Source organism: Sceloporus occidentalis, unplaced genomic scaffold, assembly GCF_023333645.1.
Source record: "Sceloporus occidentalis isolate IW3139 unplaced genomic scaffold, rSceOcc1.0.p SCAF_94, whole genome shotgun sequence".
Lineage (NCBI taxonomy): Eukaryota > Metazoa > Chordata > Lepidosauria > Squamata > Phrynosomatidae > Sceloporus > Sceloporus occidentalis.
In genome coordinates this window covers 3,449,281-3,510,228 of record NW_028317074.1, presented here as the reverse complement: position 1 = coordinate 3,510,228, position 60,948 = coordinate 3,449,281, and the positions used below count along the sequence as shown (strand labels likewise).

General features: G+C 39.6%; 1 protein-coding gene across 1 annotated transcript; it reads right to left on the bottom strand.

Moving 5' to 3' along the window:
• Positions 1–1,231: 1,231 nt before the first annotated feature.
• Positions 1,232–31,475, bottom strand: LOC149284411 (cytochrome P450 2D15-like). The gene is made up of 9 exons (XM_089496807.1): positions 31,263–31,475; positions 26,512–26,683; positions 26,140–26,292; positions 24,709–24,869; positions 19,889–20,062; positions 4,274–4,415; positions 3,414–3,601; positions 2,413–2,554; positions 1,232–1,416 (listed from the first exon to the last, which is right to left on the bottom strand). Exons 1-9 carry the CDS (start codon positions 31,473–31,475, stop codon positions 1,232–1,234), a joined length of 1,530 nt encoding a protein of 509 aa, XP_089352933.1.
• Between the last annotated feature and the right edge of the window lie 29,473 nt (positions 31,476–60,948).

The following is a 60,948-nucleotide window of genomic DNA, read 5'->3' as shown; positions in this document are numbered from 1 at the left end:
CACACTCTCAATAGGGTGAGATCCTACCTCCTACATAGTGGGCACACAAAGCAGTTTATACTGCTACCAAAACCAGATTAATGTGTTGGGGGAGGTGCAATTAAACCTCCTCCCATTTAACCCCTGGACAGCAAGCTGCAACCAGACTGATGAGGAGCCAACAACCTCAAATATGTGCAAGGTGCAAGGAGGTTGTTGGCTCCTCATCAGTCTGGTTGCAGCTTGCTGTCCAGGGGTTAAATGGGAGGAGGTTTAATTGCTTTGTGTGCCCACTATGTAGGAGGTGAGAGTAGGATCTCACCCTATTGAGAATGTGCCTTGACGTGGCGGGTGAGCTTAATTATGCTTTGGCCAATTCATATAACCAAAACCTCTCATTTATATTATGTTTATATATTTGTTGCCAACTTTATTAGGGTGAGAAGCGCAGACAGTATTTTGTTTTTTATATATATATGTATGTATATATATATATGTATGTATATATATATATATATATATGTATGTATATATATATATATATATATGTATGTATATATATATATATATAGGTATGTATATATATATATAAATATTTATGTATGTATATATATATATATATATATCGGCAGCAGGGTCTAATATTAAAGAAACTGCCAGTTCAGCTGTTATTTTATTTCAATTTCAAGAGATAAATACTTATATTGTAGTGGGGGAGGCCTGTCCTGGTGTGTGTGTTTGGGTGTCGGTGTGGCAGAGCCTGTCCTGGGGTGTGTGTGTTTGGGTGTCGGTGTGGCAGAGCCTGTCCTGGTGTGTGAGTGTTTGGGTCTCGGTGTGGCAGAGCCTGTCCTGCTGTGTGTCTGGGTGTCAATGTGGAAAAGCCTGTCCTGGTTTGTGTGTTTGGTTATCTGTTTTATGGCACTTAATTTACAGTACAAACTATTTCATTTTTACTTATCCAGAGATGAAAAGCCCTCCTGAATTTGTACTGACTTCAGGGGACAAAACATTCAAGGCCCTGAAAGAATTTGGTGGAAAAGATAAGGTATTGTGTTATTTACTCTTTAATATTTATTTCAAGGATTAGTCGCACTAAATTGTGGCTTCAGGCTTCCCATGTTGAATGACCAAGTATTACATATGTATTTTTCATAAAAATGGGCTGCTCAGTCTTAAATGCCCGGGCCTTTTTTTTGTCCCAGTACGGTCCTGGTTAAGTGTAATATATAAGACCACTTAACAGTTTAACACACTACATTCTTGCTACAGCACACATCTTGTATGGATATGGGCTACACGTAAGGCCATACATGCCATTTTTTCCTCTTGGGAGTGGATGGTCCTTGGGTATCTCTATTTTAAACCTCTGCATGAGTGATGTGAAGAACAGGAAAAGTTCCATCCGTGCAAGCTGCTCTCCTAGGCATACCCGACGACCTTAAGAACAAAAAAGTATTATTTTACACATTTAGTGGACAGTTTCATTTTAGCACTCAAATGAAACTAAAAGTATCTGGGAAAAGAGCCGAAAGGTGTAGTGGTATCTGACAATAAACATTTCATATTAACTGTGAAATCACAAAACCACACAGGTTTTCACTTTGCAAAACATGTTACACATTTGATGAAATGGGAGAAAAACTACCCTACTTCATGGTAGATATCGTATATTAGCCCTGGCACCTCAGTACCAGCAGCCGATAAGTAACAGGCCTTCCTTACTGCATGTAGAGTGCAGCATGTATCTAATAGACAAGCCTCATGTCTAGTAACAACTTGCCCTCATGAGCAATTATTGAAGGGGAGTGGGGTGTTTGTGACAATAGAGCTTTTTTTAATTTGGCCCTTGTTTTCTACAAATACAGACAGGGGCTTGTAATGTAAGTATTAGACTTGTTCAAATAGACCAAAAACGTTTTGGTCAAATGTTTTAATTAGTTTTGGTCCATTCGTTTTCGCACAACAAATTTTGTTAACATTTTGGTTCCGATGAAGGTTGGAGTGCTTTTTCCATTCAGAAATGACATTTCTCTATCTCATGCTCTCCCACACTTTCAACTCTAATTCACGTTCTCTCACACTTTAATTCTCAATGTCTCCCTACCTTCTCCGCTGACCACTTTTGTGTCCCTGTCTCCTTTCCCACAGCTCCGCTTCTTTTCTTGGCTATTCTTGTTATTCTGTCTTCTTTCTTCATACACTTCACTGTGAACCAGGTCTACCAGTACATTTCTTTAAAAATGATGGAGCTCTCTTTCTCTGGCTTTTTGGAGTACTTCGGCAAAAGAGCAAAGTCACAGGCAGATGGTGTCCCTGAAGGCTCCACCCTTTTGCGGGAGGCCTGGCTCATGGGGAAGTGGAAGACAGTAGAACAAGAAGAGTCAAGAGAAGAAGTACTGACAAAATTCATAGATTAAAATTTGTTTGAATTACCTGCAGAAAATGGCATGAATGCTTCCTTTTTCACAAACTTGTCATTGTCATCCAGGAAATGCTCAGGGTAGAATTCCATTGGTTTTTTCCAGACCTTCTCATCCTTAAGGACTGATGATAAGTTGGTAATTATGGTGGTACCCTATGAATGTAAATGTCAGCATTTACAGAATATAATTAAAATGCCTTAATTGACTTATAAATAACAAAAAGACCATTTCATGATATTGTGGAATGATTATGTGAGTTGGTTGTTTTTTTATTCTAAATATACATTCACATTAGGTGTAAGTGATAGGAACATGTGTCTTAACAGAACTATTAGGGGATTTTCTTTGGACGATTTGTATGATATAATCTAATGGTGAAATTTATACATATGCCCTTGCTATAGATAGTAATTACTTCACACTGACCAATATAGAAAATGACTATTAAAACTCATTAGATAACATGGAGATTATCTCTATCCTCTCGATGCCTCCTTTCTCTATCCCTCTATACCTCAACTCCCTACCTCCCTATCTTTCAATAAGAAGAGTGTACAGCACTCAAGTTATATTAGCTTGTCATTATCATCTATCAACGATTGGTTCTGTATGTATACATAAGCTTTGTAAAATAAATCAACCTATTTAAGTCTTAAAAGATTCGACAGATCTTTGGTCACAGATAAATTTTGAAATTTAAGTCTAACAAATATCTAGCAGTTGTAGCTTTAACTTGACTGACCACCACAGGTTAATAAATCCAGTTAGAAGCCTCTGCTTCCTATGAACACATTTGTATTAACACAAAGATAACATCTATAAATAATGAGGTCACGTAATATAAAATGACATGAATATAACTAAGACAAAAAATCAACGGTAAATATTGTTTGTGTTAATATATTAAAATATTGTAGTTATTCAAATGTTATAACTACATATGAGAACTACATATTTTGATCTATGTGGAAATTCTGGAATACATTTGGAGATTTTAAATAGATATTTTACCTTGGGAATTAAATATCCTTGTATCTCTGTGTCTCTGTAAGTCATATGTGGCAAAGCCAGAGGTATAATATCTCCACATCGTTGGATTTCATGGATCACTGCATTGGTGTATGGCATTTCTAAGATGTCTGCCATTGTTGGCTGTCTTCCTCTTCCAATTACATGGTCAATTTCATTATGGACCTTCACTGAGTAAGAATATGGTATTCATTCATTGTGATAAACATATGGATATTGCTATACATATTTAATGACTTGCTCTATAGGCAGTATTTGACTTTATTTCACTTAATATATGTATACATATCTGTATATAGCTAATAGAGTATGCAGCATAAAATGACATAGATAGATAGATAGAACTTTACTAGAACTCTATGTCCCATTTAACAAACTACTGAATCATATGACTGATATGGCTTCGCTTTATGCTTATGAGGCTTCCTTGTATAACTCGCGCACATACATTCAAGCCTACTGCATTTTTTTTGTTTTGCATTAATTCTTTTAGTTAAGGGAAATGAGGCAGTATTCTCCATGTAGTTGATACATACATTCTAGTTGGCCTCCTGTGCTTAGCTTTGTAATAAAAATATCGTTTTGGTGGTCATCACTCTAAGAGTTAATCTTACATCAACTCATTTGCAACTCATTGGTAGGTGAATTAAACCAGATGGGGTTTCGCAACCAGATGGCTTTCATTTAGAACTGTTTTAGCGTGTGTATTGTTATTACTTAAATGCCATCTTGTGATTGTGTTCCTGCTTCACAGATTACCACCAGGAGAAAAATACTTTAACATAGCCAACAATATTTAAAAACAAATCTTATGTAGCTACTATATACTAAACAATACCCACATTGGACTTCTGGATGTAACATCATGAATAACATGGCCCATCTCAGAGTGATTGATGTGGTTTCTGTCCCAGCGGAAAATAAGTCATATGTTGTGAATAGCAGGTTATTCTCATTAAAGCTGCTATAATTTTTTTCTTTTACCTGCAAAGACAAGTTTTATTTTAGCATACTGATCATCATATGGATTCATAATGCATTGTCTCCTAATTTACTATTTTTATTTGCGAGGATTGCTTTCAAAGTGCTGCTTTGAATCTTGTAATAACTGTTTTTACACATGATGATTATACTGTTAAGTAATTATTGTTACATATAAAACATAAAAGGTTGCTTCTTTGCTTCTGCCTTTATGTATGAGAAAAACTGGATATTCAAGCACAAAACATCAATAGGCTTTTTGCTGACGAGAAGGTAATGGGCTCTCAAGACAGCGTGGTACTATTAAGGAAACTGAAACAGGTTTCTTATTTGACCAAGTATTTTCCTTAGTCACAAAAATGTTGAGTGGTTGGTTGCATCAAAGTTACCACAACTAACCATAATGGTCATAAGTCATAAAGCCTTGCATACTAACATCTGCAAAGCAATATGTATAAGGGTATAAGGCTAGGTTTCCACTTGGGTTTTTGTCCTGCGTTTTTTTTCTTGATGAAAAACGCCAAGAAAACTGCCACTGCATTTTCCTGCGTTTTGGCGTTTTTTTCTGGAGTTTTTTCTGGCGTTTTAGCCTTTCTGTGGAAATTGCTTTTTCTGACCTTAGGCAGTTTTTTCAGCCTTTACAAGTTAGAAGTTTCACCAAGCTAAAAAAGGGATTAGGATAAATGGCAAGTATCTGCCCCCTGATGTCATTTACTTGGTAGACCCTTTTGTCACTTTTCTGTGGTTTGTAAGGCATGCTTTATTCCGAATGTCTGCTCCTCTGGGAAGATTGGCCCCAAATGATGGTGCAAATTGTTTGCTGTTGCTTTTGGCACGCAGAATCCAGTTGATGCGTCGGGTATGTTTGTTTGTAATGGCATGTTTGTTCCAAATGGTGTAAAATTCAATATGAACCAGTCCAGGACTTTGTTTTGTGTGAAACTGTTTGTTTTCAGCCTATTTCTCGTAGGACACACAGATACTGGGTCCATCCTCTGCATTGTAACTGTGGAAAAAACGCCATAAAAAACGCCAAGGCAATAAACCCACATGGCTTTTTCATGGCGTTTTTTCTCTCCCATAGACTTCTATTGGAGAAAAACGCCAAGATTTCCTTGAAAAAACGCCAGAGTGTGAACATGCTGCGATTTTGAAAAACTGCCACAGAGCCCAAAAAAGCAGAAAAACGCCAAAGAGGACTGAAAAAACGCCAGACAGAAAAACGCCAAGTGGAAATGGCATTTTGCGATTTCCTATTGAAAAACAGCTAACATCTGGCTGCTGCGTTTTTCCACTAAAAAAACGCCAGGTGGCGCTATTGGCGTTTTTATGGGCGTTTTTAGCATAAAAAAACCAAGTGGAAACCTAGCCTAAAAGTAGCTTGACTGAGTTTATTCAGAAGCTCAGCATACATTACATAGGTAAACTGAAAAGTCATGTAGGGAATGACCAGTAGCAACTTAACCAAGTACACACAGTGATAGCATTTGCATGTGGAGTCTTTGCAAGCTAAGGATCAGCCTGCCAAAATGTAGTTCCTGGCAAATCACAATTAATACAACACATTAAGTTCCAATCTTGTGTGAGTTCCTGGAAAAAGTCAATACAAAATGGTAGGAAAGGAACTTTCCAACTATCTCATCTGAAAGTAGCTTGCAAGTTGATGGTGAAAGAAAAAACAGAATTTGTTTTTCTCACTGTATATTAGACTTGTGCATTCGTCTTCGGGCGAACATGAAATGAACACGAAGAGTGCATTTTCGTGTTCGTTATGAAGACGAGAAGACAGTGCCGGTAAAACGTAGGCGAAGACGAAGACTCACACACGAAGAATCTTCGCCTTCATCTACTATTCTCCCCGGTCCCTTCCCCATCTAACTTACCTTATCTTCACAGCATCGTGGGAGTTGACTGAAGTGGAAATCCGCAGGTTCGTCGTCAGGGGTTACAGGGCAGTGTGAGTGAGCCTATTGGTCACCTGCAGGGTCTTCCTCTGGCATCAACCAATTGGTTGATGCCAGAGGAAGACCCTGCAGATGACCAATAGGGCTCACTCGCATGGCCTTTTTAACTCCGCTCCCGTTAACCCCTGCGATGCTGCGTTGGATAACGGGAGCAGAAATCCGTAGGGTAAAGGGCTGTGCAAGCGACCAATAGGCTCACTCGCACGGCCCCTTACCACTAGTTGCTAGGCAGAAAAAAAAAATAAAGCAACCTGGGACCCTGCTGCAACAGTTAAAAGTCCGTGCCAGCGACCAACAAAGTCGCTGGTACGGACATTTAACTGACACAGCAGGGACACCAGTGGTCTCCCCGCTGTGTCAGTTAAATGTCAGTGCCAGCGACCAACAAAGTCGCCGGTACTGACATTTAACTTAGCATAAATAACTTACTATAACTTCGGACACAATGCTATTGGTTTTACATTAAGTAGCATATGCTTGAAATCCAAAGTTATTATGCTACTCAATGTAAAACCAACAGAGGGCAGCATTCTGTCCGAAGATATATTAGCCATATGTGTTCGGACCGAATGCTGCCCTCTGTTGGTTTTACATTAAGTAGCATAATAAATAACTGGACTTCAAGCATATGGAACAATGCTACTTAATGTAAAACCAACAGAGGGCAGCATTCTGTCCGAACATATATTAGCCATATGTGGCAGTGTGCTCATTTGCATTTATTCAAATAAAATATATTCCCATGATCCTTTCGTGTAATGGTTTAATACAAAAAAACCCCCAAAATAAATAGAAAAAAAGAGTTTGCAAGTTCGACAGAATTAATGTCTGTGAGTGTGGACATTTAACTGTGGCAGCGGGGAGACCAGCGGATCATGGGACTATATTTTATTTAAATAATTAATAAATGAAAATGAACACACTGCCACATATGGCTAAAATATCTTAGAACAGAATGCTGCCCTCTGTTGGTTTTACACTGAGTAGCATAATATTCTGCCCGAGAATATATTAGCTATATATATGGTAGTGAGCTCATTGGTCCCCAGCAGGAGGCCCCCTGCTGGCGACCAATAGAGCTGCTGATACGCACATTTAAACTACTGGCGCCAGAGCTGCTGCGGTACGCGTTAACCCCGTATTAACCCCTTAACCCGGAAAAAACGAAGAAAAAACGAATATTCGCCCGAAGAGAAGACAGGAACGGGCGAATATTCGCCCGAAGAGAAGACAGGAACGGGCGAATATTCGCGGAAGACGAAGATTTTTTTTTTGACGAAGACGAGCACGAAGACGAAGACGAAGAGCCCCCTGGTGCCCAAGTCTACTGTATATATATATATATATATATATATATAGCCTGTAGAACTTAATAACAATATGGTAACGTGTTTTCCTCTCTTAGGGTTTGTGGATATCAATACTAGAGCCCAAAAACAGACTTAGATTATGAATATTTTAATAACAAAAAGACAAAGATTACACAGTGCCACAATTACAAAAAACAAGACATACAAAATAAAAATAAAACAGCAAGCAGTTCTTAAAAACAGAGACTTAAACACAGGACACTCACTCACAAGTTTCTCCAATAAGTAGGCCTGTGGGAACTCCTTAAGTACAGACGGTTTCTTATGATGATCAGAGTATATCATGGAGTGCTGCTTTGAGGTGGCTACATTGCCCCTAAATCAGATTCTGTTTCAAGAAAACACCCCTCTGACCACATGGCCAATTATATGACACCTTCCCCAAGAATTGGTTCCCATCTTTGATGTGCCAATAAGTTATGGTAGGGTAAAGGTGATGGAAACCCCTCCACTTAAGATAGGAATTGAATTCCTATAACTAGGGATCCTTATCTGTTAGGCCATGAATCACCACAGGGGTCCTGGGAAGATGACACCTCTTGCCAGAACAGATACTGAGGGCATGTACAAAGAAACCAATTTAAATCAACATCAGATTAACCCATTGAATGCTAACACACAGGAATTAACCACCTCTGCTGGATTACCCTTCCATGCATCCACTATATTCCATGAGTCAATCATGACACCTCCTCCTTCTTACCCCATAAGAGTATACCAGACCACCCATCCTCAGTAAGTATCAAGAACACAGAAAATGCTTGCAAAATATATTTAATACAGGCAACATGAGGAAGGGAAACACGTACTGCCCAAACAAACAATTTCTGTTTTTCCTGACATATAGTGGCAATAAAGAGCGGATCTAGCAAGATCCCTTTTGGGTAGGGAATAGTTAAGAGGACACTGACTGGAGCACCTTGCACCCGAAATCTGCCGCAGAGGAGGAGATGTCTAGTCGATAATGCTGGACAAATGTATTGAAGGAAGACAGGTAGCTGCCTTACATATATCTTCAACAGATGCGGAAGTCTTTTCACTTTTCACTTTTTCACTTTTCGGAAGAGCTTGACACCGACATAGCTCTTGTGGAGTGAGCTGTAATATGGGATGAGAATAGTCTCTGTAAGCCATCTGGATATAGTGTGCTTGGAAGCTGCTGATGACCTACCGAAAATTGATCCGCTTTGCGGAAAGGAGCGGTGCGATCTATATAGAGTCGTAGAGCTCTTTGGACATCCAATAGAAAATAGAAGGTAAAATTAATATTTAGAGAGGACCTTACGCAGAAATGAGGGCTTGACATATCTTGATGAAAAATGGTACATTCAGAAGCCGAGGACAAAGTCTGTAATTCACCCACTCTCCTTGCTAAAGTAATAGCCAATAAAAATGTGATAAAAAGTTGAGAGACTTCTTCCAGAGGTTCGAATGGTTCAAAATAAAGAGCTTGGAGGACCAAGGTCAAATCCCAGGAAGGAAAATGAGACTGTCTGGGGGGTCGCTGAATGATGACTGATTTAAAGAAACGCCTGACCTGAACACGTGAGGCCAAATCTGACAGGAGAAAAGTCAGGGCCGATACTTGCCCTTTTAGGGTTGAGAGATTAAAACCCGCAAACAAAACGTCTTGTAAAAATTCAAGGATGGAACTCAGATGGTGAAAAGCAATCCAAACCCAAGTTGTAGCACCAGGAGATGAATTTATTCCAAACCCGAAAATAAATTTTAGAGGTGGACCTTCGAACCGAATTAAGGTGGATATCAACCGTGTAATGGGAAAGTCCACTGTCTTGAAAGACACTGGAAGCTCCCAAAATGAAATTACCATTCTTCTTAGCTCTGAGAACCAACTCCGTTTTGGCCAATACAGGATAATTGCCAAGACTCTGGCCTTGTCTGCTTGAATCTTGAGGAGGACACAAGGTATCATGGCCACCGGAGGAAAAACATAAGCCATCCTGAACCTCCATGTCACCAACAAGCCATCCAACACCTGAGGGTTGTCCCGCCTGTACAGAGAGGCAAAAACTGGAAGTTTGCTGTTTTCTCTGGTCGCCATGAGGTCAATTTCTGGCATGCCAAATTTTAGAAAACCAGAAATGTATGGGGCGCAGGTACATATACAGGGAAAAAAACAAAAAAACGACACAATATAGTGTAGATGGTAAGTTCAATACTAATTACTAAGTGATATATTGCACTCACAAGTGAAAGAGGCAAATCCAACCCATCAATATGGACTTTAAAAAACTTTAATGTTCTTCAAGGTGAATCTAAAAAACAAACTAAAATAGTGCAGTATCTTCTGGTAAAACAATAAATACCAATGGTAATGCACTCACAGTTTTCTCATGCACAAAGTGCATATGCAGGCATTTGGTTCAAAACTCATCAAAAAATGAAGTCCAATTGAGTCTTTCTACGCGTTTCGCCCCTTGGGCTTCCTCAGGAAATCAATTGGTGTAGATGTCTGTAAGTATCAGCAAATTCAATAAAATCGGCAAAAGTCAGAAATCTGTATGTACTTTCGTCCCTTGAGTCTGTTCTTTTATAGTCTTCTAAATATGTATTTCCGTGTATGTCATCGCGTTCTTCACCTTTGTCCTTTGTTGTCATCACGTCTTGTCTGTTATTTGATTATTTCCCCGTTTGTCAATAAAGATTGCCGGCAGAAAAAAGACTATAGGGGGCAAGGACCGCGTCACCTCTATGTACGAGGATATTGAGCTCACGTCACTCGGAAGACAGAGAAGAGGATATTAGTTCGCGACGTACACATTTCAGACGGAAGGGGCGTGAGAGAGTTAGATTAAAAGGAAAAAATTTAATAATAATAGAACTGAAAACGAAGATCAAGAGCCGGAGAAACAACCGCAGCGTGTGTGTCTCGAATAGAGACCGAGATAAGATTTTAAAAAGACCGAGAGTCGAGGAGATCAACAATAATGAACGATCGCACTGTGTGTGTCCCGTGTGGAGGTCGGATAAAGAATTCGAGAAAGAACACGGAGAGAACCCTATTTTATGAACACAAGATGAATAATGTGACTAATAATGTCGGCCAGTATTATTTATATATTTATTTATTTATTTATTTTATATTTTTATATTTATAATTTCCGGAGAGGTGTATATATAGAGAACCCTAGTATGTTTGTATGGGGCCATAAGAAACTCCCTCAATATATATCCGTCAGTCTGTTGATTGTACTTTATGTAAGTTGATAATATCAATGGACTGAAACTATGCTCATGTATAAAATAATCGTTTGTAAATGACGTATTGCTGTAAGAGGTATGATGTATTAATAAATAATGAAATGAAGAATAAAAAATAGTATGTGACTTATTCGTGTGTGATGTGTGGAAAGAATTTTATATGGATGCTATAATATAAATTAAGTGAACAGTTCAATCAATTAATGAATGATTGATATATATGGTGAATGTGAGTGATGTCCTGTGTGTGTACTGTGACAGAGAATGTATGTGCTGTGCAGAATACTTGAATGAAAAATCATGTCTTGATATGTTCTATATGTGTGTGCAATGTATTCGTATCGTCATAATAAAATGTGTGTGTAATCAGGAATGTAATGTATGGTCAATGGAGCGTAATATGCATAATTAGGAGATAGTTAAAAACCTAATGCCAGTCAATCTATATAAGATATATAAAAAAAGATAATGCCAAAAAAATGTATATATGTTGTGTTTATAAAATCACATCAAAACTCTTTGATCTATAAAATAGTATGAATGTGTAATATATTTAATGTAATGTATGGTCAATAGAGCGTAATATGCATAATTAGGAGATAGTTAGGAGATAGTTGGAAACCTTATGCCAGTCAATCTGTATAAAATATATAAAAAGATTATACAAAAAAAATGTATATATGTTATGTTTATAAAATCACATCAAAACTCATTGATCTATGAAATAGTATGAATATGTAATATATTTAATGTCATTATTATGAATTGTGTATGTGTGTAATAAAGTGTATAGTCCATAAAACGTAATTTACATAATAGGAAATAATTTAAAAAACCACAATGGATCTATGTGGAATATAAGTAACAATCTAGAGATGTATCTATGTTGTATTACTATTGAATCAAATGAAAAACCATTAATTTATAAAAATAATATAAATATATATAAATGTATATTAATATATATAAAAAAATAATTTAATCCCAAAATATATTTTATTGAATAATAATACTAAAATGGATGTGGATAATAAAAATGAAATGATGATACTAAAAGTGATAAAAATGGAAAAATAAAAATATACTAGATTGATTAAAAATTCAATTTAATCCATAAAAGCTAAAATATCTAATTCCATGTTTAATCCTCCTTTTTTGTGGGTTTGAAATTTGTAAATCCATTCTGTTTCTCGTTTAGCTAATTGCTCTTTAATATCTCCTCCCCGCCAATGTGGGGTAACTATATCGATGCCCATAATTTTAAAGCTATCAAGGGTGAACATTTTGCAACTATTTGCATGCCTAGAAACGCTATGTTTAAGATTTTTATTCCGAATTCCCCCAATGTGTTCTAGTGCCCTTACTTTCAACTTCCTAGATGTGCGTCCTATATATTGTGCACCACACTTGCATTCCAATAAGTAAATTACATTGGTCGTGTCGCAGTGGATAAAGTGTTTCGCCTTAAATTCTTTTCCTGTATTTTTACATCTGAAGATCGTACTTTTTTTCTTCTCTTGTAGATTACATATTCTACACAATTTACACCTTCCGCATTTATGGAATCCTGGAGTTTTACTTACAAGGAAGTTTGGAACATTCTTCTTTTTGGTTTCAGGCAATGCACTAGGTGCCAATATGGATTTTAAGTTTTCGGTTTTTCTGTATATAACGTTGGGGTGTTCGGGTATAATCTCTCTCAGGACGTTGTCCTGTTTTAAAATGGGCCAACATTTGTTGATTGCTTTTTTTAATTTCAAATGCCTTATCATTATATTTGGTAAAAAAGGCAAAATCGAAATTTCTATTCAGTTGTTGTTGATTCTTTTTGAAGAATTCTTCTCTTTTTGTTTGTTTGATGGATATGAGACTTTTTTCTAATAAATCCTGAGGATAATTTTTTTCTTCAAATCTGGTAATTAGTTTTTTGCTTTGGGCTACAAATTCTTTTTCCTCTGTGCAGTTCCTTCGAATCCTGGCTAGTTGCCCCTTGGGAATGTTGTGTAACCAATTTGGATGATGACAACTGTTAAAATTAATAAAACCATTTCTATCTGTTGGTTTAAAAAAAGTCTTAGTGTAGATATCTTCTCCACAAGTGTATAAGGTAAGGTCCAAGAAATCAATCTCCTTTTCATTTATACAAGAGGTAAATTTGAGGTTATATTCATTTTGGTTAACATATGTGATGAAAGAATCCAAATGTTCCCTAGATCCATCCCAAATTATTAAGACATCATCGATGAAACGTCGCCAGAGGACCAGATTTGCGTTAAAGGGGTTGTTAGACCAAATGTATTTTTGTTCCCAGTCAGCCACATATAAATTGGCATAACTGGGCGCAAATCTGGTCCCCATGGCGGTCCCACACAATTGTAAAAAGTAATTTGATTGAAACCAAAAATAATTATGTGTGAGGATAAATTTTATACATTGCAAAATAAATTGTTGTTGCAAAGGATCCATCTTTGTGTCTTTATTCAGTGTTCTTTCAATGGTTTCTACTCCTTTGTCGTGAGGAATTACTGTATACAGTGATGAAACATCAACTGTGGCCCAAATGTAATTAGGCTGCCACTTAATTTGATTTAGGGTTTCTATTATGTGTTTAGTATCCCTAATATACGAGGATGAAAGGGTCACATACTTTTGTAAGAAGAAATCCACATACTGTGATGTATTACTCGTTAAACAATTTATTCCACTTATAATAGGTCTTCCTGGAGGTTTAATCATGTTTTTATGAATCTTGGGTAAAAAGTAAAAAACTGCCACCCTAGGGAATTCTATATTTAAGAAACTGAATTCATGGTTCTTTAATACTCCATTATTCTTCCCTTCTAATAATAAATTCTGAAATTCTAATTGAAAGGACTTGGTGGGGTCCTTTGCTAATTTCTTATATGTAATTTCATCATTTAGGATCCGATTAGCCTCTTCTAAATAGTAGGACCTATCCATAATGACGGTGGATCCGCCTTTATCTGCAGCCTTTACCACTATTTCCTTGTTCTCCTTTAATATTTTAATGCTTTCTTGCTCTGGTTTTGTGAGATTGTATTTACGTTTTTTATTTTGTTCAATTTTTTCAAACTCATGAAGTAACATGTCTGTGAAGACCTGTATATGTTCACTTTTCTCTTGATGAGGAAAAAAATGAGATTTTGGTCTAAAAGTCCTATGTACAAAATTATCCATATTGATAAGTTCATTGCTCATATTTGGTTCTCTTTTAGTAAAAAATCTTTTTATAGTTAATTTTCGTAAGAATTTTTGCGCATCCATAAAAAGGTCAAAGCCACTTGGGCCTTTATTTGGAGCAAATTTGAGACCCTTAGAGAGTAATTTGAGTTCTGTGGGATTAAGAGCTACACTTGAAATATTTATGATATCATCAATAGTATTTATTTTAGGTTTAATTCCCTGTCCTCTGGATCCTCGAATGTTTTCTTTCTTTTTCCTGGTGACTGTGCAAATAGCTGGAATCTGTTTTGTGTTTCCCTTATTGGGAAATTCCACCTCGGTTCTCTTCCCGAATCCTCTTTTAGGGATCGCTCCCTGTCTAAAAAAGACTGCTTCGAATTTTCCATTGTATCATGTTTACTCGGGGCATCTTGATTTCTATATAATGTTTTGTGTGTTTGATCCCGATTTCCATTAAATTGGTTATGAGATCTATAGTCTCTCATGTGGTGTGATTTTTTATTATTTTCCCTTGGGGTATATGTCTCTTTGGGATTATTGAAGGAATTGGTTCTTGTTATTTTCTCTCTCTGATTATAAATTTTAAAATCTCCTCTCGGTCTGGAGTTCTGATAGGGATTATTTTTGTATCTGTGTGCATTATAGTTTTGAGTGTTATAGTTTTTGGTGTTGTAATTTTTGACATAATGATTCTTAAAAAAACTTTTATTTGTCTCTTTTTGGTAGTCCTCTTGGTCTCTTTTCAATTTTTTCTTTTTAATCTCTATAATTGATTCTTCAGTTTTCTGAATTTTTTCTCTTAAAATGTCGTTTCTCTTATTGATCTCTGATGTTTCTACATTTTGATGTATATTGTCCTCAACCTGCCTAATTTCAGTTTCAATGTTTCTTAGATTTTCCTGTTGCACCTCTACTAGTAATATCATGAGATCTGTGGAACATCTTTCCAAGATGTTGTTCCACTTATCCATAAATGATTTATCATCCTGTCCAAATGCTGGGTATTTATTGATTCTTAAACCTCTAGGGATTAGTTTATTTTTAATATAATGTTGTAAAAAAGTGATCTCCCACCATTTTTTAAGTTCTTTTTCAGCTAATCTCTCAAGCTGAACGAACATATTAGTCGGAGGGTTAATATCTGTGTTTTCATGTGTGAAGATATTAATTAATTTTTGTGATCTTTGTTCTAGGGAACTAGTGTATTGGTTCCTAGAATAAGCCATAAGTGCTCGTAAATAAGGATATAAGAGGAAAAATATATACAGATAACAACAAAAAAGAAATCCAAAAAATACGTGCTACTTAAGGTGAAATGTGATAAATAATCAATAAATAAATGTGTGAATACTTCCCTAGTATGAACCGGGCCAAATTTTAGCACTAGGATAGAGAAAATTCTTCTGTCCAGGGACCAATTTGTTTGGGACCAACGGGATCTGCTGAGGTCATCTGCAATACCGTTGTCCCTTCCCCTTATATGCGTCAGATCCTTTAGCTACCACTTGCCCTGTCTGAAGAGGTAACCTAAATTAGCTCCCCAGCCTATTTTTGGTGAGATGATCTGTCCTTCACCAGTTCAGGTGGGCTAAAACGTGCTTGGACGCTGAAGTTGACGTCCAGATCTTCCTCCTTCCTGGACCAATTCTTTAGGAAGGCCCACTGAAGGGGCTGTGACGGGACTGACCTGTACCCCAACTGGGTACTCCTGCCAAACGTTGCTTCCTCAATTAACCCCTTCAGCGCCAGGCAGAACCAGCGTTGTAGATAGAAGGGGGGACGCTGCTGCACCGGAGCTGCGTTTGCACTGTGGCTATCCAAAGCTTAGCTACACAGTGTGGCTATTGTCCTGAAAAGGACAATAAAGGATCATAGAAGCCCACCCCAAGCATCAGGCAACACTCATGTTGAGGTGAATACAGGACTCCTTTATTAAAACCAAATACAGAGCTATATATACACAAGTAAGAAAGGGGCAAGACAAATATCACATGATCTAATTACCATGTCAGGAAGAAAGTAATTAGATCAAATTCTGCATAATATCCGGGGGAAGGACAGGATGACATGAGACATAAATAATTACATTAATTGGGGACGTAGACGTGGAATGATTGGCTTGAGACAGACAATAGCCAGGACACAGAGATAACAGGAGCTCACATGATTAATAGCTACCTGTTATGTAATTGATAATTAGGTATGCAGCAGTGACACACAGAAGTCTCTACAATGCCCGGGTCCATAGTCGATAGGGAGGAGGCTGGCTCTCAGGCCTCTCCAGGGGCCCCAGTGATGGAGGGTTCTGTCACAGGGGCCTTATTTGCGCCTTGGACCAGCTTACTGCTGGGATACAGGCCGTCAGAGTGCCCAAGATGCTCATAGCTTTCCTGAAGGAGCAGGTTGGAGTTCGTTGTAAAGCGGACACTTCTTTTCTTACTCTTTTGATCTTTGAATGTTGGAGATAGAGTCTCAAGGAGGTGGAATCTACTATCAGTCCAAAAAACTGAATTCTTGTGGCCGGAATAAGGTTGGATTTTCTTTGGTTTATGATCCAGCCATGGTCGTCTAAGAATTGTATTGTAAACTGAAGATGTGAGAGAAGGTCTTTGATGAGCCAATCGTCCAGGTATGGGACGACTGTGACACCTTTTCTTACAGAGTTGCGGCAAAAATATTTTTGTAAAAATTCTCGGAGCTGATAAATGACCAAACGGGAGAGACGTGAACTGGAAGTGGTGAACCTTCGTCCCGTTCCTTATAGCGAACCTGAGGAATTTTCAGGATGCCACTGCGATAGGGACATGGAGATAAGCATCATTCAGGTCTATGGTCACCATGACCGTGAGGATAGTTTCCATTCTGAAATGTTGGTATGGAATACAGGCATTGACGCTTTTTAACTCCAAAACTAGGCGGAAGTATCCATCTGGTTTTGCGAACAGTCAAGGAACAGTCTGGAGTAGACACCTTGAAACTCCTGATGTTTTGGGATTGAGACCAGACACTTCACCAATAGGGATCATGGTTCTTTTTGAAAGCTGGCGATCTGGGCGACCTTTGCAATAGCCTCCCATTTTTCTTCACCTTGAAGCTTAAACAGCTGCTTAAAGTGTTTGGAAATAAAGGGTCTCTTGCCAGGATTGCTCCATTCCCTATGCATGAGAGCTTAGAGCTTAGGTAACATAGGAAACCCTTTAGGATGTTTTCCCAGGTCTAAGCTTTGAGACTTCTTTGCAAAATTTACGAAGCTCTTGTGGAGGAAAGATGAAAGATGGTTTCATCCTCTGAATACTCACTAGAAGAGCCTGAACTAGTAGATCTGGAAACATCTCCAGAGGACAAATCAGATTCAGGAGAGGAGTGTGCCCATTTACAAAACTTATCCATTTTGGGCTCAAAAGGGCTAACAGACGCTGTTTTGAACATTTCAAAGGTCTGTGCAAGGTTGTCTTGAAACCAATCCAAAAAAGACTGCATGTATTTCTGCGTGACTTCTTTTTACAGCTGTCTAGCAAGGGGGTGGCGCACTCAGCGCACGATACATATTTGGACTTAAAAGCAGCCATTTTAGTAGCAGGATTTAACGCTTTATCTCTTTCAGGTTTTTCTGGAGAAACCGGACCAGATATCTAACCCCCCCCATTTTTTTTTGTAAAATATATATATTTAGAAAAAAATAACAGGGCAGAGGCTTTTCAAGATTAAGATCTCCTCAATCCACGTGGGGGGCTGGTGTCACGGATATCCAGTGCTGACAAGCCTCATTGCTGTCAACCTGGACTACACAGCTTTATATAGATTTGAACTGCGATCAGATCTTCGGTGGAACACAACGCCTCCATAACATCCGCCAATGCGGATGCTACCACCCCACTCTGCTCACCACACAGGGAGCAATCAGAGGAGGGATCCCCCTGGATACAACCCTTGTGCCCCAACAGACTGAAATTGTCTGTCCCTGACAATGGGTGGTCCGGTATACTCTTATGGGGTAAAGAGGAGGAGGAGTTGGAGGAGGGGAGGCTAACCCTTTCTATTTTAGCTCCTTGTCCATAGGAAGAACAGCCTTCTGTACTACCACTATATGTCAGGAAAAATAAACAAACCAAAACTCCAGACCAACTTTTAACCAGTAGGGTGAGTTCCTGCCCTTCCACCACATCACGTGCGGTGATTTGATAGTAAAATAGTAACTTTAGGGTGCACAGAGCTCCTCTCCCTGACGGGATCTGTCACCAGACATCTCAAGGGATGCCAGAAAGTACTATTGCTAGGGAGACAGTGGCCCTGGACCACTTTACTAGGTGGGAATTGCCTTATTGGTACCCAAATCCCTGTGTCCTTCTCAAAAAATGCAGTAAATTATCCTTAGGAGAATAATTTAGGAGAAGAGTTTTCAGTCCTTGGAAGATGCAGCCACTTTAAGCAGTGGGTACAACAGAGTATAGAAACCACAGGCTAGTTTTCAATCTACTGACATTGCATTGCTTTTATTTTTTGGGCAAAAGTGAGAATGCATGATTTTATTTGACAATGCTACATGCCATCTATGTCAAGTATAAAGCTACTTTATTAGTACTGTAACGGGTTCATCAAGAGAGCTGTAGTCACTCCCAGAGATCACCCGGATATATCCTCCTGTTGTCCCCAAAATCACTTCCAGCACCCATCAGCATGCACACATTGGAACCCTGCCATGTGTACCTTCAATTGAGTACGGCAAAAATGAACATTTTATTGAGCAGAACACAGCATATTTATACAAATAAACATCAAGACAACAACCAGGTTTTACACAACAGAACAAATGGGCTCAATCATATCAGTACATAATTGAATTACATCACACAAGATTAACAAGATTTGACGTTTGACCATGCCAGAGTTGTCACTAGCACTTGACACCTTGATGGCTTTGTTTGACTACCTGCTGTGTATTAGCTAATCAGATACAAAACAGCCCTTCTTTCACACCATTAATAATAAATTTAAGGTGCAGGGAAACAATGACCATGGAATGGGCCTCCCATGGTGTGAGCAGATTGTCTGTGTACATTTTAACCTGTAATGACAAGTGACCCCCCCCCATATTTCCCCACAGGAGGAACCATGGTTCTGATGCCCAGGTTGAATGTGGGCAAGTGCCCACAAGACTGCATAGTCCAGGGGGGGAGCTGTGTCTGGCTCAGCAATGTACTTCTGTCAAAGGTTTTTATTTTAATATATTTTAATTCCTTTAAATCCCTACAATCTGTAGGAAAGGAGATTTAAGGACTCAAAAGGGTTAAACTGTCTTGCATACCAGGACAGGTGGTGGGAAATAGCTGGACTCTATGCCCCCGTTAGAGTTTTTATTTATTATGTTTTAACCTATCCATTCCACATGGTAGGGGATGAGAGACTGTTTATGGGGTGGTTACATGTAATCTCATCTCCTTTGGAGTGTTGCAATTTGCATTCATACCTTCCAAGCAACTTGGGGGTTAGTAAAACAATACGTTGTTTGTTTTCTTAAATGCACATCAATTTGACTCAATGTCAAGCAGATGTACATTGACTGTTACTATATGCAAGTCCAAATGCGAGTTGTCAGTAGCAAATATGGAAGTTGAACTTTAGTTTTGAAATCTTAAAACATAATCCCATGTAACTCATCTGGACTTTGAGTCCAAACAGACAAACAGTTTCCATTATTAATCATTACATTGCTTACCTTTTCCAGTTCCAGAAGATAAGCATCAATAAAATCCCTGATGTCATTAGGATCCCAAGTTTTACGATGTTCTGAAACCATTTCCCTTAGAAACTTCATAATATCATCTTCATATTTCAGAACATAGTTTATAAGCCAAGGAATATTTGTTAGAAATGGAATTTCATTTAAAACCTAGAAGACAAAATTCACATTATCATTGTTATTTTATGCACTGCAAGAGCAATTTCCTGTCTTCAAAGCTTAACTACTAGGAAGCGTCCGGTCTTTTTTAACCCCTTGATGACAATTGCCGGTCCGGGCACGTCACCGAAAATCGTGACGATTATGACAATTGACGTGCCAGGACCGGCACGTCTTTAAACGGGTGAAAAAATCGATCCGTGATCGATTTTTTCACTCAAACGGTGTTGCTCTAATGCCTCGACATCGAGGCATTGAGCAACACCAAAAAAAACATTCCCGGCCCCCCCCCGATCGCTCCTAGGAGCAAATAAAAAAACATGTTTGAAAGACTGCACGTCTTTCAAACATGGCGGCGCCCGCCGCCGAAAAACGGGTTTAGGAAGCGATCGCGAGTCGCTTCCTTTGCTTAGCTGGTGTTGCTAAGATGCCTCAGTATCGAGGCATCTTTGCAACACCTGTTTAGCAAAGGAAGCGACCCGCGATCGCTTCCTAAATGTTTAACTTACCTTCCCGGTACCGGCGTCTTCAAAACACACGCGGTGTTTCAAGATGGCGGCGCCCATCAAGCCGGGGGCGGAGCCTGCTGTCATCATCGGGGGGGGGGTGTTGCTGGATGTCATGGACATCCAGTGAATAACACCCCTAGTGGTCAGATCACTCATAAGAGTGATCATGATTTGCTAAATCAAAGGCAATGTTTTCTAAACATTGCCTTTGATCAGTATTGGATCTGCCTCCCTCCTTCACTTGCTTCTAGTGAGGGAGAGAGACAGATCAGTGTGTTATCAGGTATTCTCAATAATATATATATATATTGATCCAAAGGCTCTTATAAGAGCCACCCATTTAATATTAACCCCTTCATTGCCATTTATCACTGCATAAACAGTGATCTTGCATAGTGGCAATTGTTTTTGGGGTTTACATTTTTTTTTACTTTTTTTTTTTTTTGTACTTTTTTTTTAGGGTTTTTTTAATTTTTTTTATTAGAGCCATTAACCCTTTCCTTCCCCACTATTTTTGCTGCAATTGTTGCCATGCTGCGGTATACGGCTGAGGAGGCATGTTCCAAATTTGGCCCTTTTGCCCCCAAACAATCTGACAAACCCATGCATGTGGGGTATCAATGTACTCAGGAGATGTTGCTGAACACATATCGGGGTGTTGTGTGACAGCAACAACATACCAGGAGCTGTAATTTTACACCTGAAGTACAAAGTATGTTTAAAAAACAGCAAAAACAATTACTAAGAGAAGCCCTTAACACTGTAAATTGGGAAAATGTCCTCAAAAACAAGAGTACAGACGCTCAATGGGAGATTTTTAAGAATATCTTAAATTCTCACTGTGAAAGGTACATACCGTATGGGAATAAAAGAGTCAGGAACAAGAGAAAACCAATGTGGATAAATAAAAATGTAAAGGGGGCAATAAATGGCAAAAAAAAGGCATTTAAGCTACTAAAACAGGAAGGCAGTGAGGAAGCACTAAAAAGCTATCGGGAAAAAAATAAAATATGTAAAAATCAGATAAAAGCAGCAAAATTGGAGACAGAAAGACTCATTGCCAAAGAGAGTAAAACAAACCCCAAAATGTTCTTTAACTATATAAATAGTAAAAAGGTTAACAATGAAAGCGTTGGCCCCTTAAAAAGTAATGAGGGAGAAGTTATAGACGGGGATCAGGAAAAAGCTAATCTATTAAATATATTCTTCTCTGCTGTATTCACAGAGGAAAATGAAATGCCAGGTAATATACAGCAGGATGAGATAAATGCCCCAGTACATGTCGCCTGTCTAACCCAGGAAGAAGTGCAGTGCCGCCTAAAAAAAATCAAAATAGACAAATCACCAGGTCCAGATGGCATTCACCCCTGCGTTCTAAGGGAGTTAAGTAATGTAATAGACAGACCCCTATTTCTAATATTCAAGGACTCTATAGTGAAAGGGTCTGTTCCCCAGGACTGGCGCATAGCAAATGTTGTGCCAATATTCAAAAAGGGGACAAAAAGTGACCCGGGGAATTATAGGCCTGTTAGTTTAACTTCTGTTGTGTGTAAACTGTTTGAGGGTTTCCTAAGAGATGCTATTTTGGAGTATCTCAATGAAAATAAGTGTATGACTCCATATCAGCATGGGTTTACAAGGGATCGGTCCTGTCAAACTAACCTGATCAGCTTTTATGAGGAGGTGAGCTCAAGACTGGATCGGGGTGAATCGCTGGATGTCGTATATCTTGATTTTTCCAAAGCATTTGATACGGTGCCACATAAAAGGCTCGTACATAAAATGAGAATGCTTGGGCTGGGGGAGAATGTGTGTATGTGGGTAAGTAACTGGCTCAGTGATAGGAAACAGAGGGTGGTTATTAATGGTACATACTCTGAGTGGGTGACTGTTGCTAGTGGGGTACCACAGGGGTCAGTTTTGGGTCCTATTCTTTTTAATATATTTATTAATGACCTTGTAGAGGGATTGCATAGTAAAGTATCAATCTTTGCAGACGATACTAAGCTCTGTAACGTGGTTAACACAATAGAGGACAGCGCACGATTACAAATGGATCTGCATAGGTTGGAGGCTTGGGCTGGGATGTGGCAGATGAGGTTCAACACAGATAAATGTAAGGTTATGCACATGGGGAAGAAAAATCCAGGCTGGGAATATGTATTAAATGGGAAAACACTGGGGACGACTGACATGGAAAAGGACTTAGGAGTTTTAGTTAACAGTAAATTTACCTGTAGCGACCAGTGTCAGGCAGCTGCTGCTAAGGCAAATAAAATCATGGGGTGCATCAAAAGGGGCATAGATGCCCACGACAAGGAAATAATTCTACCCCTGTACAAGTCACTAGTCAGACCACACATGGAATACTGTGTACAGTACTGGGCACCAGTGTACAAGAAAGATATAGTGGAGCTGGAGAGGGTTCAAAGACGGGCAACCAGAGTAATAAGGGGAATGGGAGGACTACAGTACCCAGAAAGATTATCAGAATTGGGGTTATTTAGTTTGGAAAAAAGACGGCTTAGGGGGGACTTAATAACTATGTATAAATATATAAGGGGACAGTACAGAGATCACTCCCAGGACCTATTTATACCCAGGACTGTATCTATAACAAGGGGACATCCTCTACGGCTGGAGGAAAGAAGGTTTCTACACCAGCACAGACGGGGGTTCTTTACAGTAAGAGCGGTGAGATTATGGAACTCTCTGCCAGAGGAAGTGGTGATGGTAAACTCAATAAAAGAGTTCAAAAGGAGCCTGGACGTGTTTCTTGAAAGCAATAATATTACAAGTTATGGATATTAGATTAATAGGGACAGAACGTTGATCCAGGGATTTATTCTGATTGCCATATTTGGAGTCGGGAAGGAATTTTCCCCCTGGTATGGGGCAATTGGCATCTGCTTCATAAGGGTTTTTTGCCTTCCTCTGGATCAACACAGTAGGGACACAATATGTATATAGGTTGAACTAGAAAATTACATCATATATAAAAAATTATGGTGTCTGAAGAAAGCCCTTCTTGTCCTGAAAAAAACAATATATAACTTGTGTGGGTTTAGTAAATGGGTTAAGAGAAAATTACAGCTAAACCCAAACACCACAGAAACGATAAAACAGCCATTGTCACGAAGGGTACAAAAAATAGAATCAGCCTTTGTCACGAAGGGGTTAAATTATTGCTACAGCTTGAAAGCCAAGTACTACATTCTTTTCTGTGGCGGATGCTGTTGCCAATAGGCTCCTAGCGCTTAGTCTAAGGATAAATATCCTGCTTCCCCCTGTGCAAAGACGAGCAGGAGCCCGCCAACCCTATATTTTAATAAGGTTCCACTTTGGGCCCTCCTATAGCCGCATCAAATTCTGATCTGTGGTAGTGGAGTTATTACTATGTGTAGTCCTGTGATTGCAGGGAATCAGCTAGGTAGTTTGTAAACAATTTAGATCTCCACTGGGTAGAAGGAGGATCAAAGGATTACTATAACAAAATAATACAAAATAATACAACATACACATCAATGATATCCTAGACACTGTTGAGAATATACCTGTTGGGATTCTACATGGCTGTATCGAAGGTGGTATAGATAGTTGTTAAGAAAGATGAATTATATTTGAGGCAAATAATATTTTTGATAATATGAGTCTTATTATTAATTATTTAATAGTTCTTCACAAATATTAATTGTAGTGACACAGAAATAGTAGCAACCACATGGTTATAATAATGCCCTTAGTGAAAACCATTCCTTGTCATGAAGATAAAGATATTGTCAAAAAAAGTACCATAATTTGTATTCAGGTATAGCAACTGATACCATTGAGAGCTACCAGCTGAGATGCTAAAGTATTAGTACTTGAATGATTTATAAACGGAACACCAACATATTAATCAATTAATCGACATTAATTAAGATTATTCATACTGAACAAACATATTTTACTTAATACAAATGTATTGTTTATAAAAATATTCTATATAATAGTGCAGTAGTATTTTGTTATGCCACTTTTACCTTTTGTTGGGAAAATCATTAAGCCTAGAGACTACTACCAGAGATGAGTCCACTGTTTGTATTAATGTTACTGAAAATATACAGTTAAAGCTAGATAGTAAACTACCTGAGCCACCAGTCCAAACTCTCTGGTTAAAGTTTTGCTCATAAGATAGAGCAGTCTTTGAAATTTCTCATCATTGTAATCAAAGCGATCTCCAAAGGCAATAGAGCAGATCACATTGCTGACTGCATTATTAATGATGAAGCAAGGATCGAAGGGTTGGCCTGTGGAAAAGAAAAACTCTGATCATTCTTATGAAATACCTCAAATCCAAAGGTTTTTTCTGGAGGTGGGGGTAATTAAGCACCATGGGGAATTAAATTACAGCACCTAATAAAGTCTTAATTTAAATAGAATTACTAGCTAATGAATTAAAATATATATGTGTATAGTTTTAATGAAGTTACAAACAAAGTATATATATATATTCCAAAAACAATTGTTCCCCAGAATCCTAGCATCTTTCATTAATTTACATTTTATTAGCTCCATTCTCACTGGGCACCGGGAGCAAGAAGGGTGTGATGTCACCCTCCTTTCATAATAGGGGGTCCAACTTGGTTCCAACTCACATTTGCAACTTGCAAGCAAGTATCAGGTTGAATCGTATCCACTTGACTCTCCTGCAGTCAACTGTATTTTATTTCTTGTGAAATAGTAATATGTATTATGTAGTATTATTAATAGAACTCTGAACCCAATCGATATTCATTATTTATTTATTTTGATTTCTTTATAAATTAAATTTCTGAATAGAAAATAAACAAATGAATCATAATAAATAAATTAAGTAGGTTCTTACTTTGCTCAGAGATCTTCCCGCATTTTACAGGTAAAACAAATGCACTTTAATAAATAATGTATCTTAATGGTCCCTTCAAATTTTCATGATTTGCATGATGTTCTTGCTTGTAAATGCATGGGGAAATTCGGCAGAATCCCTCTATTTGCATGTTCCCCTTTGCCCCCTCTCCAGCTATTTTCTGTTCATAAGATGTGTTTGCCTATGCACATCTCCTGGCATGTGCCAGTCAGCAGCGGTGTTAGTTCAACTAAAGCAGCGATCGAATATCTCTTTCAATGAATGTGTGCGGGAACCCAATCAGTGGAAACAATCATTTTTTTAGGGGCTATCAAGGATTTAAAATTGGTCCTGGCATTTTAAGGCCATCAACTGTAAATACCTTAGCAGCATAAGACCATGTGTATTCGGCCAGTGGCTGCACATGGGATCTGCAATAAAATGATGGAATTGAGAGGTGAGTCGCTATTTTAACTCACTGACATCATTATGCTTTATGAGGGACCTACACTAAAAAGTTATTTCTGGAACAAGAGCTGAAACATTTTCTGTGTACCACATTTTCTGTGTATGAGAATATGTGACCTAGCCACAATAGAGAAATGCAATGGTGGAGTATATAGGCATGCATCCTGGACATGTTATAAAACATAGCTCCCACACTGACCAAATGTCTGTCATGTGTCACTTACCTTGTTCATCTTGGAATCTGGAACATAAAAATCCAACTTCCTCTGTTATCTTTTGCTCCAATGATTTCTTTCCCATGCCAAAATCCCTAAGGGTTGATAGTGTGAATCTTCTTTGCTCCTTCCAGGATGTACCATATCGTACTAGCACCAAACCTAGATGTATTTTGTAAAAAAACATACCTTGATTTCCAGAAATTGTAACTCTTAAATGAATGTGCTGATTTTTTTCTATGTATCTGAAGGGTACCTTATTGCATTTTAACTAATTACATAAAAAATGACAGAATCAGACACATATTTGACTTTAGTGTGTAACATTCAATAAATTGTAATCATTCCACTATGATTTAACCAGTTTTAGCAAAATGATACCTTGGCTGTTGGGGGTATACCCAAGCTTCTCGTATATAGGAAATCTAGGACGATCCCCGATATCCTCAGACTTGTTGATTAAAGCTTCCTTCATGACTTCAAAGCCATTAAGCACCACCACATTCTTCCAAAAGAATTGGAGACTAAAGACATCCCCAAACTTTTTACTCAGCTGTTCAAAAACACAACCAAATGTTTGTTAAATACCTTTCACCATCAAGAGGTCACATGTAAGACATTCACTCTTATGACACACTTTACAGTCTGACTGCATTAGGCAAATATTCTTGGTATCACATATCATGCTATTTTAAGAGTCATTATCATTGTTCTGCTGGTTGTCTTTTATATTATTCTGCGTTAGGTAGCAGTTTTTCATTGTGATTTTAGAATTGTAGTCATGCACATTTGGGACCACCTCATTAACTGAAAGTGTACATTGATCATACAAAATGTATGGTGACTAAAGGGAAATATAGAAGTGGTAGCATTTGCTGGTTATGTATGTGAACTCCATGAGGCACGTTCATTTTTTTAATTACGTGCATTAGTTGAAACTATGGTTTAAGTATTGTTTGTATTTAGTAACATTAAATTACTGAAAGTATGGTGAAAGTTACCCTTCAACTTGTTCAAGCTGATTTTTAGAACAGATCTTCCTATTGCAAAAATATTATGTTATAATTAAAATCAATTAGTATCATTTTGTATTTCTAGTAACCTGTTGATCATTTGGAACTTTAATGATGTCACACAATTATTTTAAAGTTGCTCTTCAGTAATTTATCCTTTTTACCTGTTGAATGGGAAATACATAAATATATGCACACTTCAGATATACATACACATGCATATGATTTCAGGTACCAGTGAATGCACCTCCTCTCACACAACACTCACATAAATACATACATAATGTGCAGCTACACTGATATAATCATATGGACTGGCTTGAGGTCCATTTGGTAATTTGGTGCAATGTATCCAATTGAATGCTATCCCCTTTGAGAAAACCTAAATTCCTAAACCCATGAGGGGCCCCATATTTTATTTGCTGTACTATTCACAATTACAGCAGTACCTGCAACCAGCATGCATAAACCTCAGCCCAATAAGCAAACCAGTGGGCTATGTGCAACCTTCTAGGAAGGAGCTCAAGGAAATGAAGTCATATAAAGAAGCCAAATGTAGCTGAAGAGGCCTGTATTACTCCGCCATTTCCCATGCACACTGTAAAACAGAATACAGTTTAACTATAAAAAAAAATTAATCCACTGCATTGTATCAGTACTTGCTGCTGAGCAATATTTGGAGATTTTTTTCAGTAGGGTATTCATGGCTGATGCTTATGCGTAAGCGCCCAGTGAGACATGAAACAAGTTAAGAGTGTACAGTTTGTTGTTTGCCAATATTCTCATGATGATTGAATATGTCTTGACTTTTCAAAAGTAAATACTTTCTACTTGTCCAATATATTCATTACTGATGAAGCAAAATAAAACAATATTTATAAGATATTTCTGCTTACTATGGATTATGAATTCAACTTATAGAAAATGCAACTAGCACTTACACTCACTGGCCAATTTATTAGGCCAATCACATGCCAGCAACTCAATGCATTTAGGCATGTAGACATGGTCAACACAACTTGCTGAAGTTCAAACAGAGTTAAGTGACTTTGAACATGGCATGGTTTTTGGTGCCGGATGGGCTGGTCTGAGTATTTCAGAAACTCCTGATCTACTGGGATTTTCATGCACAACCATCTCTAAGGTTTACAGAGGAAAAGAGAAAATAATCACTGAGCGGCAGTTGTGTGGAGAAAATGCCTTGTTCATGTCAGATGTCAGAGGAGAATGGGCAGACTGGTTCAAAATGACATAAAGGCAACAGTAACGCAAATAACCACTCGTCACAGCCAAGGTATGCAGAATATCATTTCTGAGTGCACAACACATCGAACCTTGAAGCAGATGAGCTTCAACAGCAGAAGCCCACACCAGGTGCCACTCATGTCAGCTAACAACAGTAAACTGAGGTAACAATTCGCACAGGCTCACCAAAATTGGACAATGGAAGACTGGAACAACGTTGCCTGGTCTGAAGAGTCTAGATTCCAGCTGCAACATTCAGGTAGCAGGGTCAGATATAAATAACATGAAAGCATGGATCCATCCTGCCTTGTATCAACGGTTCAGACTGGTGGTGGGTGGTGTAATGGTGTGGGGGACATTTTCTTGGCACACTTTGGGCCCCTTTGTACCAATTGAGCATCGTTTAAACATGACAGCCTACCTAAGTATTGTTGCTGACCATGTCCATCCCTTTATGACCATCTTCTGAGGGTTACTTCCAGCAGGATAATGCACCATGTTACAAAGCTCACATCATCTCAAACTGGTTTCTTGAACATGACAATGAGTTCGCTCCACAGTCACCAGATCTCAATCCAATAGAGCACCTTTGGGATGTGGTGGAAAAGGAGATTCCCATCATGAATGTGCAGCCAACAAATCTGCAGCAATGTCTATATGGACCAAAATCTCTGAGGAATGTTTCCAGTACCTTGTAGAAAGTATGCCATGAAGAATGAAGGCAGTTCTGAAAGCAAAAGGGGGTCCAACCAGGTACTAGCAAGGTGTACCTAAGAAAGTGGCCAGTGAGTGAGTGTATCATCTATAGCAGAACACTTACACCTCCCGTGAAAGTGTTGAAATCCTGATGCAAATGTTTTTTTAACCTAGAAAGATTCAGTGACTATTGCTTTGCTGCCCTTAGGATTTGGCAGTTGTGCCAGTCATGACTTTAAAACAAAATAGGGTTGTGACTGCGTGTCATATGACTACGCTGAGTAACATTAAAAAAAAGCACTGTCTTAGTGTGAGGCACAATTCTTAATTCCTGCATGAAACTGTCTGAGGAGTAAAAGTGGCTGACTTGTCCACATGGAGATTCCATAGGACATTGTGCGATAAACAATGTTTGATAACCAATGTTTCATTTGTATTGCAAAATGTTGCAATAATGAGCCTAGGGTGTAGTAGTTCTTCCACCTCCTAATTTTGTGCCTGTGTGTTAGTGTGTGTGTGAGTTACTGTGAGAAAACAACACCCCAATAGCAAAATCTCTACAGTGATACTCCCTATGCATAGGTTTGTCGGGTTGTCTGGGAAGTAAAACACCACATTTGGGAAGTGCACATTTTTTAATATGGAGCTTTAACATCTGGTCCTACTGCCCCCATGGTTATCCCATCAAATCATATTTTTCTGAAAACAAGACACCCCAAAGTATTTTAAATGTTGATATTTTAACCCTTTCCAAGCACGAGATTCTACTACCAGCCTGTGCCAAAGTTTGTGGTAGTAATTTTGTTTTGTATTTTTTTCACACAAATTGGACATCATGGTGCAAGTCACTGTCAAACAACACCCCAATATGTGTTCAGCAACATAATACAGTAATACCGAGTACAGTAATATTGTCTATGCATGGGTTTGTCGGGTTATTTGGGAAGTAAAATTTGGGAAATGCGCATTTTTTGACTTGGAACCTTGACATCTGGTCCTTCTACCACAATGTCCTATTTGGGACATCTTCGAAGCTGGTCAATTCAATTTACCCCATCAAACATGCACTAATTATACCACCAACCTTTGTCAAAGTTTGTACACACATTGTGCTTTAGGTACGAATTTACAGCCCTTGGTTTATGCAATGTCCAAACAACACCCCAACATGTGTTCCTCAACATCTCCTGAGTACAGTGATACCACTTATTCATGGGTTTGAATGGTTGCTTGGGGCTAAAAGGCCACATTTTGGAATTGCACTTTTTTTGTTTTGGTCAGTCTGTGCCTATGCCATTTTTTGGACATTTTTTAATCCGGCCAATCCAATTTACTCTATCAAACCATTTGTTTTTATGAATGCCTATTGAGCGATCTTCGATTGCTTTCTAAGCTTGTTCAATGCCATGACGTGGTGATCATTGTTCATTAACTGACTGTTTTTGTGTGCTGTGCATGGCACGTCACTGGCCCTTAAGGGGTTAATAATGCCTCTGCTACCCCCTAATTTCAGGTGGAGCTGTTTTCTATCACCTTTTCCTCACCACAACTTATGTTGTGCGCTTCACATTTTGGGACGGAAAACTGTATACAGCTTAAATCTTCAATAATCAACCATATCAATGTTTTTGCAATATAAAAAGTTATAATACATCTTGGTGTAATCATAGGTAACGTGATATCTAATTACTTATCCCTTGACTGTTTGCATGAGCAATACAAATCTGGGCTACTAAGAACAAATAAATTGCAAAAATGTTACTGTGGCTAGCCAAACGTGGAAATATATACTGTATATGCAAACATCAGTGGTATAACACAACATCCAAGGGTCCCCCTGAAGGTTGTTTTTCTACAGGCCTCTCCTGATGTATGCATCCTGTTTTGGATCTAAATGTCCAGTGTCCCAGACCATGTTATTGAACATAGTAAAACAAATAGCGCTTGGGTAAGTCAATGAGACTTGATGGTGAATACAATGAGTGCAATTTAGTACAAAATATGAGCCAGTGGTATGTTGCTTTATGCATGCTTTGTATAAAAATACAGGAGATTTGGGACAGTTTAACTCTAGGGCTAGCCATGGGAGCAGTGGGAGGGCTGAAGATGGATTAGAGGAAAACACTGTGAGGAGAGGCAAACAAGGGGGCAAACAAAAAATACTTGATTGTGACCTACCTGGCTCATAGAGATGTGTGGATTTTTAAAGTCTACATCCATCATATTGCCCAGGAAGGGTATAGAAGGGGGCCCTGGTGGAAAACAGGGCCAGTTTTTTCTCCGTTTCATGAAGTCCAGCAGCAGAAGGGAGGAGGTAAAAATAATGAACAGAACAATGATGTTACATAATGTCACAGGAAAGAATGACTGAATCTGAGGCAGCAGACTCATCCTGGTTTATTTTTATGCCACTAACTTTCATAAATCTCTAAAGTTACTTGAGCTAAACTGCTACCCTCAACGTCCACTCTTAGTTTGTGTGTTGTCTGTTTGTTTCCCTATGTTGCTGTGCTGAAATCTCTGGCACTGACAGCACACCCAGCAAGCCAACTCCTATTTCCACTGAGCTGTACAGAGTGTTCTGAAAACAAGACCTTTGATACTAAGCACCACCTTTTCTTCATAACTCTGAAGAATATGAAATAATCAAAAAAACAATAGCTCAATGTGTACATAAGCACCAGATGATCTATTTATTTATTGTATGGATTTATTTCCAGGTTTCTCATTCATCCAGATACTCAGTGGCAACTCTAGAAACAATATATAGGGGGGGCACACAAGATACCACAGTCAAACTGGGGGGGCATTCATAATTTCCAAAAGTAATGTGCTATGGAATACTTTTGTTATTGGGCTAAAATAATACTTTATCATTCAACATGGGAAGCCTGAAGCCACAATTGAGTGTGACTAATCCTTGAAATAAATATTATAACACAATAAATAACTTTTCCACTAAATGATTTCAGGGCCTTGAACGTTTTGTCCCCTGAAGTCACTACAACTTCAGGAGGGCATTTTATCTCTGGATAAATATAAATTAAATAATTCCTACTGTAAGTTAAGTGCCAGGAAACAGATGACCAAACACACGCACCAACACAGGCTCTGTCACACCGACACCCAGACACACACACCAGAACAGGCTCTGCCACACCGACAACCAAACATACACACATACCAGGACAGGCTCTGCCACACAGACACCCACACACATCAGGACAGGCTCTGCCACACCCACATCCAAACACACACACACACACACACACACCAGGACAGGCTCTGACACACCCACATCCAAACACACACACCCGGACAGGCTCTGCCACACCAACACCTATACACACACACCCGAGGACAGGCTGTGCTACACTGATAACCAAAAACACACAAACAGCAGGACACAATCTACGTCACAGACGTCTACATCAGGATGGATTTTTCACACTGCATTGTCGTTTATACCCCCCTTAGTGTTTTTGCCCCTTGTGTATTGATGCCCCTGCTGCCCATATATATTAATATTAGCCCCAGTTGCCGATAGCAGGTATAGATCAACACATTAACACACAAATGTGTATAGATCAACTTAAATTCACTTGTGACCTCAGCACTGAAGGTATATATCAAATAAACAGAATCAGACATACAAATCCTGTATTTGCAGGTAAACAATAGTATATGAAACGTAGCACTGCAGGTATAGATCAAATAAATACATGGAAACAGCATTGCAGGTATTAATCAACTGAATAAGACATACAAACACTGTATTTGCAGGTATACATAAATAATGTATGGAAAACCAGCTTTGCAGGTATAGATCAATTGGAATTCACATAAAAACACGTCATTAAAAGGTATATTTAAAACCCCCTAAATTACAGGCATAGATCACAGGTTGCACACCCCAAAGCCAACCCTGGCGTCCACACTGCCCACACAGCAATCACACTCCTATCATACCCAGGCAACCAGTAAATGCTGGTACCTAGGCATGATGGGACTGTGCTTGCTGTTAGCAATCACACTCCTATCATTCCAGGTCAGCCAGTACATGCTGGTACAGGGTGGCTGTAAGTGATGTGTAGACCCCATACTGCTGGCAGCATCAATACACAAGGGGGGCAGCTAGCTGGGTTTCAGCATGTACTAGCTGACTTGGCATGATAGGAGTGTGATTGCTAACAGCAATCAAAGTCCCATCATGCCTAGGTTCCAGCACTTACACATCCAACCAGTAAATGCTGGAACCTAGGCATGATGGGACTGTGATTGCTGTTAGCAATCACACTCCTATCATGCCAAGTCAGCCAGTATTTGCTGGTACAGGGTGGCTGTAAGTGATGTGCAGACCCTATACTGCTGGCAGCATCAATACACAAGGGGAGCAGCTAGCTAGGTTTCAGCATGTACTGGCTGACTTGGCATGATAGGAGTGTGATTGCTAACAGCAATCACAGCCCCATCATGGCTAGGTTCCAGCACTTACACATCCATGCTATCACACACACACTCATTCATTCATATACTCATTAATTCACAGATTAATCCCCTCAATCACCCATACTCATTCAAACACCCTCCCCACCCCCTTACCTGCACTGCCTCCCTCTGCGTTCTCTGGTACTGCACAGAGGAAGCAGGACTGGAGCAGAGTCATGTGATGTCACCTGAACTCTGCTAGGCTCCGCTTCCTCTATGCAGTACAAAAGACCCTCCCACAGGTAAGTAGCAGGGCTCGAGTTGCGGCCCGCGTAAGATCGGTTGCCCTGGCTGCCGATCTTACGCGGGCCGCACCCTCTCTCTCCTCCCCATTAAAAAAAAAAAATTATTCCAAATTCGGCAAGGGGCAACAGGGGGGGCAAGGATTAACCTAGGAGGGGCAATTGCCCCCCCCCTGTAGCGACAGGACCAAACAAAATCTGCTTTCAAAATCAATTTGAAATTCACATTCTACAATACATAAATGTGCACCAATTTATGTTAATAATGTATTTTGTATAGAATTATATTTGGTCACATCTAATATCCTTTCTGAATTGCAACACTTTACGCTAGGTATTTATGTACATCACAATGTGATATCATAAAAGCCTTAAAAAATCATCCTGCTATTTCCGTCAGCAGTCTTATCATCAATAAAGTGACCCAATTCCATAGGCAACCATACGTGCCAATGCAATAACACTGCTTCCACCATTTTTCATAGATGACGTGGTATGCTTCAGATAATGGGCAGGTCCTTCCCTTCTCCATACTCTTCTCCTACCGTCATCTTGGTGTAGGTTGATCTTACTTTCATCTGTCCAAAGAATATCGTACTGTGCAGGTATTTTAGAATGTTTTTTGGCAGTCTAATCTGGCCTTTCTATTCTTGACGTTTACCAGTGGTTTGCATCTTGTAAAAAAGCCTCTGTATTTACTTCCATGAAGCCTTTTCTTGATTGTGGACCTTGTCATTGTTATGCCTACCTTCTGAAGAGTATTATTCACATGGCAAGTTTTGTAAAGGGGTTTTCCTTCCACTAAGGAAATAATTCAACTTCAGTTGTCTTTTAGTGCAGATAAGCTCACCTGTGTGTTCCTTCCTGTTTTCAGAATGTACCATATTGTTGATTTACCCATTCCTATTGTTTCTGTTATCTCTGTAACAGAATGCAAATTCCAGATTTTGGAATCAGCTCATGACCTTTTTAACGGCTTAATTGTTAATGCAATTATGAGGAAACAGCCCACACCTGGTCATGAAATTGCTTCTCAGTCAATGACTTTTGGTCTACATATAAGAAGTGATTCCTAAAATTCACCCAATTTGGATGTAAATACCCTTGAAATAAATCCAAAAGAGTCCACTTAAACCACATTTTGATTTCTTTATTTCAAATCCATTGTGGTAATGTACAGAGCCAAAATTATGAAAGTTGTGCCACTGTCCAAATGTTTATAAGCCTGACGGTAGATGTAAGGGGCCACATGTTTTTGTCTGTGCCGTCTGGTTATTGATCGTGTCTCAGAGGGTACAGAGTCCTTCATCTAGGCACCTCCCTACTTCCTTGCTTGGGTCATGACAATAACAATAGTAATCAAAGGTTAAACAAACTCACAAAATATGTACATGTATAGGTGTAGATAGAGAAAGACGAGAGGTAAAGAGAACATAGATAAAGAGGCGGAATAAGAAAAATGGTGTGGTAAAGAAAAGGAGAAATAAGGAAAAAAGGAAATGGGGGAGAGAGAAAGATAATGAAGGTGGAGAGATAAATTGAAAGGAGAGAGATAATGGTAAGGAGAGAGATACATAAAAAGAGGAGGAGAGGAAAATAAAAGGTAAAAATGAGATAAAGAGAAAGGGGAGAGATAATGAGAAAAAAAGGATCAAGGAGATAGGGAGAGATAAAGAGAAAAAAGTGCAATAAGGGAGAAAGTATACGATTTGTATGTTAGGGAAAGGCTGTCTAAGGGCAAGCAAGTGTGTAGATGCAAGGGCATGTGTAAGCCAGGATGTTTTTGTGTAGGTGCAAGAGTGTAGTTGCATGTATCACAGTCCAAGGATTGTGTATCCAGAATCGTATCACACAGTGTGCACGATTATTTTTCTTGTTCTCTATTTTTTGGATACACTATCCTGATACTCTGGGGGAAATGAAAAAGAAGGTGAAGATAAATTCATTTTTTTGTTTTGTGATAAGATACTTGCACAATATTTTGTTAAATTTTGTTACAATTGTTACAATTGTGTCATCTACTTTTCTTTCTCAAGAGAATGTATGTGAATACTGGTAAATGGGCTAAGAACAATGCGGTTACAAAATTAAAATACACAGTTTCTTTAATAAATATTCATATCATCGATATTTTAAACATATGATTTAATATATGAGAGACAAGTAAAATTACTTTCACTAAAATTGTAATGCAATAACAGATGCCAGTGACCTAACGCGTTTTGCCTTATCGCAGGCTTCTTCAGAGGATTTTAAACTGGCACAACTATGTAAAAAATTGTAACTGCAGCTTACTCTTTTCCACTTACAAAACGATTAATGTGTTTTGGAACCTCCCCTCACTGTGTATGTTGTAACCTGGGTTGCTAAATGGAAATATTTCCTCCACTCATGGATTCCTGCAAGTGTGGTATATTTAGATTTGATTGCAGAAATGTTGTGTTATTTGTGTTCTGCTATATTGCTGGTAAGGAACGCTCCTAGAGCTCTATCCATTTGTCATCTGTGCACAATACTTTGCTTTCATAAATTTATGTTTTAGATCGCAATATGTATTTTTTTATTTTTTTTTATCTCTCATCCTGAGCATCAAATGAAAAGCCTCATTTAACCCTCACATCACCAATTGAGGATTCCTATATCATATCTGCATTACATTGAGCAATGTTGATTGCTCTATAATATGTAAGTTAATATCAACTTGTATTGATTTGAAAAAAGATTCACAGACAGAGAGCACTATTGTTTTTTGTATTTACTTCCAATAACACTAGCTTTAAAATAAATAAATAAATAAATAAAATATATATATATAATTTTATTTTCTACTAATAAAAATGGTCCTGGCATATAACTTCTTTGTTTTATTGGAAAAAGTGTGCTTTCAGGTTAATTGTCGCGTACTTTGTCTAAATTTAGAACAATTGAGTAATACCTAATGTACAACTGGAATACTATCTATATTTTCGAAAAAAAAAGGATATGTAATGATAGTAACTGCCATCGTTGGTTGTCTAACGTTATAGCATTTGTGTAATATGAAGTAGAGTATAAAATTGTTACTTACATCATGGGTAGACAATCACATGAAACATTAAACAGACAGGGCTGCATGACCTGGTACACAATTCACGTTAGTTATACATAGGGACTTTGTAATTGCCAGTTTCTAATATCCCTGAGTACATTTTTTGACTATTACAATTTTAAAATTAATGATTCTTTAATTGATGATCTATAATTCATCCCAATTAATTCTATATTTTGTACTAGGCTTCTGGTCTTAATTGCGGCTGACCAAATAATTTTAGTGTTTACTGGCATGTATCTGACAACCCTGGAATAACCCCTTGACGGGCACGTCATGAAAAAACAGACAGTTAACGATAATTGACGTGCCTGGCACGTCATGACTTTAAACGATGTTGCTGTAATTCCTCAATGTCAAGGCATTCAGCAACACCGAGATCGGCATCAGGGGCCATGTCTGGCCCCACCCCAGGGCGTCAATGTCCGCCATACACTGTATGGTGGCGAACACCAGTTTTAGAAGTGCTTAGAGGGTGAAGTAGCCAAAAGAAGGAGATGGATTTTATTTACGTTATGGGTGTAATTTATGGGCTCAACAACCTGTGGGAGATTTTCCTTACTTTTTCACTGTGGTCAAGCAGCATTTACAAGAGGAAGGGGCAATCATTAATTACCGCATTGGCTCGATTATAGGCCACACCCAATTATAGGCCGCACCCTTAAAGTTTGGTGCTATTTTAAAAAAATATATATTTTTAAAGAAAAAATACACATAAGTGGAACGGTAAATCAGTATTTTACCTAATGAACAGGAATACATGTATTTTTACATTTTTGGTATCTATTATGCAGTTAGTCAGCATATGTTATATATATATATATATATATATATATACACAGAAATTTGGAAAACCAATAGCTATTTTAAGCCCCCCCTTAATTCATAATTCATGCCGGCAGCGGAGGTTGTCTACACGCATCGTGCAGATGTTCACCGGCTGCCAGAGAGGAGGATTTCCCACAGCGCTGCAGGGGATCTGTATCCTCCTCTCTGGCAGACAACCTCTGTCGGGGCATCTATAACAGAGAAGCACCGACGGAAGTGCCGGCAGCAGAGGTTGTCTGCGTGCATCTCACAGACGTTCACCGGCTGCCAGAGAGGAGGATACAGATCCCCTGCAGCGCTGTGGGGAATCCTCCTCTCTGGCAGCCGGTGAACATCTGCACGATGCGTGTAGACAACCTCCGCTGCCGGCACTTGCTCCGTTATAGAAGCCCCGTGTTAGGGGGATTGAACACACTTGCTTAAACGTGGTACACTAGAAAAGGTCTGGAGATGAGACAGACCTTACTACGTGCAGCCACAATCACAAGTGCACTGAGAATGATGAATCTCTGTAGGTGAGGTTCAGGACATCCAAAGTACCACAAATAATCCAGAAGGTGAGGAAGCCGGAGGGAGACGTAATCCAAAAACCCAATCTAAATCAGGGAGCTGGAGATAAGAAGGGTCAAACTAACAAGCCAGGTCAGGGAGCCAGAGATAAGCGGAGTCCAGGAGTAAGCCAAGTCAGGGTACCAGAAAAGCAGCCAAAGCTGTCCAAAGCAATCCGAATCACCAACCAGGAACACAGAAATTACAGGATACAGGAAGCACAGTATATCTGAGCACTGGAGGAGAGGAAGAGGCAGGCTTATATAGGCAGCAGGAAGCCTCGTTAACTGAGGATCCAATACTATACAGCAAGGAGTGAAGCCGTGCCCAAAGGTATCCTGTGTGAGTGTGGGCGGCAACTTGGCTGCGAGATGTACCCCAGGAGTAGCGGCGGTATGGGTCTGACGCCCCGGCGGACGTGCTGACAGCAGCAGAGGTTGCCTGTGCGCATCACACAGATGTTCGCCAGCTGCCAGAGAGAAGGATACAGCTCCCCTGCAGCTCTGCGAGGAATCCTCCTCTCTGGCAGCCGGTGAACATCTATGCGATGCGTGTAGACAACCTCCGCTGCCGGCACTACCGCCGGGGCTTCTATGGTGGAGCACCGGAAGGTTATGTCACACCGGTGCTCCATTATAGAAGCCCTGGTCGGAAGTATGCATCCACCGGCTGCCGGAGAGGAGGATCCAGGACCCCTGCAAGCAGCAGGGCTAAATTAAAAAAATAAACACCCGCCTGAATTGCGCATCCCTGCGCTAAACCCCGATTAAAGGGTATTCGGGCCAATACGTTATATAATTGTGCTGATGCCATTTTATCTTGTCCGTAGCAGCAGTTACAGACTGATGAGAGTTGGAGTATGACCGAGATAGTGACAGTAAGTTTAGAGATTGTTGGTCATTGCTCATATACAATATTGAAAGTTAAATAATAAAGTTATAATAGTTTATTTTAGTGCAGAAAATTTATTGGTATGTGGTGGTTTGGATAAGCTGTAGTGTATGTATATAATTTATAGATACCACTTGCAGGGACCGCATCAGACATTTTTTCGCAAATTTTCTCTGTGGTCAAAAATAAATATTAGTGAAATTTTTTTCTAAAATACTGTTCTGCTCCAGAGTAGAGTTTAGCTAATTAAGAAAGTTGCCTAATTACGCTTCCAGCCAAACCACTTATTTGTGGACAAGTTGATTTTTTTTTCATTATCTATCACATCATATATTATTCTTCATTGATAAATAAATATTGGTGACAAAAAATATATATATCATCTGCCAGTGCCTGCCTGTGCTTTAGTGTACTGCTGCTGCTCAGCTCTTACCATGTTTACTCTGAGGAATCATATTTTTAAAAAAATCTGTAATATTGAGGAAATGCAGTCATTCTCCAAGGGGCTGCATGTGTCTATCATCTGCAAGTGCCTGCCCATCTCTATTACTGCCTTTTGGTTCAGACCAAATTCAGATGTATTTTTTTCCCAAAACTATATTTGATAATCAAAAAAAAAATCTCTCTCTCTTTGTGCCCCCTGTCCTCTCTCCTAGTCCTGTCGCTGCACCTACACATTCCCCCTGCCTTGCCCCAGCTGCTCACTCACCTTCTGGAAGAGGGAGGAGTCAGTGTTTGAGATGCAGAGCTGCAGAAAAGATACTAGCAGATGGGAGGGGAAAGAAATGGCACAGACATGCTGGTTGGGGGAAGAAATGGCACAGTAGGCTGTTTGGCAGGAGAAATAGCACAGGCAGGCTCGTTGATGACAGAAATTACACAGGCAGGCTGTTTGAGGGCACAGACAAGCTGTTTGGTTCAAATGTGACACAGACAAGCTTGAAGCAAAGATGGCTCAGACAAGTTGTTTGTTTAACCCCTTCGTGACAAAGGCTGATTCTATTTTTTGTACCCTTCGTGACAATGGCTGTTTTATCGTTTCTGCGGTGTTTGTGTTTAGCTGTAATTTTCTCTTAACCCATTTACTAAACCCACACAAGTTATATATAGTTTTTTTCAGGACAAGAAGGGCTTTCTTCAGACACCATAATTTTTTATATATGATGTAATTTTCTATAATAAAAATAATAAAATATGACGAAAAATTGAAAAAAAAAAAAAATTTCTCACTTTTATTTGAAAAATCTTTTATTCATCATAAAAAACTACTGAAAAAACCTGCTAAATAGATTCTACTATTTGTCCCGAGTTTAGAAATACCCAATGTTTTTATGTTTTTTTGCTTTCTTCTACACGTTATGGGGCAATAAGTACAAGTAGCGTTTTGCTATTTCAAAACCATTTTTCTCTGAATCTGGTAATTCTGTCTCCATGTGGTATTTGGGGCATCTTTGAAGCCAGCAAATTAAATTTACCCCACCAAACCATATATTTTTGAAAACTAGACACCCCAGGGTATTTTAGATGCTGATAGTTTAACCCTTTCCATGCACTAATCCTACCACCAACCCTTGTCAAAGTTTGTGATAGTAATTGTTTTTGCTGTTTTTTAAACATACTTTGTACTTCAGGTGTAAAATTACAGCTCCTGGTATATGTCACTGTCACACAACACGATATGTGTTCAGCAACATCTCCTGAGTACATTGATACCCCACATGCATGGGTTTGTCAGATTGTTTGGGGGCAAAAGGGCCAAATTTGGAACATGCCTCCTCAGCCGTATACCGCTGCATGGCAACAATTGCAGCAAAAATAGTAGGGAAGGAAAGGGTTAATGGCTCTAATAAAAAAAATTAAAAAAACCCTAAAAAAAAGTACAAAAAAAAATAAAAAGTAAAAAAAAATGTAAAAAAAAGAACCCCAAAAACAATTGCCACTATGCAAGATCACTGTTTATGCAGTGATCAATGGCAATGAAGGGGTTAATATTAAATGGGTGGCTCTTATAAGAGCCTTTGGATCAATAATAATATATATTATTGAGAATACCTAAAAACACACTGATCTGTCTCTCTCCCTCACTAGAAGCAAGTGAAGGAGGGAGGCAGATCCAATACTGATCAAAGGCAATGTTTAGAAAACATTGCCTTTGATTTATCAGATCATGATCACTCTTATGAGTGATCTGACCACTAGGGGTGTTATTCACTGGATGTCCATGACATCCAGCAACACCCCCCCCCCGATGATGACAGCAGGCTCCGCCCCCGGCTTGATGGGCGCCGCCATCTTGAAACACCGCATGTGTTTCGAAGACGCCGGCACCGGGAAGGTACGTTGAGCATTTAGGAAGCGATCGCGAGTCGCTTCCTTTGCTAAACAGGTGTTGCAAAGATGCCTCGATACTGAGGCATCTTAGCAACACCAGCTAAGCAAAGGAAGCGACTCGCGATCGCTTCCTAAACCCGTTTTTCGGCGGCGGGCGCCGCCATGTTTGAAAGACGTGCAGTCTTTCAAACATGTTTTTTTATTTGCTCCTAGGAGCGATTGGGGGGGGCCGGGAATGTTTTTTTTGGTGTTGCTCAATGCCTCGATGTCGAGGCATTAGAGCAACACCGTTTGAGTGAAAAAATCGATCACGGATCGATTTTTTCACCCGTTTAAAGACGTGCCGGTCCTGGCACGTCAATTGTCATAATCGTCACGATTTTCGGTGACGTGCCCGGACCGGCAATTGTCATCAAGGGGTTAAAAAGGTGGCACTGTTGGACATGTTGCTTGCGAGTCTGTTCCCCAGGTACTTATTTGAGTCTTTTAACGCAGGATTTTAATAATAATGTGGTATTCTGTTATGATTAAGGAAAACATTATTGTAATATTAAAAATAATTATTTATAGATTTTTGGGTCTCAAATGATATAGCTCAGATAGGTATGTGTAAGGGATGTGGTTTGTTGGCACAAGAGCTTGGCTATGTTATCAAATGTATGTTGCTGGTGTCCAAATATTTCAAAGGCTGCTTTTAATTACATAGCCAGTGCAAATGAAAAAACAAAAAACAAAATGTATTTAAGTATTTGTCCTGATTTTGGAAACACCTTATATGCTTGATATTTTAATTTTGGTAGTTACAAAGTTAAGTTTAAAAATGTTGGGCATTACTGCTTCCAAACTAGATTTTTACTAGGAAAAAGCAAATCTGCTGAACAAAAAATATATAATTTGTAAAACTTGACAACCGAAGGTATTTTACTAGAGGCATTTTAACACTTTTTATTTAACAATTTCTGTGCCATTCTGAGCCAAACATTGCAGTAAAATTTTTTTTTTTCCATTTTAAAGAAAAAAGTAGAGAACAAATTATACCATTTATTGGCTAACTGAGAGTTTAATTGCAAGAGTTCAAGATGAAGTTGTTAGGTTCCTTCCTTAAGCAATAGTGAGGCTAAAACAGAATTTCCTAATTACAAGCACAGTTTAGAAAAAAGGCAAAATAAACACAGAATCATACAGTCCACTGCTCTGTATAATGCGTCTTCACCAGATGAACAGGTAGCAAGCTTCTTGTTATTTTCTGTTTATCAATTCTCCATGGTAAATACAGCAAAGCAGAGAAAGCAGCAGTATAGGTAAGTGATATAAAATGTATTTCAACAAATATAAAAGTACCTACATCAACATAAGTGATAATGATCACCACATAGTCCAGTCTTCGCTATGACCGCCTCCATTGAAGAACTACCGGTATACAGGCTGTTCAGTGGGTATCAGAAATAAATACAAAGGTAATCGTCACTAGTCTGCTGTTCTCTTTGACACAATGTGTTTTGCCCTGTTATATTTTAGGCTTTCTCATGGTGTGGTAATATTTTAGTCTAGTAGATTGCGGTCCACAATGTGACAGAATGACCTGTCATACAGGGCCCCAAGGTACTCAGAGATGGCTCCAGCCTGGCTGCCAAACAGGCAGGAACTCCATTGTGTAAACTAATCCCATAACAGGATTGCTGTCAGGGGGAGATTCAGTAGCTAAATGGGATTAAAGGTTGGGTTGTCTACATGTACCTGTTTATCAATGTTAATTTATGTTAATGAAGTTCTGTGGCTGTATGAGTCCATGTTTTACATCAATAAACTTCATTCCTGCTGTACTCAATTCAAGGTAGTTGTGTCTACTTATTGGGTACACATAGCAGGGTTCCAAGGTGTGCATGCTGACTGGTGCTGGAAGTGTATTCGGGGACAACAAGAGGATACATTTGGGTGATATCTGAGAGATACTACAGCTCTCTTAGTGAACCCGTTACATTGGCGGCAGAGGTGGGATCCTCCTTGCAAACGTCCCAGCGGAGTACCAGCGGATATACCAGCAGCAAGCTAAAGATGGTTCCAGCACTACAGGACGTGTTGGTGTGCAGCAGAGTCATGGACTACCTGAATGCCTGGATGGAGGCTCTCAGAATGGACCAGGGTGTCCGGGGAATAGTCCTCCAATCCTCCAAGGAATGGTATGTGCTGCAACTAGATTGGTGAATGCCGTACCTGGGAAAGCAGCCTCAAGAGGACTTGGTGGCTGAATTGGAGAAGCTGCTTCCACTTGAAATGAGTGTGGATTGTGGATACCGGGCTGTGTATTGGCAGGCCGCACAGTGGTGTCCAGAGCTGAAGGACGACTACCTGCCAGAGGGTGATGACTTTGGTGGCCTGGGATTGATAATGGAGAGCCTACAGGAGGACCCAGAATTAGGGAGCCCATGGAAGTATCCGTGCGAGGAGATCCGGGAGTTAAGGGAAGGGATTCTCGCAGATGTGCCCTATTACCTGCCAGACCTGTGGGCTGTTTTGGATTATTTGGTTTACCAAGAATGGATCCTGGAGCAGGCCTACCGAGGACTCTTTGACCGTGCTCAGCAGTGTGCCCCAGAGGAGGTGGATCCTGTGAGTATTGTGTCCCCACCAGAAGCACAAACAGCCGGGCAGAGGGCAGCTGGCCTCTGCCCGCTCCCTTCTCATCCCAGACACTTTGCCCTATTCCCCGCAATATGGCCCAGGAACTGACCGAGACCCCCCCTGCATGTCCCAGCCAGATCCCCCAGCTGAACTGCTGGCATCGAGGCAGAGCACTGCTGGCCTCTGCCCACCCCTACCCCGTGTTCCCAAGCCTGACCGCAGCAACCAAGGAGCATCCTGTCGGGCAGCCCCAGAGTTAGTGGTGCCCCTGGATTTTACAAATGCAGCTGAAGTGCTACCCTCGGGGCAGAGTTCCGCCGGCCTCTGCCCGCTCCCCTCTGTGACCCCAGCTCCATTGACGTTACCCCCGCAATATTGCCCAGAGGTGATGATTTCTATGGATCCTGTATCCCAGCAGAAGTGTTGGCAATGGGAGAGAGGCAGATCGACATCTCTCCCCAGCAGATGGAGTATACAGGAGGGGATGCATGTGGCTTCCCTCCCCTCGCAGTGGATCATACAAACATTTGTACCATGCAGGTGGATTGGACTACGGTCGCCACCTGCAGTCCCCAGAGGTGCCGGGCAGTCAGCCCAGAACCCCATATGGAAGGGACCCCAGCCTCTCTGTTTTCTCCCCAGCGGCAGAGAGGACTGCAGGGAGAAGGCACATTTGGCGCTTCTTCCCAGTGGCAGTTACATTATTTGGGAGAAGCAGAGTGCGGCTGGGTGAGTACTGCTCTTTTGTTAAATTGTTTTGGGGAGTACCAATTTGTGGCTGGCAGTGGTGGTCCAGATCTACAAACTGACTTCGGAGTCAAACCGTGTGGGGTCTTATCAGACATCAGTTTCCCCCAGAAAAAGGAGATATGTGATGGAGTGTGTGACGGAACTGTCCATCACTGGGGCCCCTGGAGAGGACTGAAAGCAAGCCTGCTACCCACAGATTAGGGACCCTGTCTCCCTGCCCTGGCAAGTGGGACTGTTGTCCTCGTCTGGGACTCAAACTCTTCAGTCTCTAAATGAACCCCAGTACTGGTTAGTGGGACAGGTGCCTCTTGCCAGCCCCCTGCATCCACAACTCTAGGAGCGACGGAGCTGTGCTTCCCTACTGAACTGGTTGCAGACCCGGTTGGGGTCTGGCCCTAGTTCAGTCTTCTTTTTAAAAGGGGAGATATGTGACAGAATGACCTGTCATACTGTCAGATATTTTATCACAGAAAACATGTATTCTATATATGTATTTTACATGAGCACAAAATGAAGTCAGAGCCATTTTATTTTACTTAAGCATATAGTGATTATTTCTTTTTGTCTTTGTTTCCTTTATAATTGAGAACAAAGGAGTATTCATGTATATAGATGTTTCAGTATATATATGATACAATTAATGTTATCTTCCGTGAGAAAGTTAAGGAGTAGACACTGCATATCCTTAGGAATGTAAATTGGAGTGGAGGATACATGGGAAGACTACAAGACCTGAGTTATTATCTAGGAAGTAACATTTGGCGATTAGGGTGACCAAGGATAAATTCCAAACACATATGTAATGGTTTTAAGTTAATTCTTAGACAAGAGCGTCTCTCACAGGTAAATTAAGAAATTACAACGGTGTAATTATGAGTAGAAATTCTAATTATAATGGGTAAAACCCACCGTTATGATTGGAGAATTCTTAATGATAATAAGCCCTGTCTTTAAAAGCTTATGTCTTTAATAAAAAAAAAAAAAAAGGAAAAAAAAAGATCGCACCCTGAAATAGACAGACCCTGACGGACTTATTCACCAAATTTACCCCAGAGAATTGGAATCTTAAGATTCTGGCACCATATTTCACTCTTAGAGTTACTTTGAATTCTAACCTATATAATTTGTAGAAAGTTATATTCTTTCCTACTTAATTTCTTGCCACTAAACCTGGATTAATTTCTACAAGGACCAGTTGGACAACAGCAACAAGTGGTGGTAAATATAATTGTTTTATTATTCTGAATAGAGATTAATTTTGTCTTCTTCGTATAGAATTCCCTGTTTCTGGGAAATAGTGTTTTGCATTATTGTATATGACAGCTTGTGAGACTGCAGTTTATAACCCGTGATAATAACAATAATGAAAAGGTATTTTTATCTATAGATGAAGTTTGACATTATTCGCATCTATTAGGAACTTCACTAAGGCGAGCTCAGGGAGGACAGAAGCCTCCCGTGGAGCAGAAGGGTCTTAGACACAAACAAATTATTTTTAATTTGTCATATTAGTTAAACTAATATAAGAGAAATAGTGATATCTTTATTACTGCCCTGATTATTATCAATTATTATCAATTTTTGGTTGCTGAGTGGACTGGAAATTAATTGTTAGACTTATAAAATAACAATTTATATTGATAACTATCGATAATATACTGTATTTGAATTATTTTATTTTTGACATGTTTTAAGAATTTTGTATTTTATATTATGCACTGCGTGACTCATATATATATTTTATAAATTGTATTTACAATAAATAATTTTTTTATTGACTATCGTGGCGATATCTATCTAATTTGAATTATAATTTCTGAAAGAATTTAGGATCGGAGATAAAATATAGGGATATCTCCTTAACCCCTTCAATCCCCTATAGACGTACCAGGACGTCCAAAAAACACCCACAAAGAAACCCCTATGGAAGTCCCGGTACGTCCAGCCCTTCGTGCAGCGTCAGGGACACATGGAGTTTGACAGCCTGGACTCCCACCTGGCAGCAGAAGCTGCTGCCCAATCTCCCGTAACAGCTTCCGGCATGAAAGCCGGTAAGCTGTTACGGTTGAAAGTGCCCGTTTGCAAACGCGCGATCGGGCATTCCCTTCCGGGTTACGTCACTGCCCTCCGATGAGGCACAGACACGCTGCGATCTCTATGCAGGTCTGTGAGGACCTGCATAGAGATCACAGTGTGATCGGTGCAGGGGGATCGCGGGGAGGGCAGTGAGAAACCATGTCCTGAAACGGAAAAGCTGAAAAAAAAAAAAGTTAAACCATTTAAAAAATAATATTAAATAAATCATTAAAATAATGATATAAATAATACTAAAAAAAATTATAATGTGAGCTGTGATGTCATTGTGACATCACTGGCATGTTCAGGAGGTCCCTAGGAGGACCTCTAACCATTTCTGTGTAAAAATAATATATAAAAAAAAAATGTAAAAAATTAAAATTACATTTTTTTTTTAAAAATATATATAAAAAAAGATAATAAAAAAATTATTAAAAAACCTTACTTCCCATTGCCCTAGCATAACATCTAGCCAGTATAACCCTTCTGCCCCCGTTCACAACCCCCAAACCCGTTAAGCCATAGGCATAAAAATTATACAAAATTGTACACCTTATAGTATGCTCCCTGGTGCTGGGAAAGTCTGGAAAATCTATATAAATTAGATATTTCTGAAATCAGGACACCTGAATTGATAAACTTGGAGGGGATTTTCCATCACTTTACCTAATTTTGTGAGGATTCAGAGGGAAAATGTAAAAAAAAATTAGTTTAATTTTCTAATCTTCGCTAGTTTTTACAAAATTTCTCATTCTAAATTTTCAGCTAATCATCCAACTATGGTATCAAACGAAAGCTCTATCTCTCCTTGAAAAAACAATATATAGTTTATATGGGTACACTATTCACAGGAAAAGAGAATCATCGCTAAACCGACATACCCCAAAAAATGGCAAAATTGCTCTGGGCTTTGAGGTACCAAAAACCCCTGGGATTGAAGGGGTTAAATTCATATTGTGGATGTGGTACTACAATATTTGGTAGCGTCGTTATTTTGTGTGTGTGACAAAATATTGGTTTTGCCTATTTTGTCTCATTAATATCCGTAACAATACATGGCTCCAAGGTACTCCAGGTTGCTCCAGCCTGGCTGCCAAACCGACAGGAACTCCATTGTGTAAACTAATCCCATAACAGAATTGCTGCCAGGGGGAGATTCAGTAGCTAAAGGGGATTAAAGGTTGGGTTGTCTACATGTACCTGTTTATCAATGTTACCGTATTTGCTTGATTATAAGACGAGGTTTTTTTCAGAGCAAATGCTCTGAAAAATACCCCTCGTCTTGTAATCGAGGTCGTCTTCTAATCAGACCTCGATTAGGTTGCCAGGCTGCTTACCGGTACTTTGGTCGCGAGCAGCGTCTCTTCTTCTAGCAGCAGGAGAACAGGAAGCTAGTAGAGTGTCACATAACGCTACCTCCCCCCTCCTTCCTCTGGGGGCGGGGCCAGAGAAGTTGCTCGCACAGCCGGGCCCCTGGAGAAGTCTTCGAGTGAGAGATTTGCAGTTCAGGTAAGTGGGTGGGGGAGGGTTTTTTGTGATTAATGTGTGAAGTATGTGTGATTAATGGAATGAATGAGTATTTAAATGTTTGTGAATGAGTGTGTGTATGATAGCATGGATGTGTAAGGTGGGTGGTGGTGGTAGCATGGCATACGGAGGCTGTACTCACACTCCTATCATCCCCAGGTTCCAGCATGTACTGGTTGCCTTGGCTTGATAGGAGTGTGATTGCTGTTAGCAGTTATATATATATATCTCCAGAAATGCCTTTTAACCCCCTATATGCCACTCTGCCCCATGATATGCCTTTTAACCCCCTATATGCCACTCTGGCATATAGAGGGTTAAAAGGCACATCATGGGGCAGAGTGGCAAATAGGGGGTATAAGGTATTTCTGGGGGCAGAGTGGCAACCCTGGGGGCAGATGTGCATAACTGGGGGGGCAGGTTGGCAAAAAAAAGGAAATAAAAAAAAAATATATTTTTCTCAATCATAGCTTTTATTAGATATGAAAAAATTGTTTACATGCATTAATATTTACTAGTAAAACTTTTTTTTCTATAGGGTAATCTTATATTCAGGCTTTTTGTTTTTTTCCTAAATTAATATTTAGATTTTGGGGGGTCATCTTATAACCAGAGTCGTCTTATAATCGAGCAAATACGGTAATTTATGTTAATGAAGTTCTGTGGCTATATGAGTGCATGTTTTACATCAATAAACTGTTCATTCCTGCTGTGCTCAATTCAAGGTATTTGTGTCTACTTATTGGGTACACATAGCAGGGTTCCAAGGTGTGCATGCTGACTGGTGCTGGATGTGATTTCGGGGACAACAAGAGGATACATCTGGTTGATCTCTGAGAGTTACTACAGCTCTCTTGGTGAACCCGTTACACACAGAACCCCAGAGATTTTTACTTTTATTTAATTTAAGAAAGTTTTACTTAACATATGATTTACTTTACTGAGAGGAGGCTGAATATTATTAAAAGTTTAGTTTTAGAGTGATCTGATGTCTTTTTCTATATGTAACTTCTTGCATCCCAGCCTTGATTGTTTCCTGGGTAGTTTGTATTTTACTAATTCTTCATAGATAGCACCTGTTAGATGTATTGGAATCATAAATGCTTAAGACTACCCACTTTAATCCTTAACCGCATTTTCGGTGAACTTTGCCAAAAGGCAATCACAGCTTTCTTAAACCTGTCTGACCCCCAAATAAAGAAACATCTTCTAATTAAGACAACCATCCCAGAAAATTTGTGAAAGGGAAGATAAATGACTTGGCTACAGCAGGCAAACAAATGAAGGAATCTGAATGAATTTTGCCCTGGCCCTTTGTATATGTAGTAGTAGTTAGTAGTAGATATGCTGGTTACTCACCACAAAGTAGCGGACAAACCAAAATCAATTTAAAAATTACATTTATTTTATCTATGAAATGTGAGGCGGGGAATATGAACCAGTTCTGGAACACAGTACTATAATGCAATCCTCAAGGCACAAAAGCTAGCTGGAGTGTTTTAGTCTTATGATGCAATTAGTCCTCCCTTCACTAAGTTAACTACAAAAACAGAAGATTGATAGCCATTGAGAAGGATACATTATTGTAATAAAACTTAACATAAGTGTCATAAAAGAAACCTAATAGTATAGATAAACTTAAGTTAATATACAGTAATATAGGAATGAAACTTAAATATTCAATAAAATTCAATGCCAGGATCTCCTTCAATCTTGTTTTCCTGTAATGTATGCTATTTATAATGTGTATTTCTATTTTATTTTAATTTTTTTTAAATCAGTTTTTATTAGCCTCCGTGAAGCAGGTCAGAGCATACATAGATACAGAGACATGTTACAAATGGATAGCACAATAATGCAGTAGCATAGCAATGCGTAGAAAAACACAATAGTAAACATAGCAAGACGCCACAACGGTGTGGGCGTACGAGCAACATCGTAACTAAATTGCCAATGTGAAGAAAGCAATCCATTCATGTAATAAGGTGTGACGAGCCCTACAAGGGTTTTCCATTTTATGTTATGTAAGAAAGGGAAAAGAAGAGAAAAAATAAGGAGGAGAAGACAGAGAAAGGAGAAAGAGAGAAGAGGGAAGAAGAAGGAGATGGCAGCTCCAGTGATAGGTGTGACTATTCAAAGATGGAGCAGGGTCGACTTGGCGGTAATATCTGTGTTCGCAGTGAGCCAGGGACCCCATACTGCAGTAAATTTGGGCATCTCGTCTTTTAAGTTGGCGGTGATTTGTTCCATAACAATGAGGTCCCAGACAGCGGACTGCACTTCGGCTGAAGTAGGCGGGCTCCCCTTCCATCTCCTTGCAATCGTAAGCTTAATCGTCACGCAGATGCGATGTATGAGACTGTGATTGTGGATTGACAATTCCGGCTCCGCAGCGTCCATCACTAACAAGGCGATCTCCGGAGTTCCAGTAATCATAAGCCCCAGGGCCCGGGAAAGCTGGTGAAAAGAGTCCCGCCAGAGCGATTGTATAGGTGCACAGGTCCACCACGCATGGAGGTAAGTACCCGGCACGCCACATCCCCTGAAGCACGTCTTATCAGGTGACTGAGAGATACCAGTGCGCTACGACCTTGTAGAGTCTTTCTTTCGCTAGCATACAAGCTGTAAGTTTATGTATAGTGGACGCGCTCTGTCCCATGCCTCAGTCGGGTAGACTGCGTCTAAGTCTGAGTGCCAACGTTGACGATATGAAGGTGGATCAGCATACATTGTTGCGAGGAAGTGGTCGTTATATGTAGAAACAGCATGTTTCAAACGTTTACTAGCGAGGAAGCGTTTCTCAAATAAGGTAGGTTCGGCCAACCGGTGTGTCGACAAACAAGAGAGTAGAAAATGTCTAATTTGGAGATAACGAAACAGCTCCGCGGACGGAGTCTGCAGCTCCACGCGTAACATGTCAAACGAGCGAATCGCCTGCTTGTGGACCAGCTGGCCCAACCTCACAATGCCCCTCATCAGCCACCACTGGAAATTCCTCGGATCCAATCCCACCGGGAACGCTGGATTATAAAACAAGGGAGTTAAGGGGGAAGTAGCACGTGTGAGCTGTAGGGTCAAGCGGTATGACCGCCAGATGGCAAGGGACGTTCTCATTGACTATAAAGAGATAATGAGGAGGAGGGCTGTGACATCCGTCCATACTATGTGTTGGAGTTGATGTGAAATAGAGCTCCGTTCAATGTCAACCCACGGGAGAGTACCCTCTGGCAGGGACCAGGACTCCAGCTGTGATATTCTAGCCGCTAGGTAATAAAGATAAAAGTTAGGCACACTGAGGCTCCCTTTATGTTTGGGCATGTATAACGTACGTCTGTTTATTCTGGCCTTTTTAAGGTTCCAGATGAATCGGAATACAAAGGATTGAAAGGAATACAGATCGGACCTGCGAATGGGGATGGGTAAAGCGCGGAAGAGATACAATAGTTTGGGTAAAACATTCATTTTGATCGCGTAGAAATTGAGTATTTCGCCCATTGGGCAATTTCCGCACGTAATAAGGCCAGCAATGGTGTATAATTTGCTTGATACATTGTCGAAGGCGAGTTAGTGATTTTGATGCCCAAATAGGTGAGTGATGAGGGTCTCCATGTAAACTTAAAGGTAGCTGCGAGGGACTAGACGACGGAATCTCCCAGGGAAATATTCAAGGCCTCACACTTACAGTCATTTACTTTGTAGCCTGAAACCTCAGAAAACGACCGTAAAGTGGCGTATAATTTCGGGAGCGAAATGAGAGGGTTAGTCACGGTAAGCAGAATATCGTCTGCGAACAGACTAAGTTTGTAGTGATGACTCTGAATCTCCACACCCGATATATCCAGGTTAGACTGTATCGCAATAGCCAGTGGCTCAAGGCAAATAGCAAACAGGAGAGGCGAAAGCGGGCAGCCCTGTCTAGTGCCATTGAGTACTCGGAACAGGAGGGATTCGTAACCCATAAGTGCGATCGTTGCCATCGGGGAGTCGTATAAAGCTTGGATGCCTCTGAAAAATCGACCGTCAAATCCAAACGATCGCAGCACCTCCCACATATAACGCCAGTCGATGCGATCAAATGCCTTTTCGGCGTCTAACGCAAGAAGCATCATCGGTTGATCAGACGAACTCGCCACTGTATTTCTATTTTTTTATGTTAACCACTGATGCCATCAAGTAACTAATCTGTGCCAGTACAATAAGAAGAATGAAGTAGGTAACAATAGTGTTATTTATGCATTTATCTAATTGAGAGAATATGTAAAGGGGGTTTTATGAAAGAGGTGTAAAGTTAGGTAAGTGGTAAAGATGCTGTCAGATAGATGCATAGTTTGTAACCTTCTCTAAAAACTATTGTGTTTAGTTGCATTACAAATATAATATTCTCTAGACTATCCATAGAGAGTTCAGGCCCCCTAATGTGGCGGTAGACTGCTGTTCAAAGGGCCGGTTGGGCCCATTTACACTACAGAAGTCTGTGTCTACCTAACACAGCAGCATCTCTTCCCAGTGTGTGGTTCTGAGGTGTATGTGCATTTGGAGTCATGTCCCTTCTAAGACAGTTTTTAAAGACAGACTGAATGTAGGGGTGAACGAGAGGTCAGAGTGATGGGTGACACCAAGCCAGCAACCATGAGGAGATGAGGAGATGATTGCACCATTAACATTAAGGAAAACTGATGAGGGAATCTTAGCATTGGAAGGAAGATAAGAAGTTCGGTTTTGGAGTGATTAAGTTTTAGGAACCGTGCAGGCATCCATGTAGAGACAGATGCAAGGCTGTTAATTACACAGTCTAAGCCAGAAGGAGAGGTCGGGAGAAGATAGGTAGATCTGCATGTCATCATACAGAATGCATGTGAATTAGTTTGCCAAGTGAAGTAGTGTAAAGAGACAACAGAAGGGGTCCTAGAACTGAGCCTTGGGGTACCCTGACTGAGAGGGGAGGAGAAAAAAAACCAATTGGTTTGGAAATAGCAAAAAGCCCTTCTTGTCCTGAAAAAAACTATATATAACTTGTGTAGATACACTAAATGGGTGAGGATCAAATTACAGATAAAGGTGTTGAAATGGCCTTGGTCACGAAGGGTACAAAAAGAAAAAAAAAACAGCCTGGTCCTTAAAGGTCAAATTACATCTAAGCCTAGTTGGGAGTTAGGATGGCACTGATAAGATGCTTGGGGACAAAGGTTGAATAAGATCAGCCCATTGTAAGTCAATAGGAGTTTCTTTTCAAACTCAACACTGACAAAGGCAAAAAAAAAAAAATAAGTACTTGAGCATGTAAATTTTTGCTAGTATGAACATGGGCAATTTGGGTATAAACTGTTAACACAAATGTATTTCCTTCTACTTAATAATTTTTTTGTTTTCATTTGACACAAATAATATTTAACATTATTTCTCTGTGAGTTCTGCTTGGCTTTTGCAGTTGCATTTAGCTTGGACAAACAAGCGAATCCTGAGCTGGAGCGAATCTTACTGCCATCTCGTAAGGGACATCTTTAAGTGAGGAGTTACAAGCAAAGAAGGAGAGTATTTTTATTTCTATGGCAAGGGGGAGCACTGTGTTTGTTTGTGTGATGTTCAGTGTAAAGTTTTGTTAAAAAGGAAAAAAAAACATTTCAGGTGTGTTGCTAATAAAGTAACCTTCTCTGTGAGTTCTGCTTGGCTTTTGCAGTTGTATTTTGCTTGGACAAACAAGTGAATCATGAACTGGGGTGAATCTTACTGCCATCTCCTAAGTGACATCTCTAAGTGAGGAATTACAAGCAAAGAAGGAGTTAAAAAGCAAGAAAGAGGGTAAAGTATAAATCCTTGTAATTCCATATATATATATATATATATATATATAAATATATATATATATAAATATATAAATATATATATATATATATATATATATAGTGTCTTACATTAGTAGGCATGTTGGATAATGCATGTCTTGCAAATGTATGTGCTCTTGGAGCGAGCTCCCCAGGGGCCATACCGCTGTTGCAACTGTGAGCAGTTTGCTTCTTTGGAATGTACTGTACTAGATCTAAAGAGGCAACTGGCAACACTGAGGGGCATAGACAACATTGAGAGGAGCTTACTGCTTATTGAGCAGGGCATTGGCTCGGGCCAGTGCAGAGGGGGGTGGAGATGGGGAAGAAGAGGTCTTGAGGGCAGAGAGCTGGATTAGTTGTGTAAGGGGCAGCAGGGTCCAGAGAGCTGGAAATATTGGTAAGTGACGAACAATACGACTTGATCGGTATCACAGAAACGTGGTGGGATGATATGCATGACTGGTCAGTAAATTTACAAGGATATTCACTTTTTAGAAGGGGCAGAGTAAATAGAAAAAGGGGAGGGGTTTGTTTATATGCAAACCCTAAACTAAAGCCCAGTATTAACCCCTTAACGTCCATTGCCGGGTCAGGCACGTCATGCAAAACGGTCACTTAACGACCTATGACGTGCCTGACACGTCATCAGACTTAAACAAGCTTAGAAAGTGATCAATGATCACTTTCTAAGCTTAAACGGTGTTGCTGTAATGCCTCGATGTCGAGGCATTCAGCAACACCGAGATCGGCATGATGGGCCATGTCTGGCCCCTCCCCGGGGCGTCAACAGCCGCCATACATTGTATGGCGGCGGACGCCCGTTTTAAAAGCGTTTAGGAGGCGATCAACGATCACCTCCTAAACTTCAATGGTGTCGCTGGAATGCCTCGATCAGGAGGCATCCAGCGACACCAAACACTTACCTCTTGATGGACTGTGACCGCTCCGGAGAGCGGTCACAGCCGCAGCTGCACGCAGTCTTCACCATCCGCAAGATGGCGGCGGTCCGGGAAAAAAATAATAAAGTTGAAAAAGTTCGCTAGACAGTCTCCTGACCTTCTAGAGAACTCTGGCTCCACTTGCTGGTTGAATACAGGTACTGCATTCAACCATACAAGTCAATGGAGGCCAGCTTTCTAATCACTATGTGATTAGTAAAATATTAAAAAAAAAAAGAAAAAAAATTAAAAAAGAAAAAAAGAAAAAGCTTAAAAAAAACATGGTAACATTTAAAAATTATTATGCTTTAGAGGAACTATCCAGTTCCAGCAAAATGTAAAAAAAAAGTCCAAAAAGAGTAAAATAAATAAAATAAAAAAATAAAGTTTATTATTATGAGCAAGTGCTAAAATTAGCGCTGTATCTTCCCAAAAATCCTGACGTGGAAAAATTTAAATAAAAGCATTTCAAATACCCAAGGGGTGTCTAATTTAAAAAAATGAATGGTTTGATGGGGTAAATTGGAGTGGCCGGGCTCAAAGATAGGGCATAGGCACAGACTGACCGAAATGGGGAAAAAAAAAAGCGCACTTCCAAAATGTGGCATTTTAACCTCAAACACCAGACAAACCCATACATGTGGGGTATGAATGAACTCGGGAGATGTTCCTGAACACATATTAGGGTGTTGTTTGATAGTGACGTATACCTGGAGCTATAAATTTATACCCAAAGTACAATTTGTGTGAAAAAAAAAATAAAAAAAAATACTACCACAAAGTGTGGCAAAGGCTGGTGGTAGAATCTGATGCATGGAAAGGGTTAAATACTACCATTTTAAGTACCTTGGGGTGTCTAGTTTTCAAAAATATATGGTTTTATGAGGTAAATTGTAGTGGCCAGGCTCAAAGATAGGGCATAGGCACAGACTGACCAAAATAGGGGAAAAAAAGCGCACTTCCCAAATGTGGCCTTTTAACCCCAAACAGCAGTCAAACCCATGCATGGGTGGTATCACTGTACTCGAGAGATGTTATTGAACACATATTAGGGTGTTGTTTGATAGTGACGTATACCTGGAGCTATAAATGTATACCCAAAGTACAATTTGTGTAAAAAAAAATACCAAAAAAATACTAACACAAAGTGTGGCAAAGGCTGGTGGTAGAATCTTATGCATGGAAAGGGTTAAAATACTAGCATTTGAAATACCTTGGGGTGTCTAGTTTTCAAAAATATATGATTTGATGGGGTAAATTGCATTGGCCGGCTTCAAAGATACCCGAAATGGCACATGGGGGGAAGAATTACCAGATTTGGAAAAAATGGTTTTGAAATAGCAAAACGCTACCTGTACTTAATGCTCCATAACGTGCAGAAAAAAGCAAAAAAACATAAAAACATTGGGTATTTCTAAACTCAGGACAAATAGTAGAATATATTTAGTAGGTTTTTTCATTAGCTTTTTTGGATGAGTAAAAGATTTTTGGGGTAAAAGTCAGAAAATGTGGGTTTTTTTTACATTTTTCATCATATTTTATTATTTTTTTTATGGGAAATTAGATAATATGATTAAAACAATGGTATCTGAAGAAAGCCCTTCTTGTCCTGAAAAAAACAACATATAATTTGTGTGGGTTCACTAAATGAGTGAAGAGAAAATTACATCTAAACACGAACACCGCAAAAGTATTAAAACAGCCTCGGTCCCAATGGTACAATAGGTAAAACACAGCCTGGTCCTTAAGGGGTTAAGGAAGCTGTGCATGATGACAGTAGTAATGTGCAGACACTGTGGGTGGAGATTAACCTAGTTAGTAAAAAGAGTCCCCCTCATTACTAATGTTGGGTGGCTTGTAGCATACACCCACAAATAAAAAGTCTTGTGATTAGGTCCAATTTCATATGCTATACTGTATATGCCATCTGCTTATGCAACCGTTGCTTTATTTGAGTAATTTGCATTAGTGAACCTTTCCAAACTGAGTCATCACAAAATTTTCATGTTTGAATACTACTAGCTGTGATTAGTCATGAAAAGTAAAATGGTCTGTCAGAAGTCTGGGCATTTTAATAAAGAACCTGTTTTTTAAATTACAATGGCTAATTGCCTGGGATGTCTGGTGCTAATATCAGCCCTGCTAACATATACACTATGTTACATTACCAATATTAAGATAAGAGCTATGTGGCATGCCATCAAAGTGTATCAGAATCTTCATATTTGCTAAAAAGAAGTATGATGTCTAAAGTAAAAGTGCATAAATTTGGACTGTGGCAGAATACTTTACCAAATGATAGTAACTTCAATGTGATTCAGCATGTCTTAATATGCATACATTTTTCATATAATTTAAAATATGAATGTTAAACAAATCTTTAGAGAGCATACTTGAAAATTTTTTAGATACTTGCAATTATCATGTAGTGCGAAATTTTTATTTTATGTAGGCGTAATATGTTCTTTTTCCTTCGTTATTTAGCTTTAAACCTCTTGGTTGCTATGGGATTTCTGAAGGGAAAAAAAGAAAGAATAGAAAGCTTGTTCATTTGAGGCTAAAAATAGGGCAACAGAGAGTATCGTAGAATGAGTAGCAGAGTCAGTCTCCATAGCAACAAGTGTACCATTTAGCAGTAACATCATCTATAAGACTGCTGATTTTTGGGATGAAGTATGAAATTTGAAATCATCTCAGGAGCCTCTTTCCCCCATTACTAATCTAGTAGTATAAGGGCCTAGTGTTACTGTTAATAAGTAACTATCTGTGACGTAACCCTTCATCACTGGGGCTACTGGAGAGGCTTGACAGCCAACCTCCTCCCTATTGACTACGGGCCCAGACTTTGTAAAGACTTTATGTCTACCCCCAGAAGTATATGATCCCATCATTTGCTGAGGGGATTATCTCTGGCAGACAGACAGGAAGTGACCATCATTGTTTAAATTTAATATCAGACCCCCTCCCACCCCATGGTGCACTACTATGTTGTATAAGTCAGCCCCCCATGGTGTACTAATATGTTGTATAAGTCAGCCCCCCCCCAGTTCCACCACTACAGACATTTACCCGGGCCAAACCTTGGAACTGATTTTGGCCAGTAATATATAGTAGAGGTTGGGACCCCATTGTATTGTTAATCCCTTTATTGGCCCTGGTGTCTCTGTGAGGCCGATTAAGGGGGTGGTTTGTATAGCAAAATATTTTGTTTTTGTTTATGTGTGCTTTGCTGTCTATATCCAGCCCTGTGTAAGAAAAATAAAGCAGTCTTTTTTCGGTTTATACCCTACACAGTCTCTTCTAGTGACTGGAAAACAGGGGGAAAAGTGTGTTGTCCCAGGCTAAGGGAGCACAAGTCAGCGGAGGTATTCGGTTGGACTATCCTGCTCCGTGACACTATCCAACAGAAATCTCCAAAAAAAGAACAATATACTAAACCTGTATACCTTATAAACAGCTACTACTTTTGCCAAGAGACTGCTCCACTTATCTATATATTGAAAATCCTTAGTCTTTGCTACAAATTTTTACCCTGCATCACCATTTTTGTAGTCCTTCTATGGATTCCTGCCAGAACCTCTATATTCCTTTGGAAATGAGGTCTCTGTATGCAATACATAAAATATAGGTGAGGTTTGACCAGAGATCATCATACCTGGGAACTCTTCAGGTTTGACCTAGAGAACTCCAGAAGAAGTACTACTTCTCTGGTTCTCCAGGCCAACACCCTAATCCTCTGGGTCACGGGAGCTTAACACACCCCACTCGCCTCTCATTTTCCCTTTAAATGGGGGTGTTTCCCGCAGTGGCAGCGGAAACACCCAAAGGTTCAAGGTATGATTATAATATAAAAATATTTAAGTACTGATCCCTATAGTACTGATCCCTACTCCACTAGTAACAAGACCTTCCACTGAATATACCCCACTAAAGACATCCTTCTGCCTCCTGTCACTCAGCCATTGCATTATTAGCCCATCTTTTTATAACCCCTTCAGGACCTGTTTTTTTTCTTTACCATGTGTGCACTAAATGACCAGAGCAGTTTTTGTGCTTTTGCTATGTCTTTATTCAACTGTAACTGCCCACTAACTAATTTAGTGCACACACTCAGCACAAGTAGGACTTTCTTTTGATATAATACTTATATATATATATAAACCATAATTTAGTATAAAAATGTCTAAAAAAGTGGAAAATGGTATCTCTAAAAACTATATATACACTCACTGGTCCAATTTTTTTTTTCTTGGTACACCTTGCTATTACCGGGACCCCCTTTTGCCTTCAGAACTGCCTTCATTCTTTGTGGCATACTTTGTACAAGGTGCTGGAAACATTCCTCAGAGATTTTGGTCCATATGGACATGATGGCATCACGCAGTTGCTGCAGATTTAGCTATGATACGAATCTCCCATTCCACCACATCCCAAAGGTGCTCTATTGGATTGAGATCTGGTGACTGTGGAGGCCATTGGAGTACCGTGAACTCATTGTCATGTTCAAGAAACCAGTTTAAGATGATGTGAGCTTTGTGACATTGTGCATTATCCTGCTGGAAGTAGCCATCATAAGATGGGTACACTGTGGTCATAAAGGGATGGTCAGCAACAATACTCAGGTAGGCTGTCACATTTAAACAATGCTCAATTGGTACTAAGGGGCCCAATTTGTGCCAAGGAAATGTCCCCAACACCATTACACCACCACACCAGCCTGAACCGTTGATACAAGGCAGGATAGATCCATGCTTTCATGTTCTTTACGCCAAAGTCTGACCCTGCCATCTGAATGTCGCACCTTGAATCGAGACTCAACAGAACAGGCAATGTTCTTCAAGTCTTCCATTGTCCAATTTTGGTGAGCCTGTGCAAATTGTAGTCTCAGTTTCCTGTTCTTAGCTGACAGGAGTGGCACCCGGTGGTGCTCGTGTTTAGCTGTAATTTTCTTCTCTCTCATTTAGTGAACCCACACAAGATCTTTTATTCATCTATAAATGCTCTTTAAGAAAACCTGCTAAATATATTGTACGATTTGTCCTGAGTTTAGAAATACTATATGTTTTTTGCTTTTTTTGTAAATAATAGGGCAATAAATAGATTTTTTTTCAAATCTGGTAATTCTATCCCCATGTCCTATTTGGGATATCTTTGAAGCCGGTCCATTCAATTTAACCCCATCAAACTATATATTTTTGAAAACTAGACACCCGGGGTATTTCAAATACTGGTATCTTAACGCTTTCCAGGGGGCAGAGTGGTGAATGGGAGGGGGAGGAGGCAGAGTGGTGAATGGGAGGGGAGGAGGCAGAGTGGTGAATGAGAGGGGGAGAAGGCAGAGTGGTGTATGAGTGAGTTACAGTGGTGTATGGGGGGTATAATGAATTTCAGGGTAGCAGAGTGGTGTATGGGGTGTAATTAATTTCAGGGAGACAAAGTGGCATATCTGGGAGTTAGAGTGGTGTATAGGGGAGGTAGAGTGGTGTATGGGGGGTATAATGAATTTCAGAGTGGCATATCTGGGGGAGGCAGAGTGGTGAATCAGGGAGTATAATGAATTTCAGGGTGGTGCAGGGCATTTATGGGGGGCGGAGTGGCATATCAGGGTACACAGTGGCATATAGGGAGGTATAAGGCATAAATGGGGGCGAGTGGCATATTGGAAGTTATAAGGCATATCAGGGGGCACAGTGGCATATAGGGGGTATA

Bases quoted from the DNA above. Each gene is read 5' to 3' on its own strand.
- LOC149284411 (XM_089496807.1), bottom strand. From the start codon at position 31,475: ATGAGTCTGCTGCCTCAGATTCAGTCATTCTTTCCTGTGACATTATGT. The intron at 26,684-31,262 runs GTAGGTCACAAT...GTTTTTGAACAG, and splicing joins CACACATCTCTATGAGCCAG to CTGAGTAAAAAGTTTGGGGA. The intron at 20,063-24,708 runs GTAGTTTACTAT...TTTGTCTTCTAG, and splicing joins AGTTTGGACTGGTGGCTCAG to GTTTTAAATGAAATTCCATT.